Source organism: Crocuta crocuta, unplaced genomic scaffold (assembly GCF_008692635.1).
Source record: "Crocuta crocuta isolate KB4526 unplaced genomic scaffold, BGI_CrCroc_1.0 scaffold303, whole genome shotgun sequence".
NCBI classification, from domain to species: Eukaryota; Metazoa; Chordata; class Mammalia; order Carnivora; family Hyaenidae; genus Crocuta; species Crocuta crocuta.
The window spans coordinates 1,716,170-1,787,172 of NW_027528276.1; the positions used below are offsets into that span (position 1 = coordinate 1,716,170).

Below are 71,003 nucleotides of genomic sequence, written 5' to 3' on the forward strand. Positions count from 1 at the left end.
CTAGAACACCAGCCCGCTAGTTCCTCCACAGTAGTCTGGAGGGCTCCCCGAGGACCTGGCCTCCTGGCAGGCGTACAGAGCTGCTTACCATTTGAGTTAATGCTCCTTAGAAGGAGCCAATGGGTCCCTCCGGGGCCTTTCGGGAGAAAGATTACAGATCGCACTCAAACCAATCCACCCTGGAGAGAGGGTAGGTGAGTGCATGCATCAGCCCTCTGAGCCCGGAAGCCAAAAGATGTGGGGGAGGGCTGGAGTCAGCGGTAGAATCGGGGCAAACTTTACATAGAGCAAAGGATGTGCTACCTGACTATTGTCTGTCTCAGCCTCACTCAGACCTAGCAGGTAGGTTCTATAATCGTGCCTGTTTGACAGATGGGGAAAGTGGCCTGCAGAGAGGTGCGTGGCTTGCATCAGCTCACCCGGCTCCTAAGTGGTAGGTAGATCAGGGATTTGCATTGAGACAGCCTGGCTTCCGAGCTTGGTTCTAAGCAGGAACCACACGGTTCAAGAGCAGGTGCTGGAGCTACAACAGCAGGTGGATCTAACCTGGAGCTGGCATTGGCATTGGCATGGGCATTGGGAGCTGAGTTGAAGCTGAGGGGCAGGAGCTGGCTGGAGTTCATGCCCACAGAGAACACTCTCGGTTCTCCTTTGTGAAAACAGGCAAATGGGGGACCTGCTAGGCTCCTTTCTCTCTTTAGAGTCTCAAGGGATACGGGATCAGGGAGATGCCTACCTTCATGCCTTCTGTTCACTCCTGCCTGGATGGCTGGCATGCCTGCCTGTCCTGAGAGACTGTGTCTCAGGCATTGGGGGATGTGTTCTCCTGGGCTGGGCTGGGGAGCTGCTGGGGTGGGAAACAGCTCGGGCAGCTCCATCAGGAATCAGTCCTAGGCGCCTGTATCTCTTGGCCCTGGGTCTAGATCCCATCCACAGGTGGGCTCTGGGAAGTTACAAAGCTCCTAAGCTGGAACCAGAGGGTGGGTGGGTGAGCGAGTCCCCGAAGCAGTCAGAAGTCATTCCCCTGAGCCACTGAGGTCCCGTCTCTAGCTCTCTTGACCCCTGGGTCTCAGATACCAGAAATCCCAGGCTACTTTCTTGCTTACACATTTTCAGTGATTCACTGTTGTCTGCAGAATAAGGTCCAGTTTAGGCTTTATATGCATCCCCGAATTCTTTTATCTCAGCCTCCCGGCTGGTGAGGGCCAGGAGAGTTCTCGAGGACAGAACCAGGCCCAATGGCTGGGCAACTTCCTTGAGTCCCCTGACAGCGTTGCTGTTAGCGTGATTGGAAGGTTATGTTCATTCATTGTTACTTCTGACACACGCCAGCTCAGGATCTGGCCCTGAGAGTCTGGCTGATCTGCATGGTTCCGTTAGAGGCTGAATCCTGTCCTCACTTTTGCTCTGGGCTGGAATTTGGAATCTCCTTTTCTATACTTTTGGCTGCCTTATCCCACGGAATCCCGTACTGGCCGAGGATCACAGATCCATTGAAAAATTGCAACTTGCAATTTATGGGATGTCAACAAAATGCAGCTTTATTTGTATCTCTCACTATCCTTGTAAGTTGTACCCCTGTGGCATATTCACTCACGTTTAGATTGCAAGTCCATTTAAAAAAAGTCACTTTCAGGCATAAAACAGGTTTCCACCCCCAAATTAGAAAGCATAGTCTCAGGGCCGCCTGGGTGACTCAGTCGGTTAAGCATCCGACTCTTGATTTTGGTTCAGGTCACGATCTCCCAGTTGGTGGCTTCGAGCCCCGCATCAGGCTCTGAGCCTGGAGCCTACTTCAGATTCTGTGTCTTCTTCTCTCCCTCTGCCCCTCCCCAACATATGTGTGCACGCACACGCTCTCTCTCTGTTTCAAAAATAAACATTAAAAAAAGAGTATAGTCACAGATAATAATCCCCATTTCAAATTTGATTCAGTGTCAAACCTTCCCCCTTCCCAAGTCAGAGCAGCTGACAGGCTATCGGGAACAGGAGATAAGGCTGCTGGAAATGACTCCTCCAGGGTTGGAGAAGGGGTGCGGAAAGGGGAGGGGTGGGGGCAGGGAAATTCCTTCCTTACTCTTCCTGCTGAATAAGGCTGGCTGGTGACCATCTCCTCCGCTCCGCCTCACTCCCAGTGTCTACGGGTCCATTTCATACGGACTTCTCTTCCTGGAAGGACTCAGTGGGTCCCGATCTCCTCTTTCTCCCTTGGTTCTGCAGGTAAGCATTTGAACAGCCTGTGACTCTGCAGGCTCCTGACGTGCATACCACCCCCGCAGGGCAGCCTCTTCTCTGCCACCATCTCTTGCCAGTTAGATTTCAGGCAGGAGCTGGACCCCAGAATTGGGTCTTGGCCAGACCCTTCACGTGGGCAGGTCATGTCTGTTGGTTGCCTCTGTGAGAACTTGTTTCTTAAGCCCCTGTTGTCTGTGGAAGACGCAGTTCTGCCTTCTGCCTGTCACTAGAGGGTCAGCCACAGGCAGTGCCGCACCAGCCACGTGTGGCTGCCTACAGGCCCCAGCTCCACCATCCCCACCCGCCGGTTAGCAGACTGACAGCAAAGAGTCGATCTGGGTGAACTACGAATACCGAATCCCAGCTTTGTTCCTACTAGGTGCGTGACCTTGTGTAGCTGACTTAACTTCTTCGTAATCCGTTTTGTCACCTGTGACCTGGGGAGAGTAGTCCTTATGTCGTAGACTGCTGAGTAAATGATGTAACCAGAAACTAGAACTAGAGGGTATTATGCCAAGCAAAATAAGTCAGCAGAGAGAGATAAATATCATGTGGTCTCACTTATATGTGGCATTTAAGAAACACAGCAGATGAACTAGGGGAAGGGAAGGAAAAATAAGATAAAAACAGAGAAGGAGGCAAACCATAAGAGACTCTGAAATACAGAGAACGAACTGAGGGTTGCTGGAGGGGAGTGGTTGGGGGGGATGGGCTAAATGGGGGATGGGCATGAAGGAGAACACTTGTTGGGATGAGCACTGCGTGTTAAATGTAAGTGACGAATCACTGGGTTCTACTCCTGAAACCAATATTACACTGTATGTTAACTAACCTGAATGTAAATAAATAAATAAGTAAATAAATAAATAAAAGCATAGGCTGTGGTACTTGGAGTGAGGTCAGGTTACAATCTGGCTCAAGTTTTGTAGCTTTGAGCAAATTAACTAACCTCAGTTTCCACAGCTGTGAAATGGAGCTTTCGCTGTCCCTGTTTTGGGTTAGGGCTATTGGAGGGATTCACTGAGATAAGGTTTCTTTTTTTTTTTTAAAGTTTTTTTTTTTAAATGTTTTATTTATTTCTAGGAGAGAGAGAGACAGTGTGAGCAGGGAAGGGTCAGAGAGAGAGGGAGTCACAGACTGAAACAGGCTCCAGGCTCTGAGCTGGCAGTCAGCACAGAGCCCGACACGGGGCTTGAACCCACGAACTGCGAGATCATGACCTAAGCGAAAGTCGGACGCTTAACCGACTAAGCCACCCAGGTGCCCCTTCTGAGATAAAGTTTCTGATGTCCCACCTGAGCTCAGGGTTTGGCTTTTCGCAGGCAAGTGATAAAGGGAAGCCACTGTATTTGTTACTCATGGAGATAAGATTTTTCTGGAGGTCTAGGAAGTGCCAGTCCTCACCAGTGCCCTTTAAATCAATTGCCCTGCCCTGACTTATTTGTGCCGCTTTAATAACCAAGGAAACAGTAAAGGGACCCAGATATTCCTGAGAAGCCCTTGATTTGTAATTACTGTACCTCACAGGCAATGATCACTCCACGGCCCCCCAGTCTTCATCCTGCATGTTGGAATGCGGCTCCCCATTGTCAAGAGCTGGGAACTCCAGCCTCAGATTAAATACAAACAGATGAATATCTCTCGTCTGTGTTTTTGTCCGAGTCTCCGTGAGGTCCTGGAGAACAGGGGAGCTAGGGGGAGACATCTCCGGCAGCCTGCTAATGAGCAGGCTCGTTTTCCTTCTCTTCCTCCCTCTGTAAGGACAGAAGAATTGGTTCTGTTTGGCAAGCCAGTCTCAATATTGCTAGAGTGATATGAGGAAGAAAACAACCTGAGGCTTTCTTCATTAGTCTTCTGGTGGCTTCAGGAGGCCACGCGGCACGAGTGCTGGGGCTGCGGCCCCCTCCCACTCGGCTACATCCCTGCCACGTAGAGCAGCCCGGGGAGTCCGGCTGGACCAGTGACCCACAGATGGAAAAGCCCCTTGGAGACAAAGTCTGTTGCCCAATCCTTCGTACACGGAGAGAGTCTTTTAGAATCTTTAGGTGAAATCTCACACGGAAATCCCAAACATAAAACAGACGATGTGGAGACGTTCTGGTTTAAGTGTGGTCAGCGGCAAAAGGAGAGCGGGAGCCCAGTTTACGGCATCCTACACCCTGGTTGATCCTTAAAACTTTGTCAAGGAACCCCAGGGTTCTACGGCACCCAGTTTGAAAACCTTTTCAGAGACTTCGTTGTCTTGACTTCTTCCAATATCTGTGTTTGAGGAAGCCTGTTTGGAGTTCTGGACTCAGGTGTTTTGAAACCAAGCAGAGGTTCGGGATGCTACTTTGTCGCCTCTCCCTTCAGCGTGCGGGCCCTGACTAAGAATGAATGGGCATCTGCCCTCCTGTTTCATAAGAAATGGGTTGAGTGAAGAGTGGGTTGAAATCCACTTCCTATTACTTCTATTCCTATGCCCATTTTGCAGCTGAAGCAATGGAGACTGGAGGTTAAATAATGTGTCTAACGTCACAGAGCTTATGCGAAATTCCAATAGATGAAGAAAAGGTAAATGGGCCTCGAAGAAGAAGTTGGGCCTCCGGCTCCTCCCTTCCCTCTCTGCGCCACGTCCTCTGAATACATAGTTCAAACACCGTGGGTGCAGGCCAACCCTCTCATTGGTTGTAAAGGGAAACTGAGGCCCGGAGAGGCATGCACTCGATGACGGTCAGCCAGCAAGCCAGTGGCAGAGCTGGTACCTAAACCCAGGTGCCTGGACTCCCAGCTCGAGGCCCCGTCCTCGGCTGCACTGGGCAACATGCAGCATCATTCTGGCTATCTGAGATGATCTGCCTGGGCCTTTTCATCGAGAACATTCCTGAGTCCTTGCTCTCCCCTTGGTGGGGCTGGGCTGGGGCTGGGCTGATCTGGGCTGGGCTCCCCTGTCCCGGATGTTGAGCAGAACCCTCCTTGAGGGGAGAAATGGACCTCTAGGCCGACTTCAGCTTAGACTTTTCTCTTCTCTTTGAACTTCCCCAAGTTACAAACCACACAATTAAGGGCTGCCTAATAAGCCATCCATCTTGTCCCACAAAGAGAACTGTAGGCTTCCCGCCGGCTTCTTCCTCCTCTGGGAGGGGATCAATGCCTTATCTTAGCCGGGCCTGCGTGGAGAGGAAGGAGGGAAATGAAAGCACTTAATTAAGGCGCAGAGGAGCGGAAAGGGAACACCGCGTCCTCCCTGACTCCCTGCTCCTTCTTCGTCTCTCCCTGTCTCCTCTCCGAGGGCAGCGGGCACAGTCCACGGAGACTGGTCTGCCCTGGAAATGGAGGAGGAGGTGGTAAAGATGAAAAAGCCTCTAGAAGGGCCCTGCTGTCTGGGCCTGAGCAGAACTTACCCCTAGTGGAAATTTTCTGCCCTTTACTGTCCACCCACCCCATCCCAAGCAGGCCTGGCCATGACCATGAACATTTGGGAGGGTGGCAAGCAACAAGGCCGCCTCCTGAATTTCAAGCATTAAAGCAAATTCCTTCAAGTAGGGAAAACCTTCTAGGTTCTCTCTCTATGACCAGAACGCTTATAGAAGGAGCTCCTCTCATGGGCTTTAAGAGGAAGAGCCTGGTTTATGTTTTCCCTTCTCCATTTCCCCTGGGCAGTGCCGAAAATACAGTCCTTAGTCAGCTAGGAAGGCGAGAGCCCACATGCAAAAGCATCCACATACTTGGAAGACCGGTCACCAGAATTTTCTGGGATGTTCAGAATTTTCCCTTTGAAGTTCTTCTGAGCTATTCTGTGTGCCTCAATCTTCTATGAACTTGGCTGTGGACACCTGGACATCTCTTGCTCCCTCGTCTCCTGGCTCCATCGGTTGTCCTGATGGATGTCAGATTGTGTACCTTTACAACCCCTCTGCCCCCCTGGGCTGGAGAAGACAGTGTCTCTGGCTTTTCTGAAAGGTCTGCTGTCACACCTTCATTGTTNGATGGGGTGAGAGCCATTCGCAGGCCCTGGAGAGATGAGCATTAAGACTTCCTAGCTTAGAGAATTTGTGGGAAGTGTCTGTTGCTTGTACCCCACCCAGCATGTTCTTTTGTTATAGCAGCCTGAGCGCACTAGGTCGGCAGTCCTGTTCTGCCCTGGCTGGGAGGCCCGAGGAAGTCTGGACTTCGCTCCGCATCACTCCCTGCCTGCTCCCGGGATTCAGGGTTGGAAACTTGAGGGAACAGTGAGCAACAGCCTGGGGAAAGCTGACCACGCCTGTAGGGTGCGCCCTGTTTCCTCGCCTCCCTGTGATGCTCTGGCTCAGTTCTACATCCAGTGGGACCAGTGCCAGTGTCTGGTCAAGAGCAAAGCACTCTGAGATAACTTAATAATTCAGCAAATATGAATTGGTGTAATAAAGGGGGGGGAGTGGGGGAACTGAATTCACCCTCGGGGATGAGCCACGTCCCAATTTTTAAGGTAGCTTGAATATGTACAGAGCTGCTGTCCCTTGCTGGTCACCCCCATATGTCACTACAGTGTGGTTCTGGCTGTAATCAGTGGTGCTTCCTCACAGAGTAGTTTCCATCCTGGGGACTATCTTACCCTCCCCTCCTCTGGCCTCCTGGGTCTGCGTTTCTCCCTCACGTCATTCATTCCTGACTCCCATCTGGCGTAGCCTGGCTGCATCCTGAGAAGCTCGCCAAGGGGCCTTGCTGCTCTCTGCCTGTTCTTGCCCAGGGTGCTGTCTTGTCTTGGGCATCTCGTGGGCCTTGCTTGAAATCTCTGGGCCCACCTTTCACCCCAGCTATTGCTGCCATAGCCTGCTTCAAGCAGATGTGCCTTCTGCCCCAGCACCTCCCTGCGCTGGGCTTGAGGTTCTCGTGGGGACACGCCAGCACCCATATATGTCCGAACCTGGGCGTGTGGCTCTGTGATGTGCTAGAGGCAGCTCGAGCTGGCTTGCAAGAGCCGATTGTCATACATTGAGAATATTGGCTCGCCAGATGTTAAACCACTGATGGCTTTGAATCAGCCTCGGTGGGAGCGTTTATACCATGGGAATTGGCAAATGTTACAAACTAGAGCCCCTCCACGCCCACCCCACCCAAAGCCCGTTTACCAGGATGCTATCAGAGGGAGTTAACAGCCACCCCTTGGGGCAATCGCTGAGCAGTGAGGTTTAGGAGCTTGTGGATAAATACCGTCCTCTTCCATCTTCAGATGTGTTCTACACAGCTCCTCTCCCCAAAGGCTCCTAGCAGGATAGAGCCCAGGTGCCCACAGCAATGGCTAACCTGATAGTGTACCCTTGTATTGGATTTCCACCCTTCTCTCCAGCCCCCCACTCCTCCTGCCTGGGATACTTCCCCAAATAAGCTACATGCATGCAAATCCTTATCTCAGACTTTATTTTTGTGGGGCAGGGAGAGGCGATCAGGGGTGGGAGGCATAGAAGCTAAGACTACTCCTTTAAGTACAGGCTATATTTACTTCCTCTGCGCAGAGTGTACTGCTTCCGTACTTTTATTCCTGTGGCTTTTATCCCCATGTCTAGCTGTGATTGTACAGAGTCTCCCAAAGCAACGATTCCTGATTTGCCTTAGAACATCTTCTATAGCAGTGGAAAGGATTTTAAAATATTCAGTTGATTTAGGCAGCAACAAGAACATCTTCTGGCCTGAGTGCTGTCTGCAAGTCTCTTGCTTGTTACAGTAACTTTCCTCTATGACTGATTTCAGTTTCCATTTGCAAATGTAACCACCTGTGTCTCCTCCTCGTGATTGGATTTCTCCATCATATTCCTGCATCACGGCTGCCCAGGAACCTCAAAGCTGGGTTCTATCCTCAAATCATTTAGCCGGCTCTCCCCCAGACAAATTTTATGTTTCTTAATTTTGTTTCCAGGTTCTAACCCAAATCATCTGCCCTGAACTGTCTCAAACTCTGCCCACTGATATGTTGCTGATTGTTGAATGCTCTTACCCGTGACTCAGTTTCCTGTTTTTTTTTTTTGTTTGTTTGTTTGTTTTAAGCAGATTCCTAGGGGTTGCACTCAGCTAAGCAGGTTGGGCGATGGTTGGAGAGCTTTCTAGTTAACTGGGTCGTGCACAGTAGCTATGGTGATCTTCATACTTGTTTTCTTGGGATAGTCACGTCCCAAGAAAACCAGGTCAGGTCAGAATGGAAGAGGATTGGTTATTCTTTTCCTCCCTGGCTCTCTAATAAAGAATGTCAACTCTGGGACTGCAGAGAAGCATTTTCTCAAGTTAGTTCCATTTGGTCCACACAGCTCTGTGACATGTGAGCCCCTTTTCATCAGTCCTTGGTCGGGGATGGTAGGAAGGGTAAAGAGAGAAAGGTCATGGTCATTGAGACCTTGGAGAAGGCACGAGGAAGAGAAGAGAAGTGGTCATGGTCAGTGGAATGACCATCCAGCAGAGCCCGGCTGACTCTCTAGGAAGATTCTAGCAGGCTCTGCAGGGTGCTGGTACTGTCAGGAATCTCCCAGATATTCCACACTGGGTACTCACCAGGAGGTCCTCTGTCCTGATTGTGGCTTTGAGTTTGCAAGTCTGTCATGTTCTATCTCCCGAACTCAGGAGAGGATGGCAATGCATGGGGTGGCTCCCCTCCCTTTATCTCAGGGATCTTCAGCCCATGGGCTGACCAGTACAGTTATACAGAGCCTGCCGGGAGGCCGTGGGGAGAAGAACCGCAGCCTGAGGTTCTGAGATACCGTTTCCAGCTGCTGCTTCTCATAAAGAACCAACGCAGCAGGCTATGTCTCCTCCTAATCTCCTGCCTGCTGAGTTCTTCGATCTTGGGCCCTATGATAGAGACCAGTTGTGTGCTATCACGTGCACAAATATCCATGTGCTCCTGTATGTTTCCCAGCCTTCCTTACAGTTAAGTTGGGGCCATGTGACTGGTTCTAGCTAATGAGCTGTGGGCGGAACTGCTGTCTGTATTTCCAGGATGGCTCCTGAGAACATTCCATGAAATCATGGAGCCCCTTTTTTTCTTCCTATGGTAACAATGGGAGCTGCAACTTGAGAAGGGCAGTTTTGTATGACAGAGGAGCCTGGGTCCCTGAGTCACCCCCGGAGGAGTGCCACTTGACCCAACGGGACAGGCAGAATTTTAGCCCCCATGACCTTTGCCTCTGGTGTTATGTCCATGATATATTACATACATTACATGGCAAAAAGGACTTTGCAGGTATAATTCAGAGTACTGAGCAGATCGAGAGATTATCTGGATTATCTGGATAAACCCAGTGAAGTCACACTAGCTCTAAAAGCAGAAGAGGAAGGCAGAGAGATGTGGGAAAGGGAAGTCAGCAAGATTTGTAGTGTAAAAAGGATTTGATGTGCCATTGCTGGCTTTGAAGATGGAGGAGGCCATGTACTAGGGAATGTGGGCAGCTTCTAAAGGCTGAAAAGGACTCTGGCCAACAACCATCAAGGAAATGGGGACCCCAGTCCTATGATCTGCCAATAACCCACATGAACTCGGAAGCCATTCTTCTCAGAGCTTTCTGATAAGGAGCCCTCTTGGCCAACACCTTGATTTTGGCCTTGTGATACCCTAAGTAGAGGATGCAGCCAAATCCCCACTTGGTTATCTCACCCATTATGAGACAATGAGACAATAAATGGTTCTATCTATCTATCTATCTATCTATCTATCTATCTATCTATCTATCTATCTTTTACAGAGAGAGAGAACAGTTGGGGAGAGGGGCAGAGGGGGAGAGAGAGAGAGAGAAAGAGACAGAGAGAGAGAGAATCTTAAGCAGGCTCCATGCTGAACGTGGAGCCCTACACGGGTCTCGATCCCATGACCCTGGGAGCCAAAATCAAGAGTCAGACACTCAACCAACTGAGCCACTTGGGTGCCTCAATAAATGGTATTTTTAACAAGCTGCTAATTTTGTGATCATTTGCAATGGCAGCACTAGAAAATGAACACACCTAGATAGGATTTTGTGTGCACAAGGAAAAATCCTTCCAGCCAGTGAGATGTTAGAGCCTGCATGTTGTAGCAGCTAACAATACTTATTCTGATGAATGTAGTGCCCCACCCCTTGTGCAGGGAGCAGAGTTCCGCATAGGCCTTGAGGCAGAGGCGAGGCACCCGAGTGTCTGCTTCGGTCTCCTGGGGAGCCTATGGTGTCAACAGAGATGGGTGTCCCACCAGGAGTGGGCTCAGGCCTCTTGAACCCTCGGGAGCAGGAATGTGGCCCGAGAAGAGAAGCCTGGTGGGGAGACAGGCAGGTCTCCAAGATCGCATAGCAAAATATCGGCAGGGCTGAAGCCAGAAGCCAGGCCTCCTGACTTGAAGGCCTGGGCTCTGTGCCCAAGCTGGGTGCCAGTGAGATTTGCACATGAGTGTGCATGCATGTGTGAGCTCCAGGTGCACATGCATGGGCTCCAGGTGTGCCTGCCATGGGATCCCTCCTTCCCTGGCTCCCGGATCTCCAGGGTTAATGCTCCGCTCAGGAGGCTGAGAAGAACAGCCTCTCCCCTTTGGTAATTGAAATCAATTTCTCAGCCTTATCTTTAGGAAACCTATATAGTCTAGTCTGTAATCTGAAAGCTGGGGCTCAGGCAACTTTTAAATGAAAACCCCTCTGCGAGGAGGGGGAGGGAGGAGAGAACGAGTGGCTTGCCTCTTTCCGCAATTTCTCAAGGAGCACATGAGTGTGGAGGTGACGTCTCTCTTCTTTCTCCGGGGATTTGGCTTCTGAATATGTGGGAATGTGTTTGAAGATGTGTGAACATATGTGTGTGTGAGGATGTGAGTGTGTGGTGGTGTGGGGTGTGTGGTGGTGTGGGGTGTGTGTTAGGATGGGTGAAGGGGGGTGTGTGTGTGTGCGTGTGTGTGTGTGGCTGGCTGGACACAGGTGGGAGAGCCCCCTCTTTGTGTTTATTTTTGCCTCTGAGCCTGTGAGTATATGATGTAGGAAATGGCAAAGAGTGTGTTCTCAAGTGCAGATGTATGCGTGCAGGTGCCTATGGGTAAATTCGTGGGCTTGTAAATACGTGTAGGATCAGAGGATGCATATTTATGTGTCTCATTTGAGAAAGCATTTCCCCGCAAGCCTCACCTCTGAATTCCCCCTGGGCCTGGGAGCAGTTACCTTTTTTTTTTTTTAAATGTTTATTTATTTTGAGAGAGAGAGAGAGAGAGCGAGTGAGCAAGCAGGGGAGGTGCAGAGAGAGGAAGACAGAGAATTTCAAGTAGGCTCTGCTCCATCAGCGCAGAGCCCGAAGCAGGGCTTGAACCCACAAACTGTGAGATCATGACCCGAGCTGAAACCAGAGTCGGATGCTTAACCGAGCCCCCCAGGCCCCCCAGGAACAGTTCCTTTTCATGCCTCCAGTGGCCTGCCTGAGCTGCCGCTCAGCCCTGAAAACCATCCTAACCCTCCGGCATTCCCCCTGTGCGCTTAGGGAGGAGGAGAGGCCCTCGAGTTGTTTACTCTGGAGAACCCCCACTTCCCCAAACCCCTGCAGGTTCCATCCAGTCTGTTCCTCTCTAAAGGCTGATGTGCCTGTGGGCAGGGGGCCTGGCTAGATCTCAGCCTCCAGGGGAGGCTTCTGGGTATCACTCAGCAGGTAGATGCCCTGCTTGCCAAAGCTGTGGTATTAGACACAGAGGCCCAGGCAGGTGAGGACAGCGTCCTCCGCCCCTCCCCCCAGCAAAGGGTCCTCCACCCTCCCCGAATCCCCATGGATTTCTCATTTGAAGTCAATCAGCCTTGAAATCCCTGCCAGTGCCTGCAGGGTAATTATGGGGCTGGTAATCAATGCCAGACTCCAGCTGCCCGGTGCGGGAAGGGCACCGTTTCCCTGGGCTCCAGGAAACACTGGAGGTGGTGGTAATGGCCGAGATCAGGAGGATCTGGCCTGGAAACAGCCGCCAGCTCCGATGGGGAGGAATTGGGAAGGAGGGAGGTTGGTGTTTGCACTGCCTCCCGGCGAGGCCTGACTGTGGCATCAGAGGACAGGCATTTCCTTACCTGTGACCAGGGGAAGCATGGGAGGGGCATGGGAGGGGCATGGGAGGGGCATGGGGGGNGGGGCATGGGAGGGGCTGCGGGTGGAGGCAAGGAGGCTGTCGCACAGGTGCCGAATTAGCAGCAGCCTATGGAATGTCTGAGACTGGGACCTGCCCTTCTATCTGAGCTCTGTCCCCCAGGAGGCTACCTAGGCCCTGAGTACTGCGGTAAGTGACAGTGACGGTAGTGGGTAGAGTGACTGCGGCTGTGCTGAGGGGTGACTGTGGCGTCAGGAATAGGAGGCGGTTACAGGTGACATGAGGAAGGTGGGGAAGGGGCTGGGGATGGTTATGGTGGAGCTGAAGGGGCTGGTGGCGGTGGTCTGGGGACGCTGTGCTGAAGTGTGATGCTGTTGGTGGTGATGGTTGAGGCGACGGTGGTGTGGGAAGTGTGACGACAATTACAGGGAGATGGTGGTGAGGGAGAGGGTCGCCAAGGGTGGTGATGACCTTTGAAGAAGGAACCCCGCAGGAATGGGGTGAGGAGACGGGGGCACTGAAGGAGGGGGTGATGCCTGCAGGTGGCGGCCAGGTGGAGGGGGTTTGAGCCAACGAGCTGCCCCTGGTGGCGGCTGTGTGTTAAGGTGCCAGGGGCTCAAGTCCGGCAGAGCGCCGCCAATTCAGCAGCCAAGGGTTTTTTTGGCCCCCTAGTGGCATGAAAGCCTGGGAGGTGGAGTTTGGGTCCCAGAGGAACAGCTCAACTGGAATCGGGAACACAAGCAGGGAGGTGGGCAGGTGATCAGAGGTTAAGCTGCAATTCCAAAGGCCAGTGGCGTAGATGCCAGTCTGAGAAGGGATGAAAATGTCCCCTGGGCTTGGGGACTTGCCATATACAGGGCCTGGCATCCCGTACAGCTCCCACCCTGGTGCTTCGGGTTTTGGCAGCCTTTGCTCCTCCAGAGAACTTTATTGTCAAGGTCACATCAGTGACCAAGGACCTGGGTGTCTCTTTGCTGCCCAAACAGACTCAGAGCCCAGCGTCCTAGAGGAGGTGCTGCATAACCAGTGTATGAAAGCCCCAGACTCCGACTTGGGCTCACATCTGGTTTCCCTTTTGTGGCGTTGTCCTGTGGCGAGGAGCTCGGGGCGAGGAAGCAGACAGACCAGGGTTCAAGTCCTAGACCTGTCCCTTCCGACGTGTGTGACCTTGGATAATGTCCCTGACTCTGTCCCCTTTCCTGTAAAATGGGAGTGGTGTTACCAGCGTCCCAGGGTGCTGTGAGGAGTGTGTGGCAGACACCGCGGGGCCCCAGTATTCCCACTCCCTTGGAGTTCCTGTTCTGCCACAGTCTCCTTCCTGTGGGTGTGTGTGGGCCCTGTGCTTGCTTCCAGCCAATAGAACCGTCTTATGTAATGTAAGCATAGCAGCAACTATGTATGTAATACATGTGTATGTAATATGCACATAATAAGATATGCAACCTATGCATGTACATACTATGCATGTATGTAATCTGTGCATGCATGTAACATACGTATGTAATACAATCAGAGAAGCAACTATGCATGTAATACATGTGTTTGTAATATGCATGTAATAATATGTGTAATCTATGCATGTATGTAATATGCATGCACGCAGTATGTATGTATATAATCTGTGTATGTATATAACATATGCATGTAATACAATCACAGAAACAGCTATGTATATAATACATGTGTGTATGTAATATGCATATAATAATATATGTAATATATGTATGTACATAATATGCATGTATGCCATATGTATATACGTAATCTGTGTATGTATGTAACATATGCATGTAATATAATCATAGAAGTAACTTCTGTTGCTTAGAAACAACACTTGCTTCATCAAAGCCAGCAGGGGAGAGAGTCTCCGAGCCACATGGGAGGGGTTTGAAGGAGGGGCAGGTAGAAGGGCAGAAGGCGAGGTGTGGGGTCAGTGCTGGCAGGTGGCTGCCCCTACAGCCCCGCTGCACCTTGACCCCCATGCGCAGCCTGCCTGCATTGCTCCCTGAGACGCCTGGAGGCCTCCTCATAGGCACTGCCTCCTGAGGCCACTGCGCCGGGAAACAAGGCCTTGGGTGGCCCCAGGACAAGCCTCAGTGCCCACGCTCAGAAGCAGCACCTTGGGGGCCAGTGTCAGGCTTAGGGTGACTCTGTAAATCAGAGCATTTTGATGCATAAAATCTGGAAACGCAAGTCTATGAATCGTAATCGAGCATGACGAAATCTCATCAGCAGAAGTAAATATGAAATTTGAGATGACAGGGAGAGGCACAGATGTGTTCCCGAGTTCTCGACCCCCCTCCCCCCTGGCTCTGGCTCCTCGTACTACCCCCAGATTTATTCTCTGCACACAACAAATTAACCTCGGGTGCCTCTGATGGCTCAGCTCAGCTGCCACATCCCTCTCTCCACCTTTCTGTCCCATTAGGAGTGGGGATGTTTGCTTCCGCCTGAGGCCTCTGTGACAGGAGCCAGTCCACCTTTGCCGTTCATTTGGGCTGGACCCTTGGCTGGGAAAGAGGTGGTAACTGGGAATTTATTTACGAGAAGGTCTGTGCCGAATGCCTTTCTTGCTGTCCCTCAAGGGTGGTGTCCATCAGCTTCCTGCTTCTCCTCCCAGAAGGCCCATCCCAACCAGGACGGACCTCTGCACGGGAGCCCTCTAACCCTTACCGTCACCCGCGAGAGCCTGCATGGGCGTCCCAGGGAGCCAGAGGATGGTTTAAAACCTTGTTGTCCAGAGTGGGTTCTGTTGAACGTGTTTGGGGAAAGAGGCTGTGGACAAATAAGCTTGGGCAGTGCTGGGTAAACCAAGGCAGGCAGGTTTCCTTCTGGCAGGCCTCCTCCGAGCCTTAACTGTGCTCATCTGAAATGAAAAATTCCAAGATCGGGCTGGGACAGACAGGGTTTCACAAGCTTACTTGGCCATCAGCGACCTACTAGGCACGGCCCACCCTGGGCCCAGCATCTCCTGGGGCTAGTATTTCCTTTAGACAATGTTCATATGAGACCGCAGGGCCCATTCCCGGATTGTAGGGCCATTTGGGTCCCCAGCAGGAGCCCAGGTTGGGGGTAGGCAGAGGTGTCTTAGCCTCCTGACTTCTGAAAGGGCAGGGACTGTAAGTCTGTGGCAGGTGGGGAAGGGGATGTGCCGGGGGTGGTTCCCTCAGGGACCAGGAGGGAGATCTGTCTGTAGAGAGGCTGACCCTGTTTCAGAGTGAGTCACCAGCATGTGTGTGCACGCACACAAATGTGTGTGCACACGCACAGACATGCACGTGTGTGAGCCGGGTACGATGGTAATTTGGCACCTCCAACCTGGCACAGGGCATGGGGCAGATAGTACAGACCTCATCTTGGAAAGCTCCTCCTCAGAGGGTGAGCTGAAATCCCAGTGCTGACAGAGTCCTTGGGCTGATGGAGGAGGCAGCTGTGACCTTGAGGGAGCCCCACTCTTCCTTGTAGGAATCTGCAATTCCACGGGGAGGAAAACAGCCCACAGAAGAAGCGCAATCATGGAGACCCACATAAAGATGCAACACTGCATACGACCAGTGTGCATACAAGGCCTAGCATGTGTATGTGCATACATGCTATGGTGGGCAGTATTCTGAGATGGCCTCCAAGAGTCCAGCCCTCTGGTGTACAAACCCTGTATAATCTCCTCCTCTTAAGTATGGGCGGGACCTGTGAGTATGGTGGATATTACACCCAGTGACTAGGTTATGTTTAATGGCAAAAGTGAAGGGATTTTCCAACGTGATTAAGGTCCCTAATCAGTTGACTGAGTTAATATGAAAGGTGGGTCTGATGTAATCAGTTGAGGCCATAAATGAAGATCTAGAGGTCAGAGAGAGAGAGAGAGAGAGAGAGAGAGATTCTTCTGCAGACTTTACAAACGCATGCTGCCACAAGCTCTATAGCTACAAGGAAAGACATTCTGCCAGCAACCACACGAACTTGGAAAGGGGCCCTGCATCTCAGATGAAATTGCAGTCCTGGCCAGCACCTTAGATGCAGCCTTGTGAGACTGTCTGCAGAGGACTGGCTGAGCTGTGCCTGAATTCCTGACCCTTGGAAAGTATGAGATGATGCTTGGGTGCTGTGTTAAGCTGCCAAATTGATGGTGATTTGTGGTATTGCTATGCAGCATACAAAACGAATACTCAAACTGTCCATTCTGTGACAGTACACACATATATACCCAGAGACATCATCCACATAGACGCACATAGACACAGACATTTAAATCTCCACACCTCAGGGCACCTGGGTGGCTCAGTTGGTTGAGTGTCCGACTTTGGCTCAGGTCATGATCTCACGGTTCGTGGGTTTGAGCCCCCCGTTGGGCTCTGTGCTGACAGCTCAGAGCCTGGAGCCTGCTTCAGATTCTGTGTCTCCTTCTCTCTCTGCCCCTCCCCTGCTCACGCTGTCTCTCTCTCTCTCAGAAATAAATAAAACATTAAAAAAAACTCCATGCCTCTCCATTTTCAGGTACACCATGCTCACAGACATAAAAACATATTTATATGCATAAGCATATATACATACATAAGCAACACACATTCTTATGTACACACACACATATGTTTGCATCCATAAACACAGAGGTAGCCTGTAAACAATCTATCCATTTACATTTACGTGAACTTCCAGACACAGTCGATGCATACACACACATACCAGTGAAGAACATTATAAGACACTCTCTCTGTGCCGGGCACTGGTCTAAGTTCTTCATACCTATAAACCCAGTTGATCAGTACTTACACAGACATGGAGGAGCATGTGAATGCTGATCTCCCTCCCATGGAATGTTTGTAAAATGCCACACCACTGTATACTACAGGGGCACAAAGTTTCTCAGCAGGCACAGTTTCTCAGGGCGGATTCTGGTGGAGTGTTTTCCCTCGCCTTAGTGCCTGACAGGGAAGTGAAGTACCTCCACTCCTTTCCCCCTGCCCTGGGAGGGGCCCAGAAGTCACACCCACTCTTTCCACTAGGTGGTGCTAGACCAGCGTCTTTGGGTTTGATGGGCGGACTCATGGCCGGCGCTGGGGAGAAGTGCTCACATCTTGGTTGAGGAAAGACAGACAGGAGGAAGAAAAAAGCTTCTCCTGGCCGCAACATCCTGATCTCCATCTGTTCCCTTTCTGTCCAACATAGTCCGATACGTTGCAGTACCGCTGGTGCCCTCCTCAGCTGGGGAGGGAGGGTTGGGTGACTGTGCTGGCAGGTCCTGGCCTTGCCTAACACCCTGCTGAGGACAACCAGACATCTAAGCCCCTGGTCGTCTCTCATCTCCAGACTCCACTTTATTTATTTATTTATTTATTTATTTATTTATTAGTGCTTATTTTTGTGAGAGAGAGAGACAGAGCATGAGCGGGGGAGGGTCAGAGAGAGGGAGACACAGAATCTGAAGCAGGCTCCAGGCTCTGAGCTGTCAGCACAGAGCCTGATGCAGGGTTCAAACTCATGAGCCAGGAGACCATGACCAGAGCCAAAGTCGGACATCCAACTGACTGAGTCACCCGGGAGCCCCTAGACTCTACTCATTTCTTTAACAAACCCTATTCACCATTTATTTGGATCTAGGCACTGTCCTAAGTTCTTACATATTAACACATGGATTCCTCATAACGACCCTTTGATGTAGGTACTCTTATCATATCATTTACCGATGAGGAAACTGAGGCACAGAGAGGTTATGTAACTTGCCCAAACTCACAGAGCTAGCAAATGGTGGGAAGAAAGGAGAGAGGGCAAGGAATCTTCACCCCATTTTAGAAATGGAGGAACTGGGTAGCCCAGTACAAAGGCTAAAGAGTCAGTGGAGGAACCTGACCTTGAACTCAGAACTCAAGTGCAGTGCTGGGCTTTTCTTCCTGAACCCTGGATTGCATGAAGATTAAAGCTGAGGCTGTAGCTGAGTGGGGGGACTGTGACAGTAGCAGAAGAGAGCTTTCTTTACAAGCTCCAGTGACCCCTCACTAGGGATCTGGAGTCCAGGAAACAACTTCCTGGCCATGAAGTGCTCTCTTTAGGAATTTCATGTGGATTCTGCATAAAGGCATAAAAGGTAGGGCCAGCTCCCAGCTGATGCCCAGCCGCGGGTGAGTCTATAGACTCAGACGCTGGAACGGGCCTTTTACAAGATACACAACCCATTCTACACTCAATTGTGTCCCATAAATCAGGTTAACCTTTTCAACGCAGCTCGGGGAAAATTAATTACTCATATCGGAGCACATGACCTTTTTCCCGGGCAGGATGAGCCGAGCTGCTCCTAAGCGCTGGGCTCCCTGTTCTCTACACTGCGGCATCCCAGCCCTTAGGAACCCACCCAGCAGCCCAAGCATTCAACCGAGGACAGCCAGTTACTTATGTGTTTCCCAGGGGTGACCATGCTGGGCTACTCAGAGCCCCTCCTAGTGACCAGGTCCTTCACAATGGGCTATTTGGGGCTGATGATGGGGAAGGAAAACCACCCCAGTCCTTCTTGTGATCTCTAGTTTGGCTGAGCAGGGGAAGGGAAGGAAGGAAGGAAGGAAGGAAGGAAGGAAGGAAGGAAGGAAGGAAGGAGGGAGGGAGAGAGGGGGGGAGGGAAGGAAGGAAGGAAGGAGGGAAGGAAGGAGGGAAGGAAGGAGGGAAGGAGGGAAGGAAGGAGGGAAAGAGGGAAGGAAGGAAGGAGGGAAGGAAGGAGGGAAGGAAGGAGGGAAGGAGGGAAGGAAGGAGGGAAAGAGGGAAGGAAGGAAGGAGGGAAGGAAGGAGGGAAGGAAGGAGGGAAGGAAGGAGGGAAGGAGGGAAGGAAGGAAGGAGGGAAGGAGGGAAGGAAGGAAGGAGGGAAGGAGGGAAGGAAGGAAGGAAGGAAGGGAGAAGCATTTGCATATGAGAATTCTGTATTCCCTCCTGGCGAGAGGACCCCCACTGGGATCAGATGGTAAGTTTCCCACTCAGGGACCCCCCTAGCCTCTGACCCACACTTTGACACCATCCAATCAGTTCATCAACCTCTGACTAATTGGCCATCCTACCATCTAAGGAATCCCACCCAACATCCAAGCAAACAGACTGTCACCACCCACCTAACGAAATGGTAGGCAACTGGACAGAAAGTTTGTATTGAATTCTTGCTTTGTGCAGTCCCGGGGGAATGTGGATGAAAAAGAGGACATAGGTCCTGTCCTCCAGAGGCTTAAGGTTTAGTTGGGGACACAGCACTTCAAGTAGGGGACAAGACAGTGCAGAATTATTGAGGATGTGAGGACAGGAACCGGATGGATCATGAAACTTTCTGTTCTTGTAGGGGGTTGGTTAGTGTGTTTATTTTCAGTGCTTCTAATTCAGCTGCTGGCAACAAGGGTCAGGCCAGTCAGTCATCTGGAGTGACTGACTTCCCTTGACCATTGTCCCAACCACACATGCATGTCCTGTGGTGAAGACAGGGCACAGAGGTTCAGGGTCCTGGCTTTCAAGTTGGACAAACTTTCTGTTTGAATCCTGGCTCTGCCTTTAATTAGTTGACAATCCTTGAACAAGTTGCTTAACCTTGGAGCCTTCATTTTCTTGTCCAAAAATGGATATAATAAGACCTACCTTACAGGGATGTTGTGAGAATTAGTGAAATGATGCCCACAGAGTGCTTAGCACGGTGCCCAGCACATGGTAAGTGCTCATTAAAGGTCAGCTAGAATAATTATTACTGCCAGCTACCAGTGTGATTTCTGGCACACCAGTGAACCCAGTTCTTCACCTGAAGCTGGAGAGATCATGTGCTTTGAAGGGAGTGCCCTCGAGATACACTGAAAATGTATGCCAACCAGCTTGCTTTTAGGGATTTGGAGGCCTTTGTTATATTTTAGAGGAAAAAGAGTGGAGTGGCCTGGACTGATGTATTTGTGCTTCTGGGTGGGACCCAGAGTCTCACTGTCCTGGCTTCACTAAAGGAAGGACATTCGGTGACCGGATCTGTGAGTGGAAGAAGACTTTCTTCCTGTTCTCCCATGTTGTGGAGCTCTGGATGCCACAGGATCGCCTGCCTGGGGGCACACTGGCATTTACAGGCACACTGCTATCTGTGTCCCTAACCTGGGGGATTTCTTGGATGGCGACGTGCAGGAGGCTGGAGCCAGGGAGAGGTGTCATGCAGGGGCTGGCCTGCTCAGTGAGCTGGGAGGTGAACACAGAGCTTGGAGAGGCAGACAGGGGAGGGTGCTGTTGCCGGGGGCAGAGCCCAAGGCTGCCACTAAACTGGGGTTTGGTGGGCTGTGGAGGGTGCAGATCTATCAGAAACTAAAGGTGCTCTTGGGGAAGAGCTTTGTAGCATGGGCTACCCCCAGGTCCCGTTGTCAGCCCTGGGTGATCTCATCGGTCTCTGTAGCTTCAATGTCACATCCATTTTGATGGTTCCTTTATGGATGGACCTACTGTATAGATCAGCCTGGGCTGTCATCACGAAACACCACAGACCGTGTGGCTCCAACAACAGAAACTGATTCTCTCGCAGCTCTGGAGGCTGCAAGTCCAAGTTCAGGGTTCTGACCGATTTGGTTTCTGGTGAGGGTTCTCTTCCTGGCTTGCCGGTGGTCACCTTCCAGCTGTGTCATCATATGGCCCTTCCTTGGTACATTTGTGTAGATAGAGAACAAACAGCTCTCTAATGTCCCTTCTCCTAAGGACACTGATCCTACCAGATGAAGGCCCCACCCTCATGACCTTATTAACCTTAATTCCTTCCTTAGAGGCCTGTCTCCACATATAGCCACACTGGGTGTTCTGACTCCAATACAGACCTTTGGGGGGAGCACATAGCACCTGTTGTCATCTGTATTCTTGAGTTCCGGGTCTGTACACCCAGGTGTGCCAGCACCTGGCTGCCCGGGTACCTCACTCGCCTGGCCTGGCATTGAACTTCATCCCTTAGACCTTTAATCTGAGAACAGCTGGGCATACCCAAGGGGTGTTAGCAACCAGGTTTCTATGTGACTCCACCCTCAGCCATTGCTGATTGGACCAGAGGTGGACAATTGACGCAAACTTGGCCACCCAGATGTTCTCTTTCCAAGTGTTAGAAGGGATTAATGCTGGTCAGTCTGGGTTGGTCTTTGGAACCCAGGCAGCACATGGAGAAGCTGAAAGAGAAGAAAGTGGAGATGGACAGAGAAGATGACAAAGAGAGAAGGTTCTGGATTCCTATCAGCTTTACAGTCCTTCTGAGTTTGGGCTCTGGGCCTGCCCTTGGGCTTCCCAAGCCACCCCTGTGTCCTTATACTATCCTGCTTTAAAAAATCCTGTGCTGGGGGCACCTGGGCGGCTCAGGAGATTAAACATCTGACTCTTCGTTTTGACTCAGGTCACGCTCTCATGGTTCATGGGTTCAAACCCTGTGTCGGGCTCCATGCTGACAGTGAGGAGCCTGCTTGGGATTCTCTGTCACCCTCTCTCTCTGTCCCTCCCCTGCTCGTGCTGTCTTTCTCTCTCTCAAGAGAAAGAAATAAACTTAAAAAGAATTCCCATGCTTGTCCATTGGGTTACCAGCCAATCAAAATTTACTATAGCTTATCAGGATACAGACCTTGCCCTTGCCAGCACGGGGAGGGAAGGAGGAGGAGCAGGTGGGGAGAAAGAATAATGGAGACCCAGTCAAATGTATGTGCCATAATATTTCACTGGGAGGGTGAGCAGGGCAGAGACCAAGTGCTGTGTGTGTGAGATGTGGATGCACACACCGCTGGGGAATGAATGAGTGAGAGGGAGGCATAAAGTTGATCAGTGACATCCACGTGCAGAGACGGACAGAGCAAGAGTCAAGAGGAGAGTTCCCACACAAGGACCCAGCAAGGGAACCCACAGAGGCTTGGGGGCACACAGAGGACAGAGTGTGGGGTTCCCCATTGCCCACTGGCCCCACAGCCCGCCAGCCTGCTGCCAGGTGGGGTCAGGGGCTTCAGAGACACACACCTGCCCCTATGCCCTTCTCCCTCTGTAGCCGCACTGTGCAGCTGGCCAGAGGCACCTTGCTCGTGCAGGAGACTCCCTTCTTTGGCTGCCCTCTCCCCACGGCCTGGCTGGGCAGCTGGACCTGGATGGAGCCGGAGCTGGAGAGAACATGGTGATCAGGCCGTGACATGGCCTCCTGCCTTCACCCCTGCTGCCCCGCCCCTCCATGGCCACAGACACACCCCCACATACAGCCACGGGCTCTCTTTCTCCAGCTCTCTGTCACATACACACTGGTCTATATACAGCCATGCTCCCTCTTGCACAAACACACACACACGCTGACATACACAGGCACAGGCACACTTGCATATGTATAAAAGCCCAGAGACACACATATGCAGATGCATGCCAACATATACAACTTTGCGGGTTCACACAAATGTCTAAGAACACCTCCGGACACAGGGGCACACAATGGCCCAGAAACATACAAGCACAGGCATATAAAAACACAGACACACTTCTGAAGGCAGATGCAGATACACACACAGAGTCACAGACGCTCAGAGATACATGCAGAGAGATGTGCAGACACTTACTGCCGTGCAAAGGCGGCCACTTGAGCATGGGGACACAGGTGCAGACGCCCCGGGCACACTGTGTGCAACACAGCCCTGTGCAGACAGGCTCTGGGGCCTCAGGAGGGCTGGGCTGGGCAGAGGGTGTCCATGCAGGCTGGACCCCCCAGATGCTGCTGTCTAGTGGACCTTCTCATTCAGCAGCTGGGGAAGGAATCATCCAGGGGACAGTGGGGGGGGGGGGGGACTTTATCCTGTGCACCAGTCTCCAGGCTTGGGGGCTGTAGTGCACAGATTCCTGGGAACAGAGAGGGAGGCTGTTCACATCTGCCCCATGAGAGGGATGGCTGTGACACACTCTAGGGCCAGACTGGGCCTGCCGAGGGAGCGGGGAAGGGGGGGCAGGAGAACTTTGTCCCCCTGGGAAGGGACGGGGAAGCTGGGCTTCCACCGGACGCTGCTGTAGGTCACGCTTAGCTTTCAGTGGCTTGAACTGGGGCACAGAGAACAGGGACCTTCCATGGACCTTCTTGGGGCTGTGGCCTTCCCAGGCTCCACTGGGAGCCCTTAGTGTGGTCCTAGGGTCACGGCTATGACTGCATATGTGGGCGTGCATGCATGCAGCTTGGAGGTGCATGCGCAGACACACACGTATGCACGCGCATGCGTGCATGTGGACGCGCCTGCGTGCACACTGTCTGTGTGCTGGCGCTTATGTGGGGCGTGCCGTGAGTGCCGTAATCTGGGCTGTCGCTGCTGCCACCAACCCTCCGCGTGTCTCAGCCTGGGGCGGCTCCAGATGTTGTTGCACTACTCCTCATTCACTGCAGAAAATCAAACAAACAAATGAAAAATTCATGCCATTGTTACCCAGGGACGCCCCCGAGCTGCTGCCACCGCTTCCAACCCGCTCAGCTGGAGCAGATGGTGAAGCCTCTGGGGCTTACCTTGTGTCCTGGCACCGGGATAGACAGGACCCCCGGGGGGTTGGCGGGAGGCAGGCAGCTGTGGGTTGGGTCCTGATGTGACCACAGGAGGCTGTCGGGGCTCCAGAGCAGTGTAGGTCTGTCCTACCGACCCCCTATCCCAAGAGTACCACGGGGTGTGTGACCGGGGCATGCCGAGGACGTGCACATGCATCGGGCACCTGGCATACAGTGGGTGTTCACTAAATGCTGTCAACCGAACTTTATATACAAGTCCTCACAATGGCCTTTGACAGAGTGGGAAACTGAGGCTCAGAGGAATGAGGTTGTCCAAAGCCATGCAGCTTATGAGTTGAAGCCTGGGATTCACCCTTCTCTCTAACGCTCTCTTAAATGCAGGTCTTCCCACCATGCCGTGATGGTTTCTGGATGTGGTCTACATGGGGGAGCCTTAGAGATGGCCGCAAAATTTCCAGCACTTTCCCTACTGAGAGGTGTGGAGCCTAATCCCCCTCGCGGAGAATCTGGCTGGGCCTAGAGACTTCCTTGACCAGAAGAATGTGGTGGGCCCAGTGTTCTGGGACTTCTAAAGTCCAGGCAACGAGCAGCTTGCAGAGTCTACTCCTTTGGGAACATTTTCCCGGGAGCCCTGAGCAACGCCCCCCACCTCCCCGCTGCAAGAAGTCCGATACCCTGAGACTGCCCTGCTGGAGAGTTGATGCTCCAGTGGAAAGTTGGGGCAGAGCCCTGCCTTCCTCATCCCTGCCGAGGTGTCACACACGTGAGGGACGCCACCTTGGACCCTCCGACTGCCTCCTTCTCCAATTGAATATCCCTGTTTCCCTCTCCACTTCCCGGACAGGAGCATTACCAAGGTGAGCCCAAGCCCAGACTCCTGATCCACACGCTATTCAGCTGTGATAACATGACAGTTGTTTTAAGCCACGAGTTTTTGAGGGTAGTTTGTTATGCAGCGGTAGGAAGGGGGAGCAGACAGACGCACATGCATGCACACACGTTCACATCAGCACGCAGATATAGCACAGACACGTATACTCACGGGCGCATACTCGGAGCAGGACATTCACACACGCACACGCTCGTGTGCACATAGGTCCCTTTCTGATCCCAGTCCTTCTGGCAACCCCCATAGCAACATCAGGCTCCTGTACGTGATTAAGTTCCCGTTTTCCGGGATGAGAAGTGTTCGGATCCCGAGAAATGACAATGGCTTCTCATTACCCAGCCCGTTTCATTGCCTGTGGGATTTTCTCATTGGAATTCTTCCCCAAGAATCAGAGTGATTTTATATGCAGATGCAGAAAAGAGGCTGCGAGCAAGAATCACCAGCGGTTCTGCTGAGGAGGCCCTGCGTGCCCTTGGTCATGTGCCTCCCACACCTGCTCCAGCCTCAAACCACAGTCTGGGAACTGGGGTGAACAGGGCTGGCAGGCAGAAGCCTCACAGAGGGGGCAGAAAGACCAGGAAGGGGGTTGAAGTCTTTGGGAGGGTCTTGGGGAGTGACTCCGATATTCAGGAGCTGAGAAGAGTTGTCTCAGACCTGATTGTCAGGCTCTAAAGAGAAATTGGAGGGGAGGCCAGTGCAATGGTCCAGGCAAAGGATGGTGCTGGCTTGGCCCAAGGAAGTGAGAGGGGAGGACGTGGAGGGAAGTGGAGAGAAGCGCGGGCATGAGAGGGAGGGGGAAGTCCCGGCAGCTAAGATCATGGTGTGGGTGGGTGGCTGGACGGGAAGGTGCATGTGTGGAGGGCGGGGGACTGAACATCCCAATGGGACACGTTGGGTTTGAGATGCATGTGCGACACGGGTGTGGAAAGGTCTGGGAGGCAGTTGTGGATAAAAGCCTGGAATTAAGGAAGGTTTAAGCTGGGGATAGGGGTTATGGGGAGTGGGAGCCAGGACTGGCAGGAAGACCAGCTGGGGTGAGCAGATCTGGGGGGACTGGGTGATTTTCTTTGCCTTGGTGGCAAAGCCTACAGCTTGGGGGACAGGCTAATGTAGCACTTAAGATTCTTGGGGCGCCTGGGTGGCTTAGTCGGTTAAGCATCCGACTTTCGCGTAGGTCATGATCTCGCGGTTCGTGGGTTCGAGCCCCGCGTCGGGCTCTGTGCTGACTGCCAGCTCAGAGCCTGGAGCCTGTTTCAGTCTGTGACTCCCTCTCTCTCTGACCCTCCCCTGCTCACACTGTCTCTCTCTCTCTCTCTCCAGAAATAAATAAAACATTAAAAAAATTTTTAAAAAAAGATTCTGGACTCCGTTTATGGGTATGTACCTCAAAGATTTAAAGATTATTTGTATATCTGTATCTGTTGCAACATTATTCACAGTAGCCGAAAGGTGGAAAAAACCAATATGTCCATCAATGGATGGACGGATAAACCAAGTTTCCTATCTATACAATAGAGAATGTCCTGCCAGAAAGGAAGAACATTCTGACACGTGATACAACATAGATGAACTCTGAGAATACCCTACGAGGTGAAGTCAGCCAGACGCAAAGGACAAGTACTGTGCGATTCCACTTATATGAGCTACCTAGAAGTCAGATTCAGAGAGGCAGAAGACAAAACAGAGCTGAGCAGGGGCTGGTGGGGAGGGGCAGGTGGGGGCTGGGGTGTAATGGGTGTGGAGTTCCGGTTTGACAAGACAGAAAGAGCTCTGTGGATGGAGGGAGGGGCTTCGTGACAGTGTGAATGTACTTAATGCTATTGAATTACACACTTAAAAATGGGGTGTAACTTATATGTTATGTATTTTACCACAGTTTAAAAAAATTTTATTTTTTTAAGGGAGAGAATACAAGTGGGGGAGGGCAAAAAGAGAGGAGGACCGAGGATCCAAAGCAGGCTCTGTGGTGACAGCAGTGAGCCTGATGCGGGGCTTGAACTCACAAACTGCGAGAGCATGACCTCAGCCGAGGTCAGACGCTCAACGGACTGAGCCACCCAGGTGCCCCTATTTTACCACAACTTTAAAAAAGGTCATCGACTCCAGAGCCAGCCAGCGTGCTGAGTTTGAAGCTCAGCTCTCTGCGTTAAAAGTTGTGTGACTCTGGGCAAGTTGCTGAACCTCTCTGGGACTCAGTGATCCCATTTGTAAAATGGGTATCATAATAATGCCCTCTTGAGGGTTGTTGAGGGGATCAAATGAGTTTCTGTATGCGGTGTGGTAAGAACACAGTCCATACTTTGTGTGGTCATCACTGTCTTTATCAGCAGCAGACCAGAACCTGGGTCATGGGGGCTCTGGGTCAAGAGCCTGTGAAGCTGGGCTGGTGCCCTGGGGCAGGTGGGAGGGACGGACTTGCCTTTGCCTTTGTGCCAGGGCTGAGCTGTGCACCATCTGTGGATGGTTAGCACGGGAGACCTACGGGCCTATGACTGAGCAGAGCTCCCTGGGGCCTGTGTGGTGGAGCAGAGGGAACCCAGGGGGAAGGAGGAAGGGAAGGGGATCCAGCCACCTTGTGCTGCTGCTGTTTGCAGAGCCTCTTGCCAGGCTAGGCCTTGTGGACGCTGGCAAGTTCAGCTGTGCACTGTGGGCTGGCAGGCTGGGGGCTGAGGAGACCTAGTGATACATTTCTAGTCCCAAGGCTGTCTGCTGGAGAATTTCTTCTTGCTCAGGGGAAGTCAGGTTTTCGTTCCATTCAAGTCTTCAACTGATTGGATGAGGCCCACCTACGATGTGGAGGGCAATCTGCTGTCCTCAAGACCATAGATTTAGATGTCAATCTCATCCAAAAACACCCTCACAGAAACATCCAGAATAATGTTTGAACAACCATCTGGGCACCCCGTGGCCAAGCCAAGTTGGCATCCAAAATTAGCCATCGCAGGAAGAGATTGCCTCTCGACTGGGGACATCCTCTTGGCCACTCCTTGATCCATTTTCCACCAAGAACTACAGAGATCTCTCCGATGTTGCCACTCCCCTTTGCTCTAGGGATAAAGATCACATTGTTACTATTACTTACAAGGCCCTGCCTGCTTCTGCTGTTTGCCGGGTCTCCTGCTCATCTGCCTGTGCCTCAAACGTGCTCTCTGCTCTCAGCCGTTTGTTCTTCTGTGTGTTCCCTGTGCCTTCTCTCGTCTTTGAAGATGCTGGCTCTGACTTTTTGGGAGCATCCCCCCACCCCTTACCCAGAATTCCTGACTCCCATGTCCCACAGCTGACCCTCACTTGTCTCTTCTGCCTCTTGGGCTCGACCTTGAAGACACTCAGGTGGGTTAGATGTGGGCCAGGACAAGGCAAAGGGACAGAGTGAGACAGGATGGACAGGGTAATGTGGGAGCAGAGAACTCTGGGGGAGGAAGCATGTCTGATCCCCCAAAACTGCTTCCCCCAAAGGGAATCAGATTTGGCTGGATTTAGGATGCTGGGTCCTGTGTAATCAGCAGACAGGGAGGCCACGCTCTCACTCAGCTTGTCCTTCTGGTGGGACCAGAAGCCGGGCCGAGAGGGTCGGTGTTCAGGGGTGCCATTGCAGGATGTTAACTCCTCACAACCTCCGTTAGCGTGCCTCCTCCAAAATGGCCTGAAATAACATTTGAAACGAGAACAGTGCACTTGTCATTCAAAGGCACCTTTAAGACCAGTCCCCCAGCTGCCTCTTCTGACTGGGTTGCCAGCCCTACACCCGTAGAGACATTTGGGAACCAAGGGTGCAGCCAGGCCATAAGCCTCGTTCTCTTTTCGAATGATTCTAGAATGTCCACTGCTCTGGGGTTGGCCTCTGCTTTCCTTATCTATCGCTGTGTAACAAGTGGCCCCAAAACTTAGTGGCCTCAAATGATCTCGCGGTCTCTGCGGGGCCCGGATTTGGGAGCGGCTTGGCTGGTGTGGCTCTGGGCCACAGTCTCTCGTGCAGCTGCAGTCAGGGTGTCCGCTGGGGCTGCAGTGATTTGGAAGCCTGGGTGGGGCCCGAGGAACTGCTTCCGTGCTGCTGTGCCCCTCCATGGCCGTGGGCGGGAGGCCACAGCTTCTTGCCGGCTGCTGATAGGAGGTCTGTGCCTGGCCACGTAAGCTTCTCTGTGTGTTCCCACGACATGGCAGTTAACTCCTCCCCAGATGGGCACCTTAAGACAGAATGGGCAAGAGGGGGCCACTGTGCCTTTATGCCTTAGTCTCTGGGCCCTGTCCCTTTTGCTTTATTCTGTGCATTAGAAGCAAGTGACAAAGCCCAGCCACACTCGAGGGGTGGGGGTCTAGGCTCCATTGGATGCCACAGCCACTAATGGGGGGTAAGGTTTGGATTTAGGGTTATGGGCAGGAATTATGCTCCAGGGACATCAGACATTGAGCCAGCTAATAATAAGGGGTGTTTTGTTGTTCTTGCTATTCCTTGGGTGTGTAACTCAAGGAGGAGGGATAATAAGCAGAACAAAGACAGGCGGTCCTGGAGCCTCTGGTCAAATACCACTAACTATACTAGATGAGAACTTCATTTAGAATTCTAATAATGACTAACCTTGCCTGGGTGAGGTGGATGGAGAGAATCAGGCGGGGAGCGCTTCACCTAAGAGAGAACACGGTTACACTGGGTTTTGAAGGATGAATAGAGGTTCACAAGGAAGACGATTCATGAGAAAAGTGGAACAACGCAGAAAAAGCAGGCCACGGAGTCAGAATGAAAGAGGTTCCAATCCTGGCTCAGTTGCTAGCTGTGTGAGCTTCAGCAAGTCAGGTCCGCTCTTCCTGTTTTTTGTTTTTGGCCTATGAATTAGGGATAACAAAGCAAATAACGCCCCAGGGTTACTGCAAGGGCTGGTGATAACGCACGTGAGGTGCCTGGCAGACCACAGGTGTGCAATAAACGGTAAGCAGAAATTCGTGTTTCTGGGCATCCAGCTTCCAAGGGTCTGGGACCCGAAGGGGCCTGCCGTGTCTCGGGCATGGGCATGACACGGACATTCTGCAGGCTCAGTCCTATTCATAGGGTCTTAGTTGTTTTCCACCTCTTGCACCAGCCCAGTCCAGTTCGCTGCACTCATTGACTCGACCAGCCAATGATGATTAATTATAAATGGGAGAATCTGGGTCCTGGCCAGGCTCGGTCCTGAGGCTGTACCGGGAGAGCAGGTGAGGAGGCAGGGCCCACGGAGTCAGCCCTGCTGCCGGTCCCAAGCCAGCTCCCTAGGCAGTGGGCTTTAAGCCGACAGGGACGCTGAACCTCAGAGATGAATGTGGTCCGAGGGGTCTTCCTGCCAGTCCCCCGTCGCCTGCCCCGTCTGCCTGCTCTGCTGGCTCTGGGGACATTAGCATTCTGTAGGCAGCTGTTGGGGTGTAAGATCGATGCATTACACGTGTCGCAGGCAGGGCCAGTAAACAGAGAGTGAGGTGGGTAGTTGGAGGGGACATCAGCTGGGCCTGCCGGGCGGGTCTGTGCTGACTCAGCACCAGCCTCCCTCCCTGGCTTAATGCGACTCCATGGCGTGGCCAGGGGGTAGAGGGGAGTGGCCATGTCTTGGGCTTTTCATGCTAGCTGGTTCTGGGTCTTGGGAGGGTGGCAAAGCAGAAAGAGCTGGAAGCTCTGTTCCTCTGGCTTCATGCGACTCGTGCAACTTTTTGGGGTCCTGTCTCATCGTTATCTGAAGCCCCCATCGAACTTCACCGTACTGGGTCTCTGCCTGCAGGACAAAGCAGGAAAGGGGGTTGGAGATCTCAGCTGGGATCACAGCTCTCCTTTTGGGCGACCTCAGGTGCATCACTTCACCTCTCTGTGCCTCAGTTTCCTCATCTGTGAAACAGGGGTCCAAGGCTGTCAGGGCTGGGAAAGTCTGGATGGCCTCGTGGGTGAGAGTGAGCAGTGGCCACTGTGTGGGGGCAGGACATCAAGGGGAGGGTGGGGGTCTCCGTCCCTGCTGGAATCCCGGGAGGGTTTTAATTCTCTCTGGTGTGATGGCCCTATCCTATCAGGGGAGGGTCTGGGGTCTTTGGCATCTCCCTGTCAAGCCCTTGTTGCTTCAAGCCCTGTGACTGCACCAGCCCCGAGGCTGCAGTTAGGTGTTTTGCAGACAGTGGTTGTCATAGCCCGGTCCTCGGGCTGGCAGCAAGAGCCGCATCACTAGGGAGGGAAATGCAACTTCTCAGGCTCCATTTCAGACTTTGGGAATCAAACTCAGGGGGTGGGCCAACCCTCTGGGTGATCTTGATGGCGGGGACATTGGAGGATCAGTGCTCTGAGGCGCTATCCCCTCCCCAGGGTGTCCCCTCCCACTGGCTCCCCCCATCCCAGCTGGAGGCCCCTTGGATGGAGGGAGGCTTGCAAGACGGATGCTGAGTCTCGGCTACAGAGAGAACCCTGGAGGGGGCATCTCTTCCCTCTGACTGTAGCTCAAGACATCCCCCAACCTCACCAGCGGGGCTGATGCCAGGGTATTTGAATAGCTCATTAGCTCTGCTCTGGGCTTCAATCCCTCTTAATTAGTTTTGCAAAAGATATTCATTAAAAAAACCTCATTACAAATCAAACACAGGTCCTTGCTAAGTTTGCAGATGTGGGCATACCGGAGTGTGTCTTTGTGCCTGTGTGTGCCTGTGAGGAAGCCGGGCCGGTGCACGCAGGTGTCGACCGACATGGAGGTGTGGGCGTGTCCGGGCGTGGAGGAGCGCCTTTGTGTGTCGCGTTGGTGTGTCTCAGTTCACACATCCACTTCTCCTCCAGCCCCCTCCCCGCCCCAGCTAAGCAAATTATTCCTAATGGGCCCACTGTGCTGGGAAACATACACTTTCAATCCACATCTATCCTGGTGGTTTTGCTTTCTCTGTGCCCCCAGCTCTGGGGTCCAGGGACAAGGATGGCCAATTAAAGACCTGTTCTGGCCAACTGCACAGCTAGGGGCGGGGGACAGCATTCCAATCTGAGAATTTGAAGAGGCTGCTGGGACGCCTTCTCCTACACATGTCCTGTGTCCGATGCCTGAAGCCCCAGCCTAGGTGGGCTTCTTCTGCTCCTTGGGAGTGTAGACCCTTAGGCTTCCTGCCCTGGGAGACTTAGCCAGCCATGGGAATGTCTTTGGGGTTGGGAGAGAAGGCCAGCTTTGGGGTAAGGGACTGGGGTGTGTCCTGAGATGCTTAGGCCGAGTCTGGGGGGCACTCTCCTGCCCCTCCCACCCTGTCCCTATTTCTCTACTTGCATTCCTTGCTGTGAGCATCCCCGCTTAGAGCCAAGTAAATTTATGGCATAATCCTGTATGGAAATGCATGGAAATGCTGCCAATTACCATCAAGCCAAGAGAGGCTGCATCCCTGACGCCCGCCTCGGTCTGCTGTCTGTCGGCTCTCAGCCTTCCAGAAACCACAGGGAGCTAGAAGCCAGCCAGGATGGCCCAGGTCGGCGGAGTGGGGCCATTTGTATAAAATCCTTTATTCCACTCACCTGGCCTTGAAGGTTTGTAGCAGGAGTGGCTCCTTCGCATTAAACCTGAGCAAACGGGGAAATGTCATTCCCTGAGTCTCAGCAAAGCCGACAGCTGATGGGATTTATCTAACCGAGATCAGTTCATCAAACTTGGGTAGAGCTGAGCCACTGGAAGACGGGGAAATCTGATACAATCGCTTCTGCTTAAAATGCAAAGGCTCGTCGAGATTCTTGGAAGCACTGTAAGGAGAGTCTCAGTGAAGCCAGGAGGAACGTTTAGCAGGCTCTGAGATGGAACTGGGAGAGGAAAGAGGGCAAGGACCTGCTCCGGGCTGGGGGAGGGGGGATGGAGGGCGGCAGGGGAGGGGGGAGCCCCCTGCCTCTGCTCTGCCTCTTGTTGCTCTGAGACCCACAGAGGAGTAGTGACGTCTATTGCGTGCAGCAGACCCAAGGCCAGCCTCTGGGGACTGGGAGGGAGGTGCTGTGAGCCACAGCCCTGCTCTTGAAAACCTCGTAGTTTAATGGAGGAGGCAGACAGAGGTAAGGAAAGCACTCAGGTCCTGGAGTCCACTGGGGCCGGGTTCGAACTCCTGTCTCACCACTTGTTTACCAGCGGTGTTTCCTTGGGTGCGTCACTTAACCCCTCTGAGCCTCACTTTCTTCATCTGTGGTGAACAATTCCTCTTTCTCAGGGAGTCGTGAGGATTGCTGGGATCCTGTATATAAAATGCTTAGCATCGGGCTTGGTGTATAGTAAGTGCGCAAGAGTGGAGCTGGCATCCTACTGGGAGGATCTAGGAAGGCTTTTGGGAGGAGGTGGGGACACCAGTGAGGACCTGAAGGATGGGAAAGACATGAGCTGGTGGAAGGGGCAAGGGAGTGCCCCATATTTGTGAAGAGAGAGGTAGCTGGCTGTCTGCTGATTGCTGTCTCCCCTGTCCCCCCAGCCCTCCTAGAGGCCGAGGGGAGGCCTGGGCCAGGACTGGTGGGGGCTTGTCTCAGTGGAGCAGCTTCTCCATCCCCCGCAACCACCACATCAGGGCCCCCGTCTAACCCTCCCCTCGCTCCATCTTGCTCCCCCTCCCCAATGAGTACTTAGCAGTCCTCCTGAGATGCGCTTAGCAGGGACCAATTTCCTGCCATCAGTCAGGAGTGGTGGCATTTGTAGGACAGTGCAGAGGCCTGGGAGTGGGGTGGGGGGGGAGGAGGGAACACGTGGTGGCTTCCCTCTGGGACCGCGTGCTTGGGTCTTGCCCTCCCCTGGCTGCCATCTGTCCCTCAGGTCTGTCTGTCCCTCCCTCTGCTGGCGTTCCACTACAGTTAGGATGGAGGAGAAAGGCTTCTGGTTACTGGGGGGGAGGGAGGTGCCAGGGCCAGGCTGGGTGGAAGAGCTAAGTCTGGGGAGGAGGTGGTCATACAGTGAGGCGCTGGTCAAAGGGGCACTGAGTTTTGGGTGGGTGGGCCCTCCTGAAGTAGGTCATCCATATTCTGGGTTCATTCAACTTTGTGGCCCTGGGTAATTCGGAGCAGGGGCGTGGGGGCTCACGGTAGACTCCAGCCTTACGGGGAAACTGAGGCAGCAGCTCAGAGGCCCAGGAGGCAGAGGTGAGTGGAGGTTCCAGGCTCTCCCCAGGCTGCCATGGTTCTCTTAACCCATGCAGAAGCATTCTTGACTTAGAGGTCTGGGCTGGCTTTGGGCCTGCAGTGGGCCACTTCCGACAGCCTCCTCCAGGAAGCCTAACTGGATGCAATGAGGCCCTCTCTTTGGGTCAGCAGGAGTCATACCTTGGTCTGTACTGCCCCCTCAATTCCCTGTTTCCTTAGCTAGACACAGAGCTCCGATTTATTGAACACTATTATCTGCCAGGCCCTGGGCCAAGTGCTTGATGTATATTAGCTCATTTAATTCTTTATCAACCTGGGGAGACAGTCATGATCAAAATTACCCCAATTTTTTAAGGAAATGGGTTCCGAGAGGCTGGAATATTGCACAAGGTCTTTTTTCAAATGTCCCCTCCTCAGAGAATCCTTCCCCGACCACCTATTTGATGTGGCCCCTCCCCACTGCCACCTCTGGTCTTCTCCATTTCATCACTTGATTTTCTCCTTGTTTGTTGCCGAAGAGCACCCCCTCCCCCGTGGTGAACACCGTGAATAGGTGGATCCTGTCTACCTCGATCCCCTGTGTGTCTCCAGGCAGAGAGGACCACTGTACATTGAATGATGAATATTTGTTGGCGACGCAAGAAAGGATGAATGAATGAATGGCCACGGCTAATAATAGCAGAGCCAGGATTCCAACCCGGAGCCAGGTTCAAAGCACACTACCTGCTGAGAGCCGCAGCACCAATGCTTCGCGTCACTGTTGAAGGGAAGCAGCTTGTGGAGGAGGGGTCGTTACCTGGAGTGGATGTCTTGGATCTGGAGTCCCAGCGGACCAGGGTCCCAGCCTGATTGCTGCTCTGGAATGAACAGCATTAAGCCAAAGATGCTAAAATTCAGCTTCCGGCCCCTGTTGTAGTCAGAGGCTAGAGAAATCGGTTTCGAGTTGCTGGGGCAGAGACAGGTGGCTGACTGACTGGGGGAGGTGGGCATTTATGGACTGGGCCCTTCACCTCTTCCAGGCTAGAGGAGATGGATGTGCTATCTAAATGGAGCCCAGCTGGGGCAGCTGGGGACCCTACAGGGCTGGGCGCTGCTCCCTGCGCTCAGACCTGTATGAGGATTTGGGACAGCCTATTTGTCTGCGAATGACAGGGACGGGGAGAAGGGCTTTCGGGAGATGAGTGGCAGGAGAGATAAGCCTGATGTGTGACTTTCTGACGCTTGGTTGGTTTGAAAATAAGTCCTGGGCCCAGATACAGGATTGACAGGGGGATCAGAGAGGGCTGTTTGCTTTCTGCTTTCTGCCTTTAAAAAGGGCCTGAGAGTCAGGAGACTGGGTCCGAATGCTGGAGTGGGGGAGGGGCTATGCCACAGGTCACCTTGGTCAGGCTACAGGGGAAGGTCGGGTGCCCAGGCTGGTGCATTCTGGAATCAGCCCCAGTGATTTGAAGTTTCTGGGATTTTGCCTTTGCTCCTGTTCTGAGAAGAAGCCTGGGTGCTTGGAGCTCACAGACCAAAGGGCCGCGAAGGCGTTCGTCATCTCTGTGCATTTTCAGACCTACTCTTGCCCTCTTACCCTGCCTTGTCCTGCAGAGAGCTCCTTGGTGTAGACACTCCAACAGGCTCCTTTGTCCTTTGGCTGTGTTTGAGGGTCAGTGGACTATGTCTGGGGGTAGGCTAAACCCTCTAGGAGGCCACAGCTCCAGCCACGCAGCCTTGTCCCTACAACTGTGGCTGCCAGGTTCCCTTCCCTTCCCTCGTAGGGCGGGGTGGTGACAGCTGCCTACACTCGCAGGCCTGGGGTTCCTACAGCACCACTTACTGATTTCCCTACATCCTGCCCCACCTCTGCACACAGCCTCTTCACTAATTTTTGTTTACTTATTTTTTTAAAATGTTTATTTATTTTGAGAGACAGAGAGAGAGAATGTGAGTGCTAGCTGGGGAGGGGCAGAGAGAGAGAGGGAGAGAGAGAATCCCAAGCAGGATCCATGCTGTCAGCACAGAGCCTGACATGGGGCTTGAGCTCACGAACCATGAGATCATAACCTGAGCCGAAATGAAGAGTTGGACGCTGGTTTAACCGACTGAGCCACCCAGGAGCCTCTAATTTTTGTTTAACTTAAATGTGATATCTCTTTCCTGCTGGGATCCTGCCTAATACATTCTGACCACAAAAAGGATCTTGTGTCTGGTTTCAATAGTGTTTGGGGGAAACAGACCCTGGGAGAGCACCTCTTCTAGCCTCTGACTGCCTTCCAGCCTCCTCTCCAGTCATACCCTCTGGGACCATCTTCCTGGCCATGCTGTGCTTCCAGCACTGGTCAGCACCTTTTTCGGTGGTTAGCTCCCTATTGCCGACCAGCCATGAGCTCCAGATTCATTAGAATTATTCACAGCCTGTTCATCCTGCATCTGTGGGCTCTCCTACACTACCTCTCACTGGGCTTCTATTTTGACCAGGATGATGCGGCGCTGAAGGGTCTGGACTACTTCTGTACGTTGGTGGAGGAGAAGCATGAGGGTGCCAGGCATCTCCTGAAAATGCAAAACCAGCAACGGCAGCCGTGCCCTCTTCCAGGACATGCAGAAGCCATCCCAAGATGAGTTGGGTACAACTGGGGACACAATGGAAGCCACTTCGGCCCGGGAAAAGACCCCAAGCCTCGTCTCTTCATTTGGGATTGCATGCCCTGATTCTGCCCACACAGACCCCCATCTCTCTGACTCCCTTGAGCGCTGTTCCTGGATGAGGAGGTGACACTCACCAAGAAGATGGGTACCACCTGACCAACCGCAGGCCGGGCTGGGCAAGTGTCTCAGTGAAAGCTAACTTTCAAGCATGACTAGGAGGCTGGCAGCCTTTGGTGGGGGCCGTCTGTGTATCCTGGGTGTTTGAGCTTCTGCCTGAGCCTCTCCTCCAGCCTTAGGCAGCTTTATGCCCATCCTGGACCCTCTCCCAAGCTGTGGACCAAAGGGAAACCCTAAAGCTTTTTGCAACAACAGCAACAACAAAAAGGTGCTCCCATAGATATTCCCCAGGGTAGCTGTCAGTGTGGGGATAATGGGAAGGTGCTTATTGTCTGGGTTTCCTGAGGCTACTTTCCTGCCTGTGTGCAAGTTGGGCCAACCTAGGGGCAGAAAGACACAATCCTGGGGGTCAAAGAACATGAGTGGCAGATTCTGCTCTGCCTTTCCCTCCTCTTAGGACCCCAGGTTTCTCATCTGTAAATTGGGTATAGCGATAAGTGTGTGGCCACAAGGTGCCAGTTACTATATTATGGGCTGTATATATAGGACATACTAGTTTTCCTCCGAAGCCCTATGAGGTGGCTTCTCTCAGCATTCCTATTTGACAGATGAGGAAACCGAGACTCAGAGAGGTGAAGTGCCTTGCTCAAGGTCAAAGTCTGAACATGGTAGCCTTTAGTTCAAACCCAAGTCTTTCTGTGCTCTTAATCCCAGTATTCTCTCCACTCCCCTTCTTGGGGAATTTGAGACCCAGTTCTGCAGCAAGGCCTTGGAATTGGCAAAGGGCAGTAACAGTCATGATGCCTGCTACTAAGCATGGGGACAGGCCTAGGTGGGGGGGCTGGCTCTCCTTCCCTTAACTGTCCCTCCCAGGAGAGTTGGGCACAACTTGCTTTTGGAGAATGTCACAGCAACCCTCCCCCCACTCCCCCACCCCCGCCACCGCATTTCTCACCTGGGCAGAGATACTGTTTTTGCTTGCGTTGCACCTTGAGAAATGGATTAGATTGATGATCCCAGCTAATCATCTACCTGCATCCACACTGGTGTCCTGCAGCTTTGTGGCACCTTCCTCCTGTGGCTGTGGACTTGGCCACACCACTGACTTTGATGGATGGGACATTAGCCAACTTGGTACAAGCAGTAGTTGGAAAAAGTGTTCTCTTGGACCCCTGCCAATTCCGGGAGAGCAATCTAGAGCTCGCCTGCTGGGAGATGAGAAACCATGTGGGGCAGAGCTGGGCTATCTCAGGCAAAGCCTTCCTCCACTACCAGTGTCCAGTGGGTCAAAGATATGTGAACCCGGTGGGATCCGCCAAGCCCAGACTCATAAGAAATAATAAATGATTAATTTTTTTTTAAGCCACTGGGACTCTGGATTTTCTTCCTTTGAGGCATCTCTTTCTCTACCAGCGTTAGGCCACTTCTGTGCTTTCTGGCCTGGGGAAGAGAGGACAGGGGTAGGTAGGTTTCTACGTACAGCCATGGATAGATAACATTCTTCCAGCAACTGGGAGCCCTCCCCACTGGGCTGCTCGGCATCTTTTCACTCAGGGCTTCCCCTGGTTCCCCAAGTCCCTGGATAAACATGAATGGGGTTCTCTTTCTGGCTGTTTCATGAGAAGCTCACAGAAGGCATGAGCCCAAAGTGTGTGGTCCAGGGCCTTTCCACAGCCGTCCCCAACCTACAGTCCCCCTGGAAAAGGGAGAAGGGCACCGAGGCCCTCCGTGCCCTTGGGGGTAAAGCCAAAGTTGCCCCCAGGTTATTTTCCTTCCCTACCCCAACCACGTCATTCTGGGTGCTGTGTGCTACAGGCAGGAACCCAAAACTCACTTATTTCACTTCTGGGAGCACTACCTTGTTATCCACAGGAGAACTCTGGGGACAGGCTATAGGCAGATCATGGCCCTCCGAAACCACTGGATTAGAGGGTTGGAAGGCATCGGCCGTGTCCGATTCATCCCTGTATCCCATGCCGGGCATAGGGTGGTAACATACATTTTACTGCCACTGCCACTAACTCAGCTGGTTTAGCAAATGGCCCCCCAACCAATTTCTCTCTTTGCCCCTCCCTGTCCCCCTTCCTTATCTAGGTTGTTGCTGCTCATGCAGCTCTGAGCCACTGGCTCTTGTCTCCAGGATAAAGCCCTGGGGGCCTCCCCTGTCCTCCAATGCTCCTCCCCTGCGCTTCCTGGCTCCCTTCTTCAAGAATCCTGTTGGGCTCTTCCGGCACCCCTGCCCCTCTCGGGACCTCTCCCGGTTGCGTTGCCATTCAGGCTCCAGGATGGCTGGGTACAGGTACCTCTGCCCCAGGCTCTATCTTTCCAGGGCCATCAATGACAGCCCCATGTTCATTGCAATTCCTTCTGGATGCATCTTGATCAGATTGGAGGGGGTAATTTTCATTTTAAAAATATAATTCAAGTTAATATTTGAATGAGCAATAAATTCACATGGTTCAAGGGTATCTATAGTGAAAAGTCCCCTTTCCAAACCGTGCCACCTCCATGGAGGCTTGCATGTCCTTCCAGAGATAGTCTAGCCATGGAAAGGCAAGGGTATGGGGGACATGTATTTTTATAAAATATTCTTTCTCCCTCTTTTGTTCACAGATGGTACTGTGTAATCCACACACTTCTGTGCTTTGTTTTGTCACTTTACACTGTATTTTGGAGATCATCCCCAAGCAAGACAGAGCCTCCTCATATTTTTTTCTTTTTTGAGATATAATTCACGTGCCATAATATTCACCCCTTTAAAGAGTACAATTCAGTGATTTAAAAAAAATTTTTTTAATGTTTATTTATTTTTGAGAGAAAGACAGAGACAGAGACAAGGGGAGGAACGGAGAGGGAGGGAGACACAGAATCTGAAGCAGGCCCCAGGCTCCGAGCTGTCAGCATAGAGCCCGACGCGGGGCTCGAACTCATGAACCATGAGATCATGACCAGAGCCAAAGTCGGACGCTTAACCAACTGAGCCACCCAGGCGCCCCTCAATTCAGTGATTTTTAATATATTCAGTGATTTAATATGTATATTGTGCAATCATCACCACTGTCTGATTCTGGAACATTCTTATCACCCCAAAGGAAACCCCTTACCTGTTAGCAGCCACTTCCTATTCTCTTCCTACCTCCCTACCCCTCCTCCCCCCAGCCTCTGACAACCATTTATTTTCTTTTTATGGGAATTGCCTATTCTGGACATTTATTATAAATGGAGCCATATGACATGCAGCCTTTTGTGTCTGGATTCTTTCAAGGCTCATCCATGTTATAGCCTTTGTTGGTACTTGCCTTTCATTGCTGAATAACATTCCGTTGTATAGATATATAGATATATCATATTGTTTTTATCCATTCATCTGATGATGGACGTTTGGTTTGTTTCTACTTTTTGGCTATGCTGAATGGTGCTGCTATGAACACATGTGTCCAAGCTGTTGTGTGGACACGGGTCTTCAATTCTCCTGGGTGTGTCCTTATGAGTGGAATTGCTGGGTCTCTCTTCATTTTTTTAATGGTCACCTAGTATGTTATTGCTGTATATAACCACAATTTATTGAGGCAATCACTGGTTGAGGGACATATAGTCTCTCCCTCCTTTTCTTTACTATTTCAAACAATGATATGAGGAATAATCTTGGATATTCACCAATTCACACACATCCATAGGTATCTTTTGTATAATTCCCAGAAGCGTAATTGCTGTGTCAAAGGGCACATGCATTTGCAATTTTGATAGATGTTACCAAATTGCCTTCCCCCACTCCAGACCGTGCCAGTGGGAGTATATGAGATGTCTAATCCCTCCCAGTCACTGACACAGTGTGCTAGCAGGCGTTTTGATCTTTGCCAGTCTGGTCAGTAAGCAGTGTATCAGGTAGTTTTATTTTGTGTTTTCTTATTATGGGTAAGGTTAGATATCTTTTCAAATGTTTAAGAACTATATTTTCACTGCAGGGGCGCCTGGGTGGCTTAGTCGGTTAAGCGTCCGACTTTCGCTTGGGTCATGATCTCGCGGTTCGTGGGTTCGAGCCCGGTGTCGGGCTCTGTGCTGACTGCCAGCTCACAGCCTGGAGCCTGTTTCAGTCTGTGACTCCCTCTCTCTCTGACCCTCCCCTGCTTGCGCTGTCTCTCTCTCTCTCCTAGAAATAAATAAAAACATTAAAAAAAAATAAAAAAAAAGAACTATATTTTCACTGCTGTGAACTGTCTTTGTATTCTTTGTCCATTTTTCTGGTGTGTTATTGGTCTTTTTCTTATTGATTTGTAAGAGCTTTTTAAATAAGCAGGAAGCCAACATGCTACCTGTATTCAGCACTGATATCTCTCCCAGTTGGTTGTTCTTTGACTTTGTTAACAGGTAATTTCTTCCATGAAGAGGGTTTCTATTTTTTTTTTTAAATGTTTTATTTATTTCTAGGAGAGAGAGAGAGACAGCGTGAGCAGGGGAGGGTCAGAGAGAGAGGGAGTCACAGACTGAAACAGGCTCCAGGCTCTGAGCTGGCAGTCAGCACAGAGCCCGACGCGGGGCCCGAACCCATGAACCGCGAGATCATGACCTAAGCAAAAGTCGGACACTTAACCGACTAAGCCACCCAGGTGCCCCAGAGGGTTTCTATTTTTATATGGCTAATTTATCAGGTTTTGGGGTTTTTTTTTGTTTTGTTTTGGTTTTTTTTTGGCTTCTGGGTGTCTTGTCAAAGGCCTTCCCTACCTTAAGATTATTTTTAAAAACTCCCTCATGATTTCTTCTTTTCTTCTAGGCCACTTATTATGTCATTAAAAATGTTTACATCTCTCGTCCATCTGGAATTTATTTTGGCATAGGTGTGAGGATTCATTTCTAATGAAACTAATTTAATATGTTGTTAATGGCTTCCCAATTGTCCCAGTATTATTGAAAAGTTCATCTTTTCCTCAATGACTTAAATCCTACCTTCATCATAGACTATGTGCTCCCATGTTTTTGGATTTATATTTGTGATTTTTTATTCTATTCCATTGGCGTGGTTGTCTCCTCAGGAGCCATTACCAGATTAATCTATTTATTGCAGCTCTAGAACGTATTTAGATAACTGATAGGTCTGCTAGCTTCCCCTCATTATGCTTCTTTTCAGTTTTCCTGGTTATTTTGCATGCACATTCTTCCAAATGAACTTCAAAGTCACCTAATTTCATTAAAAATTCCCAATGGTATTTTCATTGAAAGGTATAAATATTACAGATTAACTAAGGGAGAATTGGTACAGCTTTATGATGTCAATCCTTTCTATCCAAGAACATGGTATGCCTTTCCATTTATTCAACTCATCTTTTGTGTTCCTCAGTAGCATGTTAGGGTTTTCTTTATGTTTTTTTGTACACCACTTGTTATTTTATCTTTTTCATCTGTTCTTCCATTATATGCCCTAATTGGTTGTCATTTTTTAGTAAGAAGGCCATTGATATATGCATATTAATTTTGTAGCTGGCCACATTATTGAATTTCTTTATTGTTGGTCATATTTTTCCAGTTGATTCTCTTTGGTGTATTAGGCATATATTCCTATCTTCTGCAAATAATGATTATTTTACCTACCCTTTTCAACTTTCATACAGTTAAGTGATTTTTGTTATTTAATCGCATTAGCTTGTACCAAGAGAACAAAGTCAAGTAATAATGAAGATACTGGATGTCCTGATCTTCTTCCTGACTTTAATGGGAGTGCTTTTAGAATTTCCTCATTTGGGGTTACGATGGATATATTTTTGTCATGTTGAGAGGTAGCTATTTGTTCTTACTTCCCTAAGAATGAAAAAAATTAAGAATGGTTGCTGATTTATGCAGATAATTTATGCTTCAATTCTCCAAAGTGGTAAGTTATATTAATAGATGTCCTGACACCTACCACCTAACATTTCTTAAATGCTTGATCACGATATCTTGTTCCTTTTCTGTGTTGATGGATTCTTTATGCTACTGTTTTATTTAGAATTGTTGCAGGGAAATTCAGGAGTGATTTTGATTGACCTATTGTTTTTCTACTCTTTGAGTGGATATTGGTATTACTGCTAGAGCTATACTCACTTTATAAAAAAACCCAAAAAACCCAAACTAGAAACTTTTCTTCTTTTTCTATGCCCTGGATTAGGGAGGAAGTGATCCCTCCTCCATCCATTAAAGATCTAGTAGAATTTGAGGGGGCTCACGTCAACCTGCTGCTGGCCCCTGGGAAGTGGGTTTTGGGAACACAGATGATTCTATACCACTGTAGTTGGTCCGACAGAACAAGCTTGGTGGGGCTGACCGGTGGTTCAGAGATGCAGACTCCAGGTCCCCAGGGCAATACCCTCCCTCATACCACCCGGATCTCCACGCCGGGCACCCCTGTATGATTGATTGAGTAGGTATGTGGATCCTGAAGAAAGACTTAGAAAAGAAGAGCACTTCTTCAATAACAAACTACTTCTTGAGCATAGATAGGTGCTATAGGCTTTCCCGAAGTGTTAAGGCTTTGCTGGGCCTATTGCAGCAAAAGATCACTTGATTTAAAATACTGTTAGGGCACCTGGGTGGCTCAGTTGGTTGAATGCCTGACTCTTGGTCTCAGCTCGGGTCTTGATCTTGAGCTTGTGGGTTCAGGTCCTGTGCCAGGTATGGAGCCCCCCTAAAACAAACAAACAAACAAACAAACAAACAAACAAAGCACTGTTTCTATACAGTGTGAAAGTAATGGTTTTTAACAAATTGATATATTGGGAATCAACGTGGATGTTTTAGGAATGCAAAAGAGGTCATCTTGCAACTAGGGAGTGATTAGGTAGGGTTTTCTTGCCCATCTGGCACCGCTCCTTTCCTGGTGACCTCAGTCTCGGTGAAGAGACTGAGTTTTGCTTAGTTATGCTGGTTCTATAGAAGCAAAACTGAGTCATAACTCATGAGAAATGCTGACAGGGCCTTTATCTGGATAAGGGCGTGTAGGCCCTTTTGAAATAAGATAAACCTTTCTAAGTGGAAAAAAAAGGAAAAAGCAAAGCCGGGTGGGCAGACACAACCTGGCAGGAAAAGGGCTGGATTTGGAAGGGAGAATATCTTCCAGTGGGCCTTGGGGGGCGTGGTGGCTGCTGGGGTCTGGCTGGCTCCAGGCAGCCCTCTCCACTCTCCCTGCTCTCAGAGCCCGCGAGAGGAGCATCTCTAGGTCGTGCGCGCGCGCGCGTGCGCGCGCGGCTGGATAGCTGGCCGCCCACACCCGTCCTCCACGGTGGCGGTCAGTGTCTTGTTCCCTCTGTCTCTGGGTCTCCAGTGGTCCTGGTGCTTCTGCCCGTCCCTGTCACCTCTCCTTCTGCTGCAGCGCTTTGGGACCGGTGACCAGCAGCGGTTGGGCAATGTTTACTCATTTCTGTGCGTCCGTCAAGGACGCTTCTTGCCGACACTTCATAAACACTCCTTTATAAGCGGCAGCTACTTCTCCGCTCTGCCCCCACCCCTTCAGGCCTGCTGGCACAGTTTAATTTCCAGCCCTGGTGTTTCTCCCCAGCCCGTGACAACCTCAGGTGGAAGCAATTTCACCGTCTTGTAACTCACCGGGTCATTATAATTAGTATCCGGGCACCCGGGGCGAGGGCGGAAGGAAGGAAAGAAGAGTTGATCCAGCCAGGCGGAGAGCAGCAGCTGGGGGCTGGGGGCTGGGGGCTGGGGCGCCCCTTCCTCCTGCTTCAGCTTGTAACTCAGATTTTCTCAGAGATCTGATGCCGCCTCCCTCCCTCCGTGTGTGTAGGGTGAGGTGGGGTGGGGAGTTAGGGGCTGCTAAGCCTGGTTCTGGGTTCACACAGAGGAGAGCCACCTGCCTTGATGGAGGGGCCCGAGAGCCCACATCTGAGGCCAGGGTGGGATAAGGGCCTTGGAGGGAGAGGAGGGGCCATACCTTACCCATCCCTTTGTCCCAAGGACCTGGCATCCCAGCATGCCGCCCTTCCCTGCTTCTTATCCCTGCAGTCTCCGAGCCAGAGCCCATCAGAGCGGGTGGCCCACCTGGGTACCACCCCAGGCACAGCCAGGAGTGGGTGTGACTCCAAGGGAAGCAGCGAGGTGGGGGAAGGGGACATACCAGGAAGCAAAATTTCTTATCGGTTTGGTGAAGGCCTTTTGGTTGCAAACAATGCAAACAGACATAAGCAAGAAAGGGAGTTTATGATCGGGGCGTTGGGCCATCTCAGAGTTAACAGGAGGAGAGCTAGCAGCTTTGGGAAGTCAGGACCAAGGCAGCCCCAAGGATCCTGGAAGTTGGGAGAGGTGGGTTTTCTCCCCAGGGGGGCGTTCATGTGTTCATCAGCTCATGCAGCTGCTGTGACTCAAATCCACAGCTTTCCATCTCTGTGTTTCCAAGGTAAAAAAAAATCCCAAATTCCTCAAAGGGGCTTATTCATTCACTCATTCATTTGTTGGTTGCTTCACTTGTTCAGTAAATATTTATTGAGCCACCGATCCCCGCTTATCCCCGCCCCAAGGAGTAGGCAGAATTCCAGGCACTAGAGGGACAGCAAGGATCACAGGAAACAGAAGTACTTCTATTGCATCTTCCATTGTGGTGGGGGCAGAATCTGGGTGGCTTAGGGTGGGTTAGGTGTCCACCCCGAGCCAGTTAACTGTGGCCAGGAGGCCACCCCAAATGAGTTCTACTCTAATGACAGAATAGCCCTTTAAGACACATATCAGCCCTTGATTGACATTGCAGAAAGCAGGCAGCGGGCTTAAAAGACGCAAGGTTTCATAAAGCTTATTCTCCATCGAGGCAACAAGCCTTTGCTCTAGGCAGACTGGGCACTTTCAAGGAACATTCTCTCCGTGGTGCATCTACCAGGCTCTCCTACTTTGAAGTGGGAGGGACAGGGGCCTAGAGAAGGGAGATGGCAAGTACAGCTTTCTCTGTGCACCAGACCTGACTCAGCCAGCAGCTCTGGGTGAGTTTGGATCTCTCTGCCTTCTCTCTTCCACCCCTGCCCTGGCTGGATGCTTCCACAGACAAGGACCAGCCTTGCTCTTTCTGGTATCTGCCATAGTGGAAGCCAGCCCGGGGTTCAGGGCGGCCTTGGTGAGGGCTGTGACATGCCTGCGCCCCCCACCCCATCTTTGAGCACCCCACATCCCCTAGGACCCAAGTCTGTCCCATTCCACACCCAGGTAGAAAGCCCACAGGCCCCCCTCCCTCCCCGTCTTCTGCTAACCCCCTGGATTTCCCGGCACGAGCCCTGGGAGACTTGGCATAGCTGTGTTTGGTCTCAGCAGAAAGTGCCAGGGGCTCCCCACGACGTTCCCAAATCAGTCACTTGGGGCTTCCCACTTTAGACCCAATTCGTCAGGTCCTGGACCACCACCTCTCCCTGGCCGGGGCCCTGTAAGGGGACTGCTTATAATAATACCATTATTCTCCTTAGCTGGGGGCAGGCTGAGCCCTCAGTGATGCGGGCCTGCCATTAGAACCCTGCGGAAACAAAGTAATAGCCTGCACAGAAAGTCATTTGTAATGTTGCTATAATTCCCATGATTCATTAAATAGGAATGGGAAATGATAACGTTTCCCCTGGAAAAAAACTCGTCCCGGAGTCACATGCTGAGTTCACTTGGCTCAACTATTTTATTGACTAAGCATCTTGTTGTGCCGATGTGAGGAACGCACAGGCCTGGCACCATTTAGTTTTACAGCAGCAGAAATGGAAGCAGGGGAGGGGGTCCCGCCAGGCCGGGACTTGACCTTGGAAATAGAGCCGCTGCCCTCACTTGGGGTGGCCCAGTCTGGCATCCCCGGCAGGCCCAGGGCCCTCTGGGTGCCCAGGGTCTATTCAACTGATCTTGTTCCCATCCTGTCTCCAGGACCTCCAGCATGGAAGGGCCTGTTCTGTCTGCTGAACCCTGAGCTGGCATTGCCCAGAATTGCCTGCAGCAGGGCCCTTCCTCAGCCCTGGGGACACAGGTGGTCTGTGACTCCCAGTACTTACCCAACTCCCTGCTTCCTTTCTATGGTCTTTAGACCCTCACCGCTCAGCCCCCCCCAAATAGGGATGTGGGTGTCATCCTTGCTGCCCTCCTTTCATCAGCCACAACCAGAAGTCTCTGGCAGAGATGCCTCCTCTCTCTCCCCTGCCACTGACAGAGTACAGACCTCACCGTCTCCTGCCCACCCAGCCATGCCCTGACCGGCCACCTGTCTGTGTCCCTCCCTCCAGCCTGCCCCTCCCCCAGTGAACCCTCTATAGTGATGCCAACTGACTGTTCTAAGAAGTAATTCTGACTATCTGTATTTTGCTTGGAACTTTGTCCGGCTCCCCATTGCCCATGTGATCCAGAACGTCCTTGCATGGCACTCAGGGCCCTTTCCATGCTGTCTCTCGTGCAGTCTATCCTTTCGGCTCTGCCTGCAGCCACTTTGCACCATGCATTCCAGGCGGCACCAGACCTCGGGACTCACTCAACATCTCCAGGGATTACACAGGACGTCCCTGTGTGTTCACGCCTTTTCTAGGCTGTTCCCTTAGCCCGAGATGCCCTTGCTCGTCATCCCTGGGGAAATCCCGAGTTGCTTTTCTGTGGTCTTCCCCACTGCAGGTAATGGTGCTCCACCTCAGGCGCAGCCCCAGGCTGTGGAGGCCTCCTCTCCTTGTTTTCTCATACCCTGGGTCCTTATATCTGATCTGTCACCAAATGCTGTTGCCCCCATCTTCAAAACATAGCAAGAATCTGACCGTTTCCCACCATCCCCTTCCCAGCAGGCTTGTTTGGACTGTTGTCGTAGCTTCATCGCGGGTCTCCCTGCCTCTCTGTCCCTCTCCTCCTTCCCGGGAGCTTCTGAGCATGCTCCCTCAACCTGAATTGGGGTCACAGTGCTGGACGTAAGCTGAGGGGATGTGGCCCAGACTCTGTTGCAGATTAGGTACCTGCCGACTTTGGCATTTCTTCTCCTGGAACCTGGACTCTGAGCTGTGAGTCGCCCGTTCTCTCCCCACCCTCTCACCCCCAGCCATCATCATCGTGTATCATTGATTCCACCCGCTTAGTTCTGGGCCCTTCTGGCTGACCTTCCGCTGTCACCTGTCCCCAGCAGTTTTCCCGTCTCCTGTCTCAGCTCACTCGTCTGTCTCTGCCTTCACAGCTGCCAGCGTGAGCTTTCTAAACTCCTGTCGCTGCACTTTTCACTCTGCACCCGTATCACCAGGTGCTGATGTTACCTGCCATCTAGTTAGTATCATGTATATGTCAACTGAGCTCAGGAGCGTTGTATCCAGGGACCCTCCCCAGACATTTAGTGGGTGCTCAGTAAACGTTGGCGGAGCTGAGCTGACTGTCAAGTTGATCCAGTCCCTCCCCTGCTCCACAATCTTCACTGGCTCCCCAGGGTCTTGAGTGGAGAGCCTGACATAAGGGCCCAGCATGACCTGCCCCTGCGGACCTCTTCCACCTTCGGGTTCTAGAAACTTCACCCCCCAGGCCTCAGTCTGATCACGCAGGAGTCTTGAGGAGCTTTGTGCGTCCCTCCCTTTCCTTGGCTCTGACAGGGCTACAAACTCAAAGCTCGCAGAGGCCAGGCTAGAAAGCAGTGGGTGAAGCAGGCTGGGTGTAGGGGGGCAGGGAGTGGGACTACTGACCTCTGAGCATTTATGCCCAAGTGTCCAGAAAACTCGGTGCCTGTTGACTCCCAGCAGGGTCTGGCTGAAGAAATGCAGTCTGGTTCTGATGTCACCTCCTCCATGAAGCCTGCAGGGATTCCCTCAGCTGGCAGGACTCTTTGTCTACTCTGTGTTGTTACAACCTTTGGAACTTCTAGTATTTGTGTTCCTATTGAAAAACAAAACAAAACAATGAACAATTACTATGTCCCAGGTCCCGTGCCAGGGGCCTTCTACATATTTCATCTCATTTAATATATACTTTCAAAATCAGTATTTTGTTATTGTTGCACAATATAACAGATAAGCAGAAAAGTACACAAAACAGAAATGTACAATATAACAAGTAATGATAAAGCAACATCCATGTAAATACCGTCCGTGTCTAGAAATAGAATTTATTTCATTGATGAGGAAACGTGGGGCCAGAGAGGCTGAGGGATTGGCCTCCAGTCATATAGGCAGTAAGTGGGAACATTAAAACTTGAACTTGAGGCCGTTTGACCCAGGCACACATTTCTATCATTCCAAAGAGCACTCACCTAGGACTGGGGGTGTCAGATATAGCAGATGGAAATATAGAATTCCCAGTTTATTGTGAATTTCAGATAAAGAATGCATACATCTTAGTATAAATGTGTCCCAAATATTGTATGAGACATACTTATACTGAAAAGTTATTTGTTATTTATCTGAAATGCAAACTGAGTACAGGGCATCCTGTATTTTATTTGGCACCCCCCATCTCTTGGGCTGTGTGATGGTCATTGGAGTGTGTCTTTTTCCTTTTTTGAGGATGCGCTTCTGTGCAGGGTAGATCTTTGCCTCGTTCCCCATATATACCCTGAGCCAGGCTTAGAGGATGCTTGGTAAGTGCCGCACGTATGGAATGGGGCCGTTTCTGCTGAATTTGGCCCTGCCTCCTTCCTGAGCAGACTTAGCATGTTTTGGAGAAAGGAGATGAGAGCAGCTGGGTTCCTCCCCCCCACCCCTCTTCCATCCCAGCATCCCGTTCCAGCTCTGAGGCAGCTGCTGAGACCTGAGACCCTGGCTGCCTGCTCCTGGGACCCAAGCCCACCCTGGGAGGACCAGCTGGGGTGGCAGAACCTAGAGTCCTTGACCTGGAGCACCTCAGGAGCAGGGAGAGGAAAAGTGTATTGTTCCCCTTTTACAGATGAGGAGCTGAGGTCCAGCAAGGCTAAGTGACTGCCAGATGTAACACAGCAGATTTGTTTGTGTTTATCTGGGTTCTAAAGGGATTTACACAGCTAAGTGGAAGTGGGGTTTAGAGCACACCCTTCTGAGCCCAGTTCTGTCCCATTCCCTCCCCAGCCCCGGGACTGTGGATCCCAGCCTGCGGGTCCCTTCCCGGGGAGAGGGTAAGTCCTACGCACTGGAGGGTGGTGGTGAGGGGAGATGTAGGTCTCCCGCACAGACATACATGGGGAGGGTCTGGGGGCCCACTGGGGACACCTCAGCCACAGACACTCCTGGACAGGGGCCATCCTGTCCCTCTACAGCTTCAGGGAGGACCCCGTCTGCCAGGATAGGCGAGGGGCTGGTTAGAGGGCTGGCTTTCTTGCTCTCCGTGTTTCAGGGAGGACTCCAGGCTCAGGCTGTCATTGCTTCATTCCCTCATTAGCCGAAAAAGCAAGTCGTTCATCAGCCACTGCTTAATGTAGAGCAGGACCAAGGACAGTCAAGCCCTGTCTCTTGGCTTTCCAGGGCTGCTGGAGCTGAAGACCCTCTGGAGCTTATCTCTGCCCCCCTGACAGGCGCAGGGCCCCAGCCATCCACCAGCTCCAGCCTCCGTGTCCACCTCGGTCTCAGCTCCAGTGTCAGTGCAGGCTAGCTGCATCCTGGTCCCAGTCTGTCCCGGCCCCTCTCCAGCTGCTGGGGTACGAAGGCACCAGAATCTCCAGCTACAGTATCCTAAGGACCCTGGGCTCTAGCTTTGCTCTCTCTGGGTTCCTCCAAGTACTGATGCCGCTCCTCTGCCCGCACACAGTGACCGTGCCCACAACAGGAGAGTCCAGGGCCATCCCTGGGAGGGCTAATTTGGGCACCTGAGATTGTGCCCAGTCAACTGTACCAGAGGGCTGTCAGATTCACAACCGTCTCTGGGGGCTGAGGGCCTGGTCTTGGCCTCCTTCCGCTGTGAGGGCCCACCCTTCTTCACAGCAGTCTGCCCTTTGATATCGCTCTGAGAACCAGGATTGCGAGGGTGCCTTCATGCCGTGTGTGTATGTATGTGTAAATCTAAATATGTACATGGACATGTACATCTGCATGGATGTGCCCACGTTTGCCCCTGCACCTCACTGCTCAGAGCATACCTGGCGGTGTGCCTACTCCCGGGCCCCTGCCCAGGGGCGCCTGGGGGGCTCAGTCAGTTAAGCGTCTGACTTGATCGTGATCTCTCAGTTCGTGGGTTCGAGTCCCGCGTTGGGCTCTGTGCAGACAGCTCAGAGCCTGGAGCCTGCTTTGGATTTTGAGTCTCCCTCTCTCTCTCTGTCCCTCCCCTGCTCGCACTCCATCTGTCTCTCTCAAAAATAAATGAACATTAAAAAAAAAATTTAGAGTGTGTCCAGAGGAGAGACGTGGGATGGGAGGAGACTCGTCATGTCACGTGTGTGGGGGAGGGGTGGAGGGAAGACCGCAGCCCTGTGCACAGCCAGTCAGTGGTCACCAGCGCCGGGTATGGGGGTAGTGTTCTCTCCCTGGCCCTGGGTCGGGGGTCCAGAAGCAGGGTGAGACCTGCGGCCTCCCGCTCTGGGCTGTCTCTGGTAACCAGAGGCCGTGAAATGAGGTGTTTCAGTTCCCTGAGCCAGAAATGGACAAACCATCAGGAGAGTGATTTGCTTTTCAGATATAGCTCCTCCAGCAGGAGGCTTTACACCTGAGTGGCCGCCTCTCCCATCCTCCCCGCAAAGCTGACTGGCCCCGCCAAAGGGGGTCGGGGCAGGGCTGGGGTCCTGGAGCCCCGATCATCCTTAGCCTCCTAGGGAAGACAAGACAGGGGAGCACCCTGCCCCTCGGCCGCCCGCGCTGCGTCCACCGGCCCCACCTTACCCCAGCTCCCTCAGGCACCAGGTATTTATTCTGCATTTCCTTTGGCTGAGGGAGCTCTCTGGGGGCTGGGGAACACAAATCCTCATTCCTGAGGCTGGGGTGATGGACCACAAGCATCAAAAAGTAAAACAGGGAGACAAGTCCCATAAGAAAAATGAAGAAATGAAGCGGGGATGCAGGGCGGGGAGCATTAAGTAATGTGGGCCAGAGAGGAGGCACTTGAGCTCCGTCCCTGAGGGGGAAGTGGTGGCCCAGGCGATCCTTGCGGGACAAGACAGCCAGGCGGCTGCTGGCTGTCTACTCCCGACCCCACTTCAAGGGCACATGGCAAAGGGAGCCTCCTCTGTCGGGGCCTGGGTCTGGGGAGGGAGTTATAGAATCAAAGGCTTGCAGGTTTATGGTCTGGCTGCCATTTCTTGAGCCTTGTTACTGGCCAAGTTCTGTCCTAGGTGTTTCTACGACCTTATTCCCACTAAATAGAATGGGAAACTGAGGCTCGGGCATGTCACATGACCATCCAAGCTGACACAGACCACAACAGGGTCCTGATTGGAATCCAGACTGGTCAGACCCCAAATCCCATGCTCTTGAAACTTTAAGGTGTCACAAAAATGGAGGAAAAAACCCCCTATTATTTATTTAGCCTAGGCCCACTCTGGGGAGATTTGGATTTAGTCTCCCAGGGTTTCCTCTGAGAGGTAGCTCCTAGGCCAGAGTTTTCTGCGTGGCTGCTGATTCCAGAATTTTCCCTGTATCCACGTTTAGGGGTTCTCTGTTTTCCATGGACCTAGGCATCCTTGAGCTGCGTGGAGTCTCCATGGGTCTACAACTTTTGCCTACCACCCTGCCTTCCCCAAGAAGTCTTCCATGATTGAACCCTTTACTTCTGGTGGTTTCCTCTCTCTCTGCTCAGTCCTGACATGGGATAGCTCTTTAATCTTGTTTTCCTAAAGTTACAGGCTGAATTGTGTCTCCTTCTACTCCCCAACTCATATGTCGAGGTCCTAACTCCCAGGACCTCAGAATGTGATTGGTTTTGGAGATAGGGTCTTTCAATGATGGTTAAGGTAACTGAGGTCATTTAAGGGGAGCCCTTAAATGACCACCAGTCCAACATGACTGGTGTCCCTGTAGGAAATGGAGTTTAAGGGGCACCTGGGTGGCTCAGTCACTTAAGAGTCCAACTCTTGATCTCCGCTCAGGTCATGATCTCACGGTTCGTGAGTTTGAGCCCTGCGTCCACCTCTGCGCTGACAGTGTGGAACCTTGTTGGGATTCTCTCTCTCCCCCTCTCTCCCCCCCTCCGCCACTCTCTCTCTTTCTCTCTCAATATAAATAAGCTTTAAAAAACAAAAGAAGAGGAGATTAAGATGCAGACTCACACACAGACCCTGCTAAGACACAGGGAGAAGACGGTCATCTGCAAACCCAGGAGAGAAGCCTCAGAAGAAACCCCCCTGTCGACTCCTGGAGCTCAGACTTCAAGCCGCCAGACTGCGTGCTGTTCAAGGCCCTGTGTCTGTGGTACTTTGTTATGGCTGCCCTAGCAAGTGACTAAACCCTCTTTTACCTTTTCCAAATCCCAGTTCTGGATGGGAGAGCAATGCCTCATGGGCTCACTCTCCCCTGCTAGGAGCATGGCCAGCCCCCACCTCCTGAATGTTCTGTAGCCTGAGTCCCAGGGAATAGAGGTCAAGGGTATTGGCTTGCTGCAGTCACAGGCCTCACTGACATTCCCATCCACTGACCACCTGTCAAAGCAATGTTCCCCACAACTGACACTCCAATGTGCAGCCATTCCGCCACGCTGCCCTGCTGATGCACTGGCGTCCGGCAGCCCCGTTGTGCGGAGATGTCAGCCGTCTGCCTTGCTTATGTTTTGCCCCAGCGAAATTCCAGAGAACTGACATTCAGAAACATCGACTTTGACGGCTGCTGCACTCCTCTCTGGCCACGTCCTGACACACGGACATCTCGCCCCATGGACATCCGCCGCGCTCTGATGCACGACCCCTCCATATGCTGCCCTTCCCGTCGGATTGTCAGGGTTGGCCAGCCTTCCGCGTTTACCAGCCAACAAGAGTTCTGTGCATTCAGCTCTTTCTCTGTGTGTCACTAACATGATGCCCCAGCCTGCCCTCCGCCACTGCTTCATTCTGCTCGGCCACACCCAGAAACCTCGGCATTGACCTTGCCCCATACCAGCTCCTCCTGATGAGACCCGTGACCTCCGCTCCCTCTCCCCTGATGTGCTCTGTTTAACCCAGACACACTGACGTTATTTCAGGCTGCTCACACCGCCTTCCGGGACAGCCCTTGCCCCATCCCCATGGAGTGCCCAGGGGACCCTTTACTCAAGGGAGGCCTTGCATAGGTTGGCCATGACCCACTGCGCTGTCTTTCCTCACAACACTCTGACACAAAATATGTGGTGTCTTCCGATACCGCAACCAATTCTTTGATTCTCCAATACCAGTTGATGTCTAACCTTTCATTTCAGCTCTGACACTACATCCCCATAGTCAGTGTCAGACCCCACAAGAATGCCCCCCCCCCCCCCCAGCTTCAGACGCCAGTTACAAGTTCTGAGCTTTCTGGACTTCTGACTGACCACCTATAGATTGGGGGTTCCCATGGCCCCCTCCTCAGGCTTGATAATTTGCTAGAAAAACTCACGGAACTCAGAAAGGCACTTAATTTACATTTACTGGCTTACTATAAACAGTGCAACTCATGGGGTGCCTGGGTGGCTTAGTCGGTTAAGCGACTGACTTTCGCTTGGGTCATGATCTCGTGGTTCATGGGTTCGAGCCCCACGTCGGGCTCTGTGCTGACTGCCAGCTCAGAGCCTGGAGCCTATTTCAGTCTGTGACTCCCTCTCTCTCTGACCCTCCCCTGCTCACGCTGTCTCTCTCTCTCTCTCCTAGAAATAAATAAAACATTTGAAAAAAAATGCAACTCAGGGTCAGCCAAAATGCGAGAGGTGCAAAGGGCAAGGGGTTCGTAGTTGCCATGTCCTCCCTGGGTGGGTCACCTTCCCAGTGCGTGATCACCAGCCTGGAAGCTCTCCATACCCCCTTTGTTTAGTGTTTTTTATGGAAGTTTCATTATGTAGGCGTGACTGATTAAATCCTCAGCCACTGGCAAGCAACTCAGTCTCCAGCCCCTCTTCCCCTCCCTGGAGGCTGGGGGTGGAGTTGAAAGTTCCACCTCTCTTATCACGCCTTCCTCCTCTGGCAACCAGCCCCCATCCTGCAGCTCTCTAGGGGCCTCCAGCCACCAATCATCTCATTAGCATACAAAAGACACTGTTAATACTCTGGAGATGCCAATGGTTTTCGGAGCTGTGCGCCAGGAACCAGGGATAAAGACCAGCTATTTACTTTTTATTATATCACACCCATGCACATGTGTAATTTCAACAAATCTCTTTTCCCCTGAAGTAATGAATGAGTCTGTCTGTTGCTTCTGAATGACCCCCAAATGGTCCCTGGTGCTGACTTCTAAGATGGCCCTTAGCCTTTTCTTCTTCTCCGCCCCGCTGCAGTTCTGGGGTCCTGGGTTTCTGCTCAGCGTACTAGCTGTGTGACCTTGGGCAAATCCCACCCCTTCTCTGAATCTCCCTTTCCTCATATATTACTATTACTGATTAGCCACCTCTTAGGGTTGCTATGAGCAGCCAGTGGGAGATACACGTAAAGCACTGAGCATGGGCGTGGCATAGAGGAGGTGCTCAGTCAGCCGGGAGGTGGTTCAGGCTCTGGGTTTGGATCCAGGAGCCACCACTTGCAGGCTGTGTGACTTTGGGAGAGTTGCTTAACATCCCTGGCCATTACAAGCAAAATGGATATACCAATGGTATTCACCTCCTAGAATGGCTGTGCGGATTAAATGGCTTAACATAAAAAGGGCTTAGATCAGTGTCTGGCATAGAGTACATTGTATACAAGTCTTAGCTATTAGTGCTCATATTGTTATTAGTTATGTTAGTGTCCTGTAGATTGCTAGTTACAGGTACACAAGTGTTAGCTACTGTTACTCACTCTACATCCTCTGGACGACACCATGTCAGTGGAATCCTCCCACACACCATCTGGCGACAGAGAAAAGGCTCTTTGTGAATCCCAGAACCGCTGTCCTGCCGTAGGGTTCCACCGCATCTCCCTGTCCCGTGTGCCTGGAGGTTCTGTCCATTTTCACTCGGCCAGTCCCACCCGTGCTCTGATCCCTGGCCACCAGCTGCTTCCTTAGGGAAGCCTCTCTGAGTTCTCGATAAGTCAGCCCCGATGCACGTGCTCAGGAGACCACGTGCCTCTTGTACACAGCACTGATTATGATCATTTTACCTCTCTTTCTGTGATTATCTGATTCAAGCCTATCTCTTTCCTTCCCTTGGCCATAAACTCCCTGAGATCGCTGATATGTCTGTTTACTGCTCATCCTTCACTCCGGTGCTGACACGTCATAGGTGCCCACTTAATATTTGTTGAAACAAAGGAGTGAATGAATGAATGAATGAATGAACGCCTTCCTTGTCTTCTCCAGTCCCTGGGCCAGGCCCCTTCTCCCTGGGGCTGCGTTAGAGCCGGGCTCCTCAGGTGTCATTCCCTGAGCTCCAAACCTGCGGAAGGGCGGAGAGGAGTGTTGAAGTGGGGACAGGGGGACCAGAGGAGCAGGTAGCACTCGCACCTGCACACATAGGCAGGAGTCTGGGAAGGTCCCAGGATCAGTGGTCTGAGCCCTGTGTGGGCAAGAGATGCTCTTATCTTAAGGGGGCGCCTCATCATTTCTTTTATTCCTGGGCTCCCTTCCTATTATCCTCACTCACTTCTTGGGCTTAGCCTTCCCATTTCAGACACTCTCAAGCATGGCTGTCTTCCTAGACGTGTCTTCCCAACCTGTCTGGGGGTGGGAAGAGGTCTGTGGAGGCTCGGGGTCCACCCACCAGTCTTGAATTGAAGTTTTGAGCACGACCGGATGGTCCACCGTCCACCGCTAGCTGGTCTGTGCTTGGAGAGAAGTCACTTCCAGAAACACTGCAACCTCTCCCATGGCTGAGCCAGCTTGAGGTCTGACTTCAGTGTCCCTCCGGTTTGTCTGAGCTTGGGCTCTAGTCCCCTTATCTACCCACCTCATGGGGTTGAACTTGACATAGTCAGGGTTGCAGCTGAGGAGCAAGAGGGTTTGTGCCCCATCTCTGCCACCAGCTCTCTGACCTTGAGCAAGTGGTGCTGCCTCTCCAAACCTTCTGGCCTAAACTCAGTCTATTGTGGGACTCCATCTATCGAGAGAGAGGGCGAGGGTGTTTGTAAGTGATGAATGTTGAAGTCATTTGCTTCCCACCTGACACTTGTCTCCAGGTCCTCTGATGCCTTACTGGTGTCTGGGTCACCATCCACCTTCTCCTCCTTCTCTCCTGGGCTTGGCCCGGCCCCTCCCCCCCATGTCATGCATCCTGCCCCTTCGGTGGTCAACTGAGTCCCCACTCATCAGTATAGAAGTGTGTCATTTTGTGTGCATATGTTTTTGCTCTTCTATCTACAAAACAACCTTCCCTGACACTAAGGGAAGCCCCTTGAACATAGCACCCCCATCTTCACCCTCATGGCTTATCCTTCCTTCATGGTCAAATATCTAGAAGGAGTAGTCTAGATGTAGTTAACCCAAATTCTGGTCTACTTGCTGCTGTATGCTTGGGGCAAGTCCCTTTACTTCTCTCTGCCTCAGTTTTCTCATCTGTAAAGTGAAGCTAATAATATTTACCTTACAGGGATGGTAGGAGGGTTAAGTGGGAGAAATTCACATTGAGCGCATAGCACAGTCTGGCCCATGGTGAGAGCTAATTCAGTCATTAGTGGCTATTGTGATTGTGGTCACTTTTTTTTTTTAAAAACACCTTTTTAATGTTTATTTATTTTTGAGTCAGAGAGAGAGAGAGAGAGTGCAAGCAGGGGAGAGGCGGAGAGAGAGGGAGATACAGAATCTGAAACAGGCTCCAGACTCTGAGCTGTCAGCACAGAACCTGATGTGGGGCTCGAACCTATAAACCGTGAGATCATGACCTGAGCTGAAGTAGGACACTTAACCAACTTAGCCAACCACACAGGCGCCCCCACTTTTTCTTTTTTAATGTTTATTTATTTTTGAGAGAGAGACAGGATGCGAGTGGGGGAGGGATAGGGAGAGGGAGACATAGAATCCAAAGCAGGCCAGGCTCTGAGCTGTCAGCACAGCCTGACATGGGGCTCAAACTCACGAACCGTGAAATCATCACCTGAGCTGAAGTCGGACGCTTAACCAACTGAGCCACCCAAGCACCCCAATTGTGGTCACTTTTGTATCCCCATCTTCCATGTTACCCTCAATCAGCCTGGCTTCCTTCTCCATCTGAGCAAAAGACTTCTCTGGTTTGAATCCCTGATGCTTTTCCGGTGGTCAGTCCCCATCTCCCTCCCCAGGCACCCTCTCAACTGCCCTGCACGGGGAATTGACCAGGGCAAGGTGGAAGGCTCCAGAAATCCTACAGGGAACATCAACCTGTGGCCGGTGGGACAGCCCACACTGAAGGAAGGGCTGACCCAGGGCTTGTCACCCCCTCTCTGCTCCAAGTTTGTGGCATGAATGAAAGGCTCTGCCAGGGGGACTCTGAAAATGTAAGGGGCAGGACTTCCATGAGCTCCAATATATTTGGAAATTGTGCTGGGCTGAGGACTGGTCATCTCAAAGATGTTCAAAAGGAGTTTGGATCGGCAGCCCCTTGAGCGCAGCGACCGTGTTTTGCTTGACCAACACAGGTGGTCTTCACAGCTATTTGTTGAATACACAGGAACAGGTCCATGAAAACATTCACATGGACCCAGCACGGAGCCCATTCTGCGCAGTTAAGACGAGGAACAGGGGGTTAATGCTTCCTTGGGCTGAGTTCATGGCTCCGTCTCTGCACTTCTGGGGAGGACTCTTTTTCCTTTTTAGCTCAGGCTGCCTGGCTCCCACATTGCATGAAGAGCTTGGTTTGATCTCTTATTTATTACAGAGAATATTCTCTGTTATGGTGATTGTAGGGGATGGAGTTTCAGAAGGCTGGGTTTTCACGGCCGACTTTGCCAGCCAGCCTGCTGGGGACCCTGGCACTTCTGAGGGGCACTCTGGTGCTGCATTCGCTCTCACTCATCCCTTCTTTCTTTCACCAAATGTATGAAACACCCATCCTGTGCCAGGTCCCGAGACAGGCGGAAGAGAGGCGAGGAGCAGAAACGTGGAAACCGCCACTGGTGGGCTAAATAACAGCCCTGAAACATACCAGGTTCCAAATCCCTGGAGCCTGTGAACGTCATCTGATTTGGCAAAATGAACTTTGCAAGTGTGACTTAGTTAAGGGCCTCCAGGTGGTGAGAGTATCCTGGATTGCCCAGGTGAACCCTGAATGTGATCATGGGTCCTCATAAGATGGAGGCAGGGGGAGGGGGGCGCCTGGGTGGCTCAGTTGGCTGAGCATCTGACTTCGGCTCAGGTCATGATCTTGTGGTTTGTGAGTTCGAGCCCCACATCGGGCTCTGTGTTCACAGCTCAGAGCCTGGAGCCTCCTTTGGATTCTGCATCTCCCCCTCTCTCTGCCCCTCCCATGATCATGCTCTGTCTCTCTGTCTCTCAATGATAAATAAACATTAAAAAAAAAAGTTTAAGATGGAGGCAGAGGGAGATTTGGCCCAGACAAGGAGAAGTTGATGTGGGCATAGATGGAAATGATGCTTTTACTCCTTGAAGGTGGAGCAGGGGACACAGGCCAAGGAATCCAGATTCTAGGCCACTAGGAGCTAAAAAAAAAAGGCAAGAAAATAGAGTCTCCTCTCAGAGGCTCCAGAAGCAGCCTCCCCTGACAGTGCCCTGCCTTTAACCCAGTGGAACTGATTTTGGACTTCTGACCTCCAGAACAGTAAAAGAATGAATCTGTGCTGTTTGAAGCACTAAGTTTGTGGTAATTTGTTACAGTGATAACAGCAAACTCACATACTGTCCAGGGGAGGAAATGACAGCTTTGCCCAAGGGTGTGGGCTGTAACGGGGTATGAGGAGCTGCTCGCTGAGCTAGATCCTGCAGAATGGGTAGGTGTTTCCCAGGCGGACAGCGGTGGGCAGGGGAGGGGCTTTGGGAATGAAAAACAGCGCGTGTGCCGGCAAATGGGGATGTGAGATGCCAAGGCGTATTTATGGAGCTGTGGATGCTGGGGGTATGTGTGGATGGGAGCTCAGAGCATAGGGGATGGGGCTGGAGGGGAGGCTGGGTCAGCCCCTGGAGGGTCTCTGCATCAGGGAGTTGAGGCTTGAGCCTTCGGGCCATGGGATGCTACCATGGTGAGTTGCATTTATGGGCCCAATTCTTCACCCTTCCCGTCAATTCTTCACCCTTCCCGTACCCATGCCCATTGCTAAGGGGCTTTGCATGTCCTTAAGGACAGAGTATGGTTTCCCACCTCTTGATCCTGATTTAGCTGTGTGTCTTGCTTGGGCAATAGAATGATGTAGATTGACTGTGTGTCAATTCTGAGCCTAGGTCTCACTCAAGGGGCCTTACACATTTCTGCTAGTCTGAGGAGTGGATGTGCCCCTGCGAAGCCAGACCAGAGCTGAGCCCCCAGCTTACCTGCAGACTGGGAGTGACCCCAGCCAAGGTCAGCTGACCCCAGCCAACCCACAGATGCACGAGTTATAGCAATGACAGTTATCCTAAGCCATTGAGTTTTGGGGTGATTTGCTGTCCAGCAATAGCTAGGTGCTGTACTAATAGGGGGTTCCAAGGAAGAGAGTGACACAGCCAGATCTGTATTTTAGAAAAATGTCTTCACTGTTGAGACCCTGGAGGATGATTGGAGGAGGGGAGCCTAAAGGTGTAATCCAGGGGAGAGGTGGTGAGGCTCTCCCCTCCCCCCACCAAAGCAGGAGCAGTAGCAGCAGGAGGGGACAGATACAAGGACCATTAAGGAGGCCATTAGACCATAAAGCTGAGTTACAAATTAGAAATAGGGGTTGAGAGAGGAGATTTGGATGATGCCAGAATTCCTGCCATCAGAAATTAGACTGGAAGGGCGCCTGGGTGGCTTAGTCGGTTAAGCGTCCGACTTTCGCTTGGGTCATGATCTCGCGGTTCATGGGTTCGAGCCCCGTGTCGGGCTCTGTGCTGACTGCCAGCTCAGAGCCTGGAGCCTGTTTCAGAGTCTGTATCTCCCTCTCTCTCTGACCCTCCCTTGCTCACGCTGTCTCTCTCTCTCCTAGAAATAAATAAAAATATTAAAAAAAAAGAAATTAGACTGGAATGGGGTCCATGTATGGACGATGCCATAGCAACCAGCCCTATGCACATGGTTTGCAATGCTGTGCGTGGGACAAAGTGATAACTACACGTCTGGGGCTGGAGTCTAGGCTGAGGACCTGGACTAGTGGACCATTAGAGAACTAGTGACAGCAAATTAGTGATGAATCTGTGAAAGTGGATGAGGGTGTTTACTGTAAAGCAGAGCAAGAGGCCAAGGTTTTGAACCCTGGGAATGCCCTGCCATTTAAGGGGCAGCTGGAGGAAGCGTCCCGGGGGCGATAGAGGAGTCATCGAACAGGAGAGAGGACAGCCAGGGAAGAGCTGGTGTCCAGAAACCCCAGGAGGGGCCACTTGGAGGAGAGAAAGGATGGTTAGCGGTGTCCCTGGCAGAATGTCACAGACGGTGAAGACCAAGGTGATGGTCATCACTTGCCTTGGTGAGAACAGTGTCGGAGATAGAAGCCAGTGGTTTGCTGTGGGCTCAGGAGATGGGGACGAGGGCATTGCTTTTTCTTAGGCTGGTGTGACCGGAGCATGACTTGTCATCGAGGTTTCCGAGCAGGGGAGGAAAACAGTCTGACTTCTCTTGTGAAAAAGATAAGTGAGGGGCCTGCAGCATAGCTTCCAGGTTTTTGCCTGAGTAACCGGGAAGTCTGGGGGAGAAGCAGGAACAGGTTTTGTGGAGGGGGAAGGTGTGGAATCATTTCGTCTTAGGGACGTGGAGTTTAAAATACTTGTTAGAAATGCAAATGTAGATATCAAGGAAGCAGTTGAAAACGTGCATCTGGCGTTCAGGGGAGAGGTTTGGGCTGGAGATATAGATCCAGGAGTCATCCACGAACATGGAGCACTGAAATCTGTGAGAGAGTAGAGCTGGAGATACTGGCTCGGCGTTATCTTCTCCGTTGGAGTCTAAATGCCATAAAAGCAGGGGCCCGTCTGCCTTGCGTGTGGCTTCCTGCCAGTGCCTAGCACAGTACCTGGCATACAGCAGGTCCCCAGTGAATGCTGAGATTAAAGTGAGTGTCGTAAGGGTCGGTTAGGTCAAGGGAGGGAGAGGAATGAATATGGGGAGGGCCATCCTGTGGGCAGGAAGTTCTTGGTTCCTAGTTACTGTTCGGGAAAGATTGGTCACGAGCCATTGCTGAGTTTCCCACCGTCTGGAATTCCCCACCTCCCCCAGGCTCCAGACCCAGTGGAAGGCTGAGAGGCTGCTAAAGTCCCTGGAGTTTCACTAGGTTGATGGGCTACTGGAGACGAGGGGGCTGGGGTGAGTCTGGCAGGTTTCCCGTTGGGGGGAGACCCATAAGAGACCCCGGTGGTCATGATGTACATGACTTGCCTTCCCTGTGCGTATAAACCCGTGGCTTGGATCCTTGCCGGGGTGGAGGTCAAGTTAGAAAAACACTTTTTTTTTTAATCATTTTGCTCATTTGGAATTTTCTCACTGCTCCTCTGTTCTCCAGGACTTCTAGCGCTTTCTCATCCACCCAGATGGGAAATTTTTCTGGGGTTTGGAGATGCATCTTAAGCTCTTCCTGTTCCTTTTCAGTTCCCCTGGCATGACTGGCAGCCCTGGCAATTCAGCGCTTTGGTGGTTCCTCTGAGTCTCTGGGGTTCTCTGTCCTGGCCCCCCGCCTTCTGCAAAAGCCTCCTTTAAAGGTTTTTTGTTTCTGTTTTTTTAAGTTTATTTATTTATTTTGAGAGAGAGAGAGAGAGAGAGAATGAGCACGGGAGGGGCAGAGAGAGAGGGAGAGACAGAATCCCAAGGAGGGGCTGCACCATCTGGGCAGAGCCGATGCAGGGCTCCATCTCACGAACTGTGAGATCATGACCTGAATTGACATTAGAGTTTGATGCTTAACTGACTGAGCTACCCAGGTGCCCCTGCACAAGCCCCCTTTAAATTCAGGCTTCTCAGCGAGCTGCCCCCCTAGACACCCACAACCTCCTTGCCCTTTGCCAGAATCACTGGGGGTCCTAGTTGGCTGTTATAGTCCTGTTTCCTGGTCCGGAGCCATCTTCCCCCCTGAAGACCCAGACCGGGGCTCTGGCCTCTCTGTGAGGAGAGAGGAGGGACATTTGTCAGACTACGTCTTCCTTTCCTCCCCTCTGACCCACGGCGGCTGGAACCGCCAAGCCCCTTTGCGCCTCTCCCTTCCCTGGCCGTGACTTAGTGGCTGTCCAGAAAAATAGTTACTTTTTAAAAAAATTGAGAATACTGAAAGTTAAAGATTTGACATATAATGTTGTGTAAGTGTAAGGTGTACCACATATTGATTTGATACATTTATCTATTTTTGTCAGTTCTTTAGCTGATCCGAGCCTGGGTTTCTTCATTTAAAAAAAAAAATGATTTATTTTTGAGAGAGACAGAGCATGAGCGAGGGAGGGGCAGAGAGAGAGAGGGAGACACAGAATCTGAAACAGGCTCCAGGCTCTGAGCTGTCAGCACAGAGCCCGACGTGAGGCTCAAACCCATGAACCACGAGATCATGACCTGAGCCAAAGTCGGATGCTTAACCAACTGAGCCACCCAGGCATCCCAAGGGTTTCTTCATTTCTACAGCAGGAATAATAATACCTGTCGGGGTTGTTTCAAGGATTAAATAAGATAATAAATTCAAGGGCTCCTAGCAGAGGTTTGGACAGCTACGGACACTGAATACTGATCTCCTGGCTCTTCCCTTCTTTCCTCTTAGTTCCTGTCCCCTCTCCTTCTGTGTCCTGGCTATGAAACTGTCAGGAGGAGTCACCGAAGCCTGCCCAACATCCGAGCGTTGAAAAGGCTGTGCCGCATTTGGTTAACTTGTCGCAAGCTGCTTGCCGGCTGGAGGGCGGAATGTGGCTGCCCTTCTCTCGTGGGCAGTCCCTGCTGGCTCATCCCCAGCGGACCAGCCGTCAGAGTTCGTGTAGACTTGAGGCAGTTTCTGAGACGGGGGACTTCTGGTGCTCATGCAGCTCACCTGCCCTGTGTGTTCTGACCTCACCTTGATGAGCTCTGCAGGGCTGGCACCAGGCTGAGTCTTAGGGTCCCGGTCTTGGCCAGGGGCCCCGGTTCTGGGCTCTGCCAGCCAGGTTACTGTTTTGCTATCTTTGCCCCTACTCGGCTAGGGGCACCCTCTCTCCCCCACCTTGGGGATGGTTTGGAGCTGCAGGCATGTGGCCCTGAAGCCATTAAGGCATGAGCACTGGCTCGCTCATACCAGTGGTCACTGCTGGCCGCTCCCAATCACTTTCGGGGTCGCCACCCCGCACCACCGTGCCGTGTGCGTTCTCCCTGGGAACATGTCCTCAGTCTGGCTCTGCTGTGAGATTATCAAGGCTTTCTCACGGCTGTACCTGTCGGCTCTTGGGTGACCTGAGGCACAGATCTCTGAGGAGCAGCTGTTGTTCCTGCAGCACCGGCCCGGGGCTGGCCTCCTGTGCCAGCCAGGGGCTCAGACTGTGTCTCTGAACCCTTCACATCAGCCCTAGGAAGCCAGGCCCTTAGTCCAGCAGCCTCATTTGTGTCAACTGGTGCTACATCCCCCCCCAGGAAAGGGCCCATGTGAGCAGAGCCCCTCCGGCATAGATGACCTGTGGACTTTGAGGCCTTTGACTCAGCAAGACCTGGCTTTCATTCCCAAGTCTGCCCTTTACTCATGGTGCAACCTCAAGGCCATTAACCACCCTCTCTGATCTTGCTCCCTTCTTTATGTGTAGAAGTGTGGGGGGCAATACCTTCCACACTAACCCACCAAAGGAAAAGCACTGGCCGCAGTGCAGGTGGGGGACCGAGCCAGAACCTGGAGGGAGCAGACCCTGTCCTTATTTTCCTTGCCGTGGGACCTTGGTTCGTCTGTCTCTTGTCTCCCTGGTGTGAGACAGTGTCAGAGGTAGATGGGATGATAATAGGCAATGACAGTCGTGATTCAACCTCTTTTTTTTTTTTTTTTTTTTTTTTTTTCTTTACAAGCCTGGGACAAGTTACCCAAGTTTGACATAGCCTTTTACACATGGCTCAGTCACACCCAGCTTCATTAGACCGTTGGGGGTGGGGCACGGGGACTTGGTGACTCCATCTCAGGATGGAAGAGAAGCCTCTTTCACGGACTCCTCCTCCCCTCTTTGCCTGAACACCCTGGGGGCGGTGGACCCACCTCCAGGCTGGGCCTGGCCTCCGGAGGCCCTCCCTTCTCTAGTGGTGAGCTGGACTTTTGGGAGAAGCCTCTAGGTGTTTTTGAGTTTCCACTTGGTCATTGAGAAATGGGGATTTAAATGCCTGTCTAATAGAGGTTGGGGGGGGCGGGGGGCGTGCGCTCCAATCAAATAATGGGCACAAATACTCATTGCAAAAACCAAAGTGGTGAGTGCGTAGAGGTGGGGATGTGGTTACTTTTAGGGAAGAGCTAGTTCAGTGTCCTTCTCTTTCTGGGGGCATGGGATGGTCGCCGGAGGGGTAAGTTTTGGTGGTAGATGGTGGGGGGTAGGATAAGGGTGGGGGGGACCAGTGAGGGCCCCGGGGATAGGAGCAGAGGGGGTGCTGTAGACAAAAGGCCCAGGGGGCCCAGCGCCCAGTCATCTGGGGTTCAGCTTGCCTCTCCTGGCCTCACCCCCACTGCCTGGCTGCCTTGATTTNAGTTTTTAATGGGTTATAATTGGAAAAGGCCTGGGTGAGATTTGCATATTGATTTGACATTTAAGTATATGATTAAATAAAAGCTGACTGAGGTCATCACTTGACTAAATTGGCTTAATGAGTGTTGATTACCCTGTGCATGTTAATTTCATTTGCCCTGATTACTCCATCCATCTTTCCCAGCGATCTGTTAGCACCTTTGACTGAATTGTACTTGTTGGGATGAGGAGCGGGACAGGGGTCAGTGTGGGTGGTCCCCGTCTGTCCAGCTGTCCATCTGGCTGAAGGCGGAGTCTCAGAGCTTCGAAGCCCTTTGCAGCAGGTCCCCTGTCTCCCACCCTCTTCCTCCTAATCACAGAATCTGATCACTGACTCTTTCTAAGCAGGAATGTGACCACCCTGCTGCCAGGAAAATCAGACAGGCGATTTCTGTGGGGGGTAAGCTTCGAGAAGTATCCTCTCTCCCCCCACCCCCTCCCCTCCCAACATGCACAAGGACACGCCTTCCTTGGGTGGCCTCTGGGGCCCTCTTCCACGGGTGGGCAGCATTTCTGAAGATGGGGATCCCCACAGCTGGCTTCCACGCCTTCTGTTTGCCTTTCCAGAGCCACTCTCTCCCTACTCCACCCTGCTCACCCCCTGTGGACCCGTGAACAGACTCCTCTGAGCCCCNGGGGATCCCCCAGCAGGAAACTGGAGGGAGGGAAGAGAGTGAGATTAGGCTATTTCTTGCCTGTCTCCTCTCTGCTGCCTGAACAAAGGGCTGGGTGTCCGGCAGCCAGCTGGCTTCCAGGCTCATTCTCTGGGTACCATTGTCATTCCTCTCCTTGTCCCCACGGCACTAGGGTGGTGACAGAGTACCATGTTCCCCACACAGGAGCCAGAAGGAGGGAGCTGCCCTACCCCTGAGGCTCCCCTAGGCCCTGCCCACACCTTTGTAAACAGACCCTTCATAAACTCTCCTGAAATTACCCATTTGAGTGTGCCATCTGTTTCCTGCTGAGACCCTAACTGCTACAGCAGGCAACATATTTTCCCACTCAAAAATCAGGACGCGTGGTTGACAAGTCCAAGTGTGACTCAGGGCCCGGGACCCAGCCCACATCAATCCCGCAGGATGGCTCTGGGTCCCGAGCACTGGAGGAGCTTCACCCATGCAGCCTCCGCCGTCACCGTCCTGCCTCCTCCTGCTGCCCTTCTCTGCACTGGCAATGCCAGCTACTCTGACCTCCCCGGGGCCACCCCCCCTTGCTTTCGCCAGACACCCTCACCTCCGGCTTATTAGGAAAAGAGGCCAGTATTCGGTAAGGCTCTTTAATGCTTTGTCCTTTCTCACCTGGGACAGTTCATCTTTTGGGGGATCCTATCTTCTGGATCCTGTCCAAGATATATCTCCTCACCTCTGCCTGGGATCCTCTCCCACCCACTTTCTGCCGGGACCCCACCGTCGTAGCCTCGCCTCTCTTGTCTCTTCCCTGAAGCAGGGACAGATTTCCCCCTCATGCCTCATCCTCTCCCCCATCACAGGCAAACTCTTGACCGAGTTGTGTCAACTCACTTGTTCTGCTCTTCCCGCCTCTCGGTGCCCCCTTCTGCAGGCGGCTGCTCCAGCCGGCTCACCGCTGACCCCCACGGTGGCGCCAAGGGAGTCCCCTCTGGTTCTGTCCCCAGGCAGGCAGGGGGTCAGCAAGAGCCAGCCCCTCTCTTCTTCCCTGGGCCAGCGTGGAGATTATCTCCCCCAGTTGCCCAGCAGACGAGGGTTTGGACTTGAGAAGCCGGGAAGATGAGCTGAGATATGACGTTGTCCTGACACACCTGCCTGGGTCAGTCAAAATCGGCTGGCCAGCCAGCAGACACCCCCGTGTGGAGCCCACCTTCGCCCCACGAGGCTCCTGGACATGGCGCCATGAGCTCCTCTCTGTTATGTGGACTTCCTTCCCACGCGCTCCCTCCAGTGTCTAACGGGCCATGCATTCTGTTCCATACAGTCCCTTCCTCTCCATCCCAGACATCACGCCTAGTTCTGGACTCATCATCTCTTCCCTGGCCCGTTGGCACAGACCTTCGAGGTGCCCCTTATCTGCCAGCTCTCCCTCTAATCCATCCTCTGCTCATGGTGGCCAGAGAGGTTGTCCTGAAGCACACATCTGATCCTGTTATTGCCCCTCTGCTTGAAGCCCTTGGTGGGTTCCCATCACCTACCAGTGCAAGACCAAACTTTTTTTTTTTTTTTTAGAGAGCGGGGGAGGGACAGAGAGGGGGACAGAAGATCCAAAGTGGGCTCTGCGCTGACAGGAGAGCCCTATGCAGGGCGCAAACCCACGAACCATGAGATCATGACCTGAGCCGAAGTTCAATACTTAATCAACTGAGCCACCCAGGGGTCCCAAGACCAAAGGATTTTATCCTCCCCCCACCATCCCCCTCCCCCGGGCTGTTGTAGACCCTGGCTGCATACTTCTCTGGAGGATGTGACCTTGGGGCCCCACCCCTAGCCCCTGTTGCTCTATCAGTATAGGGAGTGGGGAAGTCATGCCTGCCTGCTGCCCTTGGGGGACACAGTTGGTGGGTGTGTTAGTGTTCTGGGGCTGCCATAGCAAAAGACCACAAACCGAGTGCCTTGGGGAAACAAACGTCTCTTCCCTCACTGTTCTCAAGGCTAGAAGTTTGAAATCAAAGTGTCAGCAAGGCCACGCTCCCTCTGAAGGCTGTAGGGAAGAGTCCTCCCTTGCCTCTCTGTCCTAGTTTCTGGTCACCTCTGGCAATCTTTGGCGTTCCTTGGCTCGCAGCTGTGTCACTCCAGTCTCTGCGTCTGTGGTCACATGCCCTTGTCCCTGTGCATCTGAGTCTGTTCTCCTCCCACGAGGACACCGGTTATATTGGAGGAAGGGCCCGCCCTACTCCATGTGATTCCCCTCTTGTCTTCCATCTGCAAAGGCCTATTTCCAAAACAAAGTCATGTTCACAGGCTCCAGGGGTTAGGACTTCAACGTCTCTTCGGGGAACACTATTCAACCTACTATAGCTGGTGTGAGAAGAAGGGAACACAGACAGGGGCGGCTTGGAACAGAAGATAGGAATGTTAGACCCATCTGGGCCCCGGGCCAGGCAAAATCTGGCTTCCTGTTTGGAGGCCCTGAGGAAGAGGTCATGGGTTGCGGGGGGAACCAGGGGCTCCTGGCTCAGCCCCACCTAGCTGGGCTGTAGGTGGGGGTGACTCAGAGACAGGGCTGTCAAGCTCAAGGGTGTCCTAGAAACGCAATCCTGTGCTTCTAGCATATTTCCCTCACCTTATGGGGCCGAGAAATACAACATTTTTGGAAACTTGGAAAGCTTAGGTTAAAAAAAAAAAACCAAAACCTTTTATTTTTCTTTATGGGGAAAAGAGAAATTTTGGGAAAATTGGAAACATACGCAATACTTATTTTTGTAGTGTACCCTTTTCATATCTAAAGTCACTCTCTCAAGTTAGGCGTGCAAATGCAAACCTTATGTAATTTGGTTTGCTCAATCAAATTATCGTGTTTGGCAGATTCAGTCAAAAGCTGTAGCTTGCTCAGACAGTAATGACAAATTTGGTAACTGAGGAAAGTTTTCAATGTTTTAGACTTTGTGACAAATGACCTCTGGGCAGCCGAGTGCCAAGCATGAGCTCCTCTGAGGTGAGCAGAAAAAAACGGTGTCTTGGGAAGAAGGACTAACACATGCAAACACACACACACACACACACACACACACACACACACACACCCCAATATTGTCTATAATAAAAATGCCATATATGATATTATGTTAATAATGGTATTAAATAACAACAACTATGACTTGTTATGCACCTGCTATCCTGTCTCACTTCACTTAATCCTATGAGGCCATGCTCTCCTCATTTTATAGAGGAGGAAACTGAGGTTCAGAGAGGTTAAGCCCCTTGCACAAGATTCTACAAGTAATAGGTTGTGGCTTCAAATGTATTCGGACCTGAACTTCAGTTCACTTATCAGCCAAGACCTCCTTCTATCATGACAGCATAAAGCTATCAGCCCATAGAAGCCATAAAGCCGGAGAAACTTCTGTTTGTTGGATTTGGTGTTGTCTACTGTGAGGCAGCTCTGGCTGCCTTCTGCCTTAGGAAGCGATCTGAGAACATAAGGGTACCTTGAGACCCTATGGGCACTAGGGCAGGGACAAGGCAAGGATCTTGGGCCCTAGGGGGGTAGTTTGAGGATGCCAGACAACAGAGGCCAGGTGACCCCGAGGAAGGCAGATAGAAGGGAGTGACGCAGGGGGTGCCGGCACCCCTGGGCCAGGGGCTGCCTGTGTAGGTCTCTACCAGGCCAAGGAAGATGCTGGAGCCTGTCCCAGAGGTGAGCTGGGAAGAGGCTATTCTGGAGAGAGTACTCTAAGCTTCCGAGATGTCCAGGTCCTCCACAGAGATAGAGCGGCACAGGGCAGGGAGGAGAGGGGGGGTCCCCAAGGAAGCCAGGCACAAAATCTAGAAAGGAAGCTAAGGCAAAACCAGACCCAAGTCCTGAGCAAAACTTTTTGCCCCCGGACACCCTGTCCAAATCAGTCTGACCCGTATGACAGAGCTTTCTGCTTCTGAGCCTTTATTATTTTATTTTGTAGCATCTCCAGTGACTTCGGAGGAAGGAGGGTCCCCAGGTCCATGCCTCCTCTGGGCTTGGTTGTCCTGCCCTTCCAATCTGCCAGTGACTGGCAGAGCTGACTTCCTCCTGGGCCACCCGCACCTGTCTGGCCCCCTGACTCCCCTCCCATGTCCTCTATGCCCTCCATCGCCCATTCTCTGGGCCCCAGGCAGCCCTTCCTCCAGGGGGGAGGGAGCCGGTTTCCTGGGTAACTGGTGGGGAACGGGAGAGAGGGGGAGGAGGCTGGTATTCCTGCTGGTGAGGGCTTAGAGGAAGCATATGCCGTTCTGGCTGCCCTGTGAATTATTCAGCGGCCGTGAGAACTGACTCACTCTTAGTCTGCCATCTTCTCCTGAAATCCTGCTCTCTTCTCCTCAGCAAGCCCTCTCTACCTCTGTCTTGGGAGACTTAAACCCCTGTCTGGGGCCTCTATCCTCAGAACGTTCTTCTCCGGGTATCTTTAAATCTCCCACCCCTATTTATTATTACTTATTCTTTGGCTCTCCCCTTTGAGCCACTGTCTGGCTGTTTCCTCTGTGCTCACCCTTGTGCTCAGCGCCAGATGTGGAAACTGTACCCACTCGGGTAGGTGAAATAATGTTATTTCAGGATAATACAGTTATGAAGTGACGGAGTCAGAATTAAACTTGGGCCTGACTCCAGAGCCTGTGTTCTCAGGTTATGGCATGGTTCTGGGAGCAATGGAGAAGATTCTCTATAGAGTCTGTCCTGGGGCCACCTTGCGAGCCGGCAAGAGGGTGTTAGATAAGGCAGGTGAGGCTGGTGCAGAGTTTGACCCTGTGGGCTGTGGATCTGAATCTAGAACCTGGTCGGGGTGTCGCCAGTGAAGCAGCCTTGCTACCTCAGGTCTGTTGCAGGTTTGGCCGGAGTGGAGGTTCCTTAGAGGTCTTCTGGTCTGGCCACCTCACTTCAGAGGAGCAGGGCCAGGCCCGGCGCCGGGCCTAGATGCCTTGCCGTCAGCCCGCGGGCCTCTCTCCCTTGCACCCTGGCAGTTCTGAGAAGAGGAAACCCTGCTCTGGGGGTAACGGCTGCTCAAAGAAGGGCCCCACGGGAGACCCGGGAAAAGGGTCAAAGGAGCCATGACCCAAGATGGCGGCAGCCATGGAGGCTCCAAGGGTGGCCTCTGATCAGGCCCCAGGAAGCACCCTGGGAAACGTAGCAATGCTCCAGCAATCCAGGTGTGGACCCGAGCGGCCCCCACGAGGGGTCCAAGGGCTGGGACCACTCAGGGGCCGGCGTTCCGAGGTGCAGGCAGACAC

At 52.0% G+C, this 71,003-nt stretch overlaps 1 long non-coding RNA gene across 1 annotated transcript; it reads left to right on the forward strand.

Annotated features, from left to right (window-relative positions):
- Positions 1–12,402: 12,402 nt before the first annotated feature.
- Positions 12,403–37,330, forward strand: LOC144222646 (uncharacterized). Its single transcript, XR_013332450.1, has 3 exons — positions 12,403–12,436; positions 24,096–24,571; positions 36,140–37,330. It is a non-coding gene; the product is annotated as an uncharacterized LOC144222646 (long non-coding RNA).
- Positions 37,331–71,003: the final 33,673 nt, after the last annotated feature.